The sequence below is a fragment of the Aythya fuligula genome, chromosome 8 (assembly GCF_009819795.1).
Source record: "Aythya fuligula isolate bAytFul2 chromosome 8, bAytFul2.pri, whole genome shotgun sequence".
NCBI classification, from domain to species: Eukaryota; Metazoa; Chordata; class Aves; order Anseriformes; family Anatidae; genus Aythya; species Aythya fuligula.
Genome location: NC_045566.1, coordinates 24,523,934 through 24,596,022, shown reverse-complemented (window position 1 = coordinate 24,596,022; position 72,089 = coordinate 24,523,934).

Here is a 72,089-nt window from a genome sequence, read left to right as displayed (position 1 = left end):
TTTTCTGCATGCATTTCCAGCTGTGTGTTGATGTTGTTATACTCAGGTATAGCTTAGAGTAACTACAAATAATGTTTAATGTGCAGGGAATCTTATTTGTCAGGAACCAGGACCACAGACATGAAGGAAGATGGTATAATGTAAGCTATTTCCTGCTCAGTTTTCCTTGGCTGATCTAGGCTTTACTTATTTAAGAGGTGTGGTGACCATTGGTACAGAGTTGGGCATCAAATGATTTTCTCAGACCACATATCCATCTTACTGTTTAGATTTAGAACAAAAGATGTTTTCAGGTCAAAACTCTCTGTATGATTGGCCTTAAACTGTAACCATATTTTTAATTTATTTTCACTTTGTCTTGGCAGCTAAAACTCCATCTCCTCTCTCCCTACAGAGGAAATTATTCTAGCCTTTCCTTGACTTTCAGCTTAATTTATGGAAAAATTAACAGTTCAAATGTATCAACAGAAATAAGCAGAATTACACTAGATTGTCCAGCTACAGAATTAAGGATAAAATAAAGTATTTTAAGAGCTATCTATAAAAATAGATTTTTTTTAACTTCCATTTGCCATATGTATGAATTCAAATAAATGCTGTTATGTGCATTTTCCCCTTAAAAAAAAAAAAAAAAAAAAAGTGCTCTGTGCAGAGAAACCTTCACATAATCACTTGTAATTTTCTTAAACATCTTTGTGATGAAGAATCCCTACTCATACTTCCTCTTTACACCTCTTATTTGTTTACTGAGCAAAGTCATTCCGGGGAACACGTTCTTCTCGGCTTAGGTCATTGATTCCAGTGGATTTCCATCATGCTGATGTGATGCTTAGTTGGATCTTTTTATAGCATTTCAAGACTGAAATTACATTTTCAGTTGTCAAAATAATAACAGTCACCTTATATTTCTTTTTGTGATGAAAAGTTATGTTTTTTAAATTGTTATGAATGAAATCAGGTGCTACTATTTTGATATACTGGCACAAAAATGCAAATCAGATGCAATTGCTACAGATTTTTTTCCTCAACTTTCACAGCTCAATCACCCACTTTTTCCCAAATGTCATTTCATGTGTATTCATGTGATGTACCACAACAAAACTCAGTCATGCAAAAGGCAATGGGCATTTCTTAAAAGCAACCCAAGACCTTTTAATTTATTTTATTTTGAACATAAAATGTGAATGCTGATGAGTTATGGCCCATTTCCCGCCCCCCCGGAAGAAATGAACTGCATAACAGAAAGAGCACTGTAATGATAATGCCATGGATATAAATTTGGCATGACTGACCATCCCCAAAACAGGATAGAGTTTCAACTCCAGAAAAATTGAAATGATAGGAGTGTATCTTGCTGAAAGGTACATCTCTATTGGGACTGTATCAGCATGCAAGAACATTAGCTTTATTTGTGGAGGCAACATTGCAGATTTTGGGATTCCTCCCTTTCCTCCTCTCTATGTAAGCTTTATAGTTATCTATAGAACATGACCAAAAAAAACATTCACCTCCTTATTTCCAAATGTGAGAAAATGGATAAAAGGTGCTGTCTCTAGTGACCCAACATTTAGCAAAGCTCATGAAGCTCAAAGAAAATCAGAGTGGAAAATTTCTTAAGAGTCAGATAACAAAAGGGAACATAAAAGCCTTGAGAATAGAAGATAAAATGCTTTACTTAAATCTTTTCTATTCAAAGGTATTTTTTTTTTATAGCATTCTTTTAGAAATCTGTACTAAAAGTATATTTCAGCAGCTTTTCATAATTAAACCTCTCACTTTAAGGCACACAATCTTAGATTAGAAATGATTATAGCATGAAGAAACTATGCAAGCCCTTCCATATTTTTGATTTTTTTTTTTTTTTTGTAACAAATAATAGGAATTATATACTTTCTTCTACAATAACAAAAACTAAACACATTTGTAATGTCATAATTATAATGCAAATTCTGAAAAAGATATTCAGTGTTCCACACTTCTGTGAGGACTGTTGAAAGATAATCTATTAAACATACACTTAGGAATGCTTTGAAATTTAGCCTCTATTAAAAACAATCTTACAAATCTGTATTAAGAAAGCTAAAAAAATAAAAAAAGTAGTGGTTTTTTTTTTTTTTTTTTAGAAAATAGTTTTTGAATACAATACAAAACAAGAAAAGCAAACTATAAATCCATCAACATCAACTCTCTAACTCAAAACATACCATGGAATTTAGAAAATAATTTTGGTAAATTCTAACCACAATTGGTTACTTTCAGAAACTCTAAAAATATCTCATCCTGTAAAATGTGGGTGAATGCAGTTCCAGTCTCTGATGAACTGCAGAAATATTGGTGTTCCTGTTGACTGCTGGACTCAGCAATTCCAGCAGTATTCAACCTAGAACTAAAAATGCACTTTCGAGCCTTGTTTGAAAGCTTGCTCTCCTCTATACATAGTTCCAGATAACCAAACTACTTTGCAGAGATGTAAATTTTCCTGCCACAAGTAAAATCCTCAGTCTACTCATTAAAGATGAAATCATTACATCTGAGATACAACTGAGAGTTGATAAGATTGCTATTAAGATTACCTGTAGTTTATTACTTGGAGTATCCCGGAGATATTAGACCAGAGAGACTTGATGTCCTAATCTAAGGAAGTGCTCCATGCGAACTATTGGCTTGATGACAGCTGGCATTGTAACCATTTCACTGAGCAGTATGAAGAAGCTCCCACAATTATACCAAGCGATCATTACAGGAAACCCCATTTTAAACCCCATTTTCCTACATGGATAGCAGCATCTCTCAGTTGAAGTTAAACAATGTTGGAATACACTGATGGGTTTGTTCACATACCATGCAAATTAGTACTAACACTTAGCACTATCAGAGCTCTGCAAGACTGATGAGTACATGAATGTGAAGCATTTGAGTAATCCCATCTTTTGACCTGACCCTCTTATTTTTTTAATTCTCAGTTAATGGCTCAACATTACAATCTCTTTGGCAGCAAAGAGGGTTTCAGAATGTTGTCTCCAAAGACAGTTTCCTATATTGAAAAGTATAAAAACAACATACTAGAGTAATCGTTTATCTGAATCTTTTTTGACAACCAGCTTGCTAGAATTCCTCTCCTTACTACACTCATTAGCTTCAGCAGGATTGCTCAGATATTTAAAGTTCTGCTGAACAGGAAGCTATGATTAAATGAATTATTTCTAGATTGGCGCTTCAGCTGCCTGACAACAAATTTGTGTATGCATATGAAGAGAACAAACAGCCCTGATTCACCAGTGTGCTGTTGCAGTTTTTAACGACTAATACTGGTAAAAGCAATGTAATTCCTCTAATATACGCATGTTAATGCATAGTCTGCTAAATGCAGGATCTAAAATCATTCAGCCAAAATCATTAAGGAAGTAACAGCTCCTTGCGCTACTGCTGATGTTGCTTATTCTAATAAAGTATAGAAACATCTATTGTCTTAGCATTCCAGGTTATTTAAAATATTTTTTATTCGTTTATATTTAAAATTTCCATAGGGGGCAAACTTGGTACACATTAAGGCACATCAATCAGAAATGTCTTCAGTTCATTTTTTTTTTTTTTTTTTTTTTTTTTTTTTTTAATATCAGACTGTATGTTCATACAGATAGCAGCCATTCTTGTAGAATCAATTTGCAGCCTTTTTAGCAACTGTCATTTTAAGAATTAACTTACGGAAGTTTTATTAAGGAGAATTAGTCCTTCCTGTGGCCGTAAAACTGTACAGATAAGGCAAGCATGAATTTTCAGTCTATTTTTGTAACATTCTAAGAGAAACAGATTAAGATAATGGCTCACACAGAAAGCAGAGAACTGACAGAAAAAGTTTTCACCAAAAATATTATTTAGGTACAACAGAGACATGCAAAAAGTAGTATCAATAAAAAGGACCATCCAGCATCATGTAAAGGGTCAACAGACCTTGCAACATTGGCTGAAATTAAGCCTGTTTTGTGTTAGGCTCTGTTATAATGAACCAATCATATCCCTTTGCTTTCAAACTGGAGATTCAGGGCAAAGCACTGCATAGAGACTATTTTTTCTCACAGAAGTCTACTTTTGATGTTGTTGCTTAATACATTTTAAGAAACTGCATGAAGTTTAACAAGGCCAAGTGCGGGTCCTCCACCTGGGGTGCAATAACCCCAAGCAGAGCTACAGGCTGGGAGATGAGTGGTTGGAGAGCTGCCAGGCAGAGAAGGACCTGGTAGGGATGGTTGATAGTCAGCTGAACATGAGCCAGCAGTGTGCTCGGGTGGCTAAGAAGGCCAACAGCATCTTGGCTTGTAAAAGAAGCAGCGTGGCCAGCAGGGCTAGGGAGGTGATCGTCCCCCTGTACTTGGCTCTGGTGAGGCCGCACCTCGAGTACTGTGTTCAGTTTTGGGCCCCTCGCTACAAGAAGGACATCGAGGTACTTGAGCGGGTGCAGAGAAGGGCGACGAAGCTGGTGAGGGGCCTGGAGAACAAGTCCTACGAGGAGTGGCTGAGGGAACTGGGCTTGTTCAGCCTGGAGAAAAGGAGACTCAGGGGTGACCTTATCACTCTCTACAGGAGAGCTCTCTCAAAGGAGGCTGTAGTGAGGTGGGGGTTGGTCTGTTCTCCCACGTGCCTGGTGACAGGACGAGGGAGGAATGGGCTTAAGTTGCGCCAGGGGAGTTTTAGGTTGGATGTTAGGAAGAACTTCTTTACCGAAAGGGTTGTGAGGCATTGGAACAGGCTGCCCAGGGAAGTGGTGGAGTCACCATCCCTGGAGGTCTTTAAAAGATGTTTAGATGTAGAGCTTAGGAATATGGTTTATTGGGGACTGTTAGTGTTAGGTCAGAGGTTGGACTCAATGATCTTGAGGTCTCTTCCAACCTAGAAATTCTGTGATTCTGTGATTCTCTGAAGAAAACTTCTGTATCTGTTCCCATTAGCTGGGTATGCTTTTGGCAAGGGGGCTTCCCTCATATCAAGGGAATAGAAAGAGTTTGCAGGAATAATCTAGCAAGTCCCATGCTTAAGCTATGCTATCACATTTCCAGAATGGACCATGCTCCAAGGGTACCTTTGTCTTCCCAACAGCATAGGAAGTCTAGCCACCTAGCTTGGACTGAACTCCAGCTATTCAGAATACCAATTGCTCGATTTACATTTAGTAGAGGTGTACCAAGGAACAGCAAAAGTAGCAATGTATAAACTATTCTTTCTCAGGCTGACAGATCATACAGGACCTTCCCAGCTACATGCTCCTCTTCACCTTCTTGTATGGAGAATGTCAACTGTGACAAAGTATGCAAATTTAATTTAATGCTTTAATGATTTCTGTCTTATTCATTAGGGAACATGCATTTTATTTTTAATTAAATTTGCACAAGATGACTTCTGACCACTTTGAAGTCAAACACATTTTTATAATTCATAAACATACCAAACCCAACACTTTGCTCTTTCTGCTGACATTTTCATAGACTGCTGTCCTACAGCAGATGGCTGAAAAATCTAATCAAGAGATTTTCTGAAAATGCACAAAAAATTTTAGCTAGGATCTGTAGCTATTGCAAAAAAAAAAAAAAAAAAAAGTTATAGAACTGCACATCTCCATAGTTGCCTAATGTACTAATGCTTAGGTTTTGCAAGGCATTTAATCAGTGTGTACTGTACTATCAAAAAATCCATCACTGTGTCAGCATCTTCCTGGTTGGTCAAGACAAGTTCCAATAATACAAAGATCAGATAGTTCTTACTGGGCCCTGTCCCTTACCAAATGAGGTAGTGATGGAAAATTCCCTCCTTCTTCATTCTTAGCTGTTTCCTATCAGGCACAGGAATACTTTCTCCTCATCCTTAGGTCATATTACAGGCCCTCATTCTGACTGATTTAACTCCGCTACTTAGGGAATGGAAAGAAAACAAGACTGGGACAAGATATTACATGAGAACGGCTGTAGATTCCCTCTTTAAAAAGGCTGAAGATGAACTCTTGGTTCATGGAAGTGAAGAGATAACTCCACTTATCTCAGCACATAAAATTAACTCAGTTATCTCAATTACATCAATTTAGTCACAATTACCTCAAGTTTTGCTTTATTGAAAGTATGCTTTCAAAATTTCAATTCATCAGCTTTTAATTACTTCAAAATCAGAATTTTAATTCTAACGTGCAATACTATTAGGGATGTAATTAAGGAGGCACTGTGATAGATTTTCCCCCTACTCTACACTGAAGAACCCAACTATATTTCCCTGACATAGCAATATGATTTTTGGGTGATTTTTTTTCTTTTCTTTCTGTTTGTGCTTAATTGCACAGCTCAATCACTGTGGTGAACTGCTGCTTACATTTGCCGAGTCGGTTAAAATTTGTCCTCTTTCTTGGAACTCTTGTTATTTGCGAGATAAATGGCAATTTTAAATTGGATTTACATTTACATTTATTTTTTTTTTTTCCTCGGCTTTAACTTCAAATCCTAATAAATACATCAGGAATATGCATTAGTTCAATATGCAACAGGACTGGATTCTAAAATGAACCACTAAGAAGCAAAGACAAGTGGTTTGTAAGTATAGAAAGGGACATGACACTACAGGAGTGTCCTTACACATTAAATTCAGAACTCAAGACAATATAAGTGGCTGGACAAGCCACACCTGGTTCAGAGAACCAGGTAAGGCTATATGATAAATTCCTACTTTTTTTTTTTTTTTTTTTTAAATTATGAAACCTTTTAACCACTGAAAATGAGGATTATTTAAATCACTTTTGCATGAATAACACATTTAAATCTGATCAAATCCTTACATTTGGCTTGCATGCTGTGATTCTTCAAGTTGTCCCTGCTGTGACTCAATCAAATTTCATCTTTTAGCTTAAGACAAAATCTAATCAAGTCATAGCTGATTTTTCCTTTCCTGCTGCAGTTTGCCTGAAGAAGTAAACATGTTTGTTTATTGAAAGTAAGATTACTCAACTCGTTTCATATATAGAAAACTGTGGAATTACACCAGGAAAAAGTCACAATCTAATTCTGAACAATAAGTAAATATTAACTAAGGAAGGGCAAGAGTAGGTAGCATAATATAAATAAGCACTGAGTATTTTACTTCGTGTTCTAATTGATGCCTGTGGTCCCAGAGAAGCCTAGAGGAGTAACCATTTGCCCTACCTGCATAAAATTACACATAACAAATGTTGAAGATAGACATCCTCCAAGCATTTAAGATTAGGTCAAAAATATTTTGTTGCAGTTGTACCCACAAAATAGTCTTTTTCTTTTTTTTTTTTTAGCCAGGATTTTGTTTCTTGCCTACAATTCCATGCAGTTGGGTGTAAAAAGTGAACAGAAGCTCATTTCAATGCTACTCCCAAGCTGAGTTTTTTTTTTTTTTTTTTTTTTTTTTTTTTTTTTTTTCCCCCCTATGGAATCACACTGTATTTTCATTTGCAACATACTTTGTACTGAGGCCAACATTTTTATAATTATTATGTAAAAAATAAACATGCTGCAATTCTGCAGATGTACTTACTCCCTTGTAATTTTATACAAGTAAATATAATCTCATGAATTTTCAGTTTAGGGAGGTGCAAGCAACAAGGTACATTGCTTTGCACAGTGATTTGTTGCGTTTAGAATTGAGCTGTGTTGAAGACATCAGATATAAAAGGATTCTAGATTCAGGATCCATTAGGATCTTTAGGATACTTTGTGAAGTATCTTCACTTTGTGATACATCTTCTCAAAGAACCTTGAAGAAGTAAAAGCACTTGCTACAGGATGCAAGAAAGCCGAGACAGCTGGAGGCTGGGCTTGAAGAAGTGATAGAAGATGACATACTGAATCCCCTGCTAACCTCAAGGATTTTATGGAAAGAAAGTCGTTGCAGATGAAGAGCTTGCCTGTGAAAAATCAGTTTTCCTTTAATCTTAGGTTAATGAGTAAATAATATGAAGAGGTTTTATGGTCTTATTTCTGCTGTCAAACATTTAACATCTAAGAAACAGACACAAGAATTTTGCTAGGTATGAAAGAGAATCATGAAAAATATCTAGAGATACCACTTCTCATGCTAAATCACACATACAAAAAAGGCAATACAAATATAATGTAAAACAAGAATGAGTACAAATGAAATTAGAGATGCTAAAGAGGCCTGAAAAGGACTGAATGATGAAATAAATCTCAGTAATATGATTAATAAAAAGGCCCCAAAGGACCAAAGATACAATTATGTTGATGTTCTCATATTTGTTTAGGCTTTGTGTTTGGGGCAAACAAACAACTTGCACAATATTGCCGACATAAACTAACAGTAGTTATCATTTCAGCACTTCACAGGAATCAGTGTAATTATTTCAGTGAAAAAGTTTTTTTTTTTTTTTTTTTTTTTAAATTGACTTAAATTTTCAAAACCCTTAATTAAAATGGTGAACAAAATCTTTTTCTCTGTCATTTTAAAGAAGCTCTTCAGATTATAGCAGTAAAATGAACAAACATTTTATTTACTTACAATAATCTTTTTTCAGCCTTATAATGCTATCTTAGCTGTACCATTTTGATAGTGGACATACCAGCTATCTTCCATTTTTACATTTTTAAGAAGAGGTAATCCTCTCCTTATTGTTTTGTCATTCATGTGACACCTTGTCAACAGAACAAATTTGCCAGGAACAACAGGAACAAGCATAGAAAATTTATTTTCCTTATACACCATGCATCAGGGCAAACCAGGATACTACATATTATGTTTTCCTTTTCCTTTGAGATACATAACAGTTAATTTCAAAAAAGCACATGGGACAATTTAGTACTGCAAAGACTGATCCAAAACAGAAAACCAAAACATTTTGTGCAAGCTTGTTAGCATAAAATAACCAGTGTGGTTTTGCTTGTTTCTCACAAAGCTGTTCAGCATAGATCAAAGGTATGGTGTGTCATTTATTACAATGAACACCTCAATTTTTCTACAAACCAATAATTTATAAATTCTTTGGACTGTCATGCCACCATCAGTTCTGAAAATCCATTTTCCTTAGTACAGGTCAGCACAAAGTACTTGCACACTTGATTCACATACAAGCTGCGTTGATCCACAGTCTCCTTTAGGAGATATATTATGGCTACAAGCATGCATCAAAATATCATTAGAATTCAGTGGAAGTTGGATGACTAATTCCTATTAGAACTCTAGAAAATTTCAATTAATGAGCTTGGGAACATCGAGGCTAATAAGTGAAAATGTAGTTATATTTAATTAAAAGGCACAATGCTAGTAAGGACTGTGAGTATCAAAGTGCATATAAAACAGACATCAACTAAACAAAATTGTTCCTACATAACTCCTTTGTAGACTGAGTGGCCATTTCCTAGAATTCTTTTTCATCAGCACTTGCCTGTTTGTTTGTTCCAGAAAATTACATTTAGTTAGAAAATATCATTTTCACTCCATGGGAATGGCAAAAGATCAATCAAGTCACGAGTTCTGGGAATGTATAATACCTTCCTGTAGGACTATGCATATTGACAGTCTGTAGACAGATGGTTTCTGTATTACTGGAGAATATTGAGGCATGTGAAACGCCATCGCTTTTGTGTTTTCCACCTCTCATTTGAAAGGAAGAAAATTATATTGCTTCGGGAAAAATACATTGTAGAAAAAAAAAAAAAAAAAGATATTTTCAAACTCATAAGGGATTAAATAAACAGGAAATGTTCAGAAAATTCTCTAGAGAACGTTTGAAAAATGTCACTCTTAACAATTAGGTATTTGTATACATCACATTAAAATACAACTACAAACTAATTGATTTTCCTTTGTTTGATATGCCCAGAATGAAACTCTACCTGTATTAGTGCAATAGAAAAATAAGTTTTGTTTCTTAAGACTAACCCCAAGGATAAAGCACAAACTGCTCTATGACTTAAATGGCTTTGCATGACCAAATTGTAGATACATAAGATGCATCAGACTGCCTGATGTGCTTTAGCCATATCTGCCCATTTGTCAGCACTTTCCTTTAAGGATCATTTATTCAAATTAGACCTTGCATTATATTTATCTCTTGAATTAATACTTCGAGTTCCAGCCATCTTCTCTACATTCATATATTCCACACATGACAATCAAACCTCAGGTGCTTTTGAGCATGTCAAGTGTTGAAGAGGTTTTACATTTAGATTTGTAAGTAGAACAAAGAACTGAGCTTTACTTCTCTAGCCCACAGAAAAAATAGTTTAAAGAATATACCCAGTTCTCTTCTGCTGGTGGCTGAAGAAAAAACATTTGTGAGGTTGTAAATAAATTAATTTTATTAAAAAAAAAATCTTTCAGAGTTCATAAAAATATATATTCCTATACCATGGAAATAATACATTTTTTAAGTGTTAGGTAAACACTGTGCATGTAATAGCTTCTATCAAGAGTTTTCCAGTATTTTTCCCATCTAATAAATAAATTCTGTCAACTTTATCCTGATGAGTTGTGCTACCAAAGTGAAATTTAATTCCCTATTAAGGCTATGGCACCAAAAACCCCTACTAGAATTTATAAAAGGAGCATAGGAGGCTATTTTTATGCACTGTTAGCTTTTAATTGCACTTCATAATTGCATAAGAATGGTAAAACAGTACTTCATAGCCAAACAGAAAAGCATGCAATTAAAACATAGTATAGCCTCTGCTTTCTCGTGAATTATCAATCATCCCTTTCTAAAAAAAGTCTAGTTGCAAGTGCCAGTCTTCTAAACTGCCTCAAAGAAGGCATAAGTATTTCTGCTCCCAGTGGATTCCCAGACTTTCAGTTTACAGGGTGTTAGTGCCTGTTCCTTCTGCATTTTAGAGTGCTTGGTTCCGTTTATGCTTTGAGAAAGCAGTTAAGTACAATTTGCCTTGTGGAACAAAGCTGCTTTTAGAAAGAAACGTCCAGTTGTGCATGACAGGGCCTGGGTTCACTTAAAAATCTGTTGACACAGTGTCAGGTAGCCACATTTTTAGAACAAAATACAACACAGAAAGGAATATTAGAAAACTTAGGCCTCAGGGTTTTTTGTTGTTGTTGTTATTGATTATTTTTATTTAATATATTTTTAAACCTTTTAGATGTAGGAGGATTTTCATAGTTAAAGCTTGCGCAATTAAAAGCTCCAAGTGCCAGAGACTGTCTCTGGTTAGAGTAACTGTACAGTGACACAAGCACCAAGCTACCAACCTACCACGGATGTTTGTGTGTATGAATTGCTGCTGAGCATACATGTACAAGCCCCTGTTATGCCCCTGGTTCATTGCCAGTGCACAGCTCATGCCTTCTCATCAGTCACTAACACTGCTCAGATGGTTTCAAGAGTAGATGTCATAGTTCATGTAGGGCTGTAAAAGCCTGCCTGTTGAAACAGCTGGGTATACAGCAACCTAACGGCTAAAGCAACCTAACGGCTGGCATGCCATCTTGGCTTCCCTGTTACCTACAACAGTCCTGTGCACAGAAAACAAAGATATAAACAAATTTATATTGTCCTTTACCAATTATGTAAGTAAACAAATATAGTGTATTTACTGTAGGTTTTGTTCATGAGAACTGAGGTTAAATCATCTGTTTTACTACAATTAACTCAGCCAATAGACGTTTCAAATTACTGGTCATCTATTTATACAGCTAGGAACAACTTGATATTATTAAATTTTTTTCAGTTCTTCAGATGAAATTGCAAAAATTCTATTAAAATCCTGAAAGTTACACCAGAGAAATGCATACAGAAGCTACACGAAAGCCAGGAACATCGTTAAGATGTTTACTGCATTTTCTACAATGTTTCCATGTATATAGGAATTAAGTACTTGTCCAGTCTTTTCTAGAGGACAGCCTCTCCCCTACAAAAATCCTGACATCTGACAACATTACGACAATGACAATATTTTTATGAGCTTCTTTCCATCACTTTAACATACTCCAGCATTCTTAAATTATTACCTTAATAAATAACATTGAGACATTTTGCAGGGTTAAAACTGTACATGCAATAATGAGATGTGGTATATAGAGCACCTTCCCTACCATTACACTGCAAATCAACCCCAAGACTCTTACTGACATAGTATATAAACTGTAGATAGGTGGCTGTACCAGTCACAGATTTCTCCTTGAAAGTAAATGTTATAAGTGGCAATTGCATGGTCCACAGAGAGAGTAAGTACCTTAATCTTGTAGCTACATATGTACAGTGCAACTATTGCAACTGTAGAAAAAGAAATTCCAATGAAAATACAGGAATAATAAGTGGCAATAATTAGAGCTTATGATAGTTTGGGGAGACTTGTATGTCCAGAAAGAATGATTTACTAAATTAAGTTCAGAACCTACTGAAAGAGAAGGAAAATTATATTTTTGTACTGCCTTTGTTTAGTTCCCCCTTCCCCCTTCAAAATCATATGCTGGTGATAACCCCTACATGGAATAAAGAGTGCTATAGAATGGTATTACAGGGATAGATTTTAAGCTTCCAGAGGTAGCAGACATAAGTGAGTTAGGTTTCTACAGAAGTTCTGATCTCCTGGAGTCTCTAATGGTATTTTAGCTTATTAACTATATACTTGTTTCCCTGCCTTCCTTATAGGCAAAATCACTTTCATTTTCCTGGTGTCGGTGCCAGATTAAAAGAAGTATGTGCTACATCACTGTCATCTTTGATTTTGCTTTTCCACCAGGAGAAGCATAGAGAGATTATGTTATTCCAGGTAGAGGGTACTGGGTTAGTTGGGGAGCCAGAATGTGACAGATGCATAAAACATCTCACTTCTGAGGTTAAAAACCTAAGCATAATAGATGGAAAAGATGATTTCAGGATTTCAGCCAAGCCAATTATTTTGGCAATTCTGTAGGACTGTGTGGAGGCAAGTCTTCTTAAAAAAAAAAAAAAAAAAAAAACAAAAAAAAACGAATTCACCATGGCTCTGCTAGATAATTCTAAAATTCCTACTGCAAAGTTCTTAATGCGAAAAAAAAAAAATCAGCATTTTAAACCTAGATGCTCATACTCAGCCTAAACAAGCAGTAATTGCACTTTAAAACTTTGTTTAGGATTCCTTGTAATCATAAATGGAAAATTACTGACAAAATATGGCAAAAAAAAAAAATAAAATAAATGTTCCACAGAACATGAATACCCTCACAGCTGGAGGTTTTCACAAGCAGTACTGGTTAAACACAACTGCCACATGCTCTCAGACTGCTGCCTTCCCTTCTTGTCTTATTTTTGCATAGGGCGATGCAGACCACAGGCAGGAAGGTCTGGCTACTGTTGCAGTGGAAGTGGGGCAGCAATATTCTATAGTGGCAATGATACTGTCAGAACTCTGACTGCCACCTTCCCAAACAACCCAGCCATTTCCAAGCACTGGGAAGTATGGCAGGGAAGGCTGGGCAAATCACCAAACAAAACTGTTTTGCCTTGTTCAGGCCCAAGAACTAAGCTGTTCCAGACATGGAGGCAGGTATGGCATCTAACTTAGAAGAATTTTTCTGCAGTGATTTTTTCTGCTGTGATTTACTTTTACTTCTTAAACCACAGTCCTAATTTCTCACATGGTTTTAATAGTAAAAGTCTTGACATCATTTGAGGGAATGGTGCTACAGGAACAAACATCCAGGATGTCACAGAAAAGGTTAAACAGATGGTGAAGGTAACATTCAAGATGCACTGATAAAACCACCTTATCTTCTCCTACTAGCAATGCTTGAGAGACTGCATAAAAGCAGATACACATTTGTATGTGTATATTTTGAAACTCTGGAGACTAAAAGTATTAACCTCTCACTGCTGTATTGAGAACAACGAAACTATTGTTTCAGAAATATAGGCAGACTTTCTTGCCTTCATTTCAAAAGGCAGACTGAGATATGTTATTTCTGATAGCTATTCTGTACAAAAATTAGAAAATGCATCAGGCCTATCAAGTCACATCTGTGTCACTGCAGATGCAGCTGACATATGGAACAGTCTACATCTTTCCTCAATGTCATAGCCCTGAGGTACTTGCATGGGTATACAGAGCATACCTATTAGAAGGAGCTTTCACAAGCTCAGTATGTAGTTCTATGCTTGTTGTCACCATACTTACAGCAGAGGTGGACTTGTTCACAGCATCTTAGTAGCTGTGTGGAATCTTAACTTACCATTGTTAACCGAGCTGTAAGAAATAAAAACGATCAAAGAAAACATTCACTTTTTCCTAATATTACAGAAACCTCTCTCTATGCTGTTGCAGGCGTGTAAGGTAGGAGGATAAAAGTATTATCGTCGTCTCATCTGAGCAAGGAAGAAACTCAGCCAAAATAAACAGTTCTTCCAGACAATCACAAATGTCTTCACCCATGTACTAATGATCGCAGTTTTGTTTCCTACAAAAAGAGAGGTATTACTCCTATTCCTTACCCTTGGTATTCCAGAATGTGTGATATGCTTTTCCTCCAAAAAAGCTCTCCTAAGACCTGATTTCTTATGCAGTGCCTACAACTTCTTCTCTTTCAGATAGGAAACTCCATACTACTGCTTCATCCTCCCAGCAGATGAGAGCATGTTCCAGACTGATTTAGTTAACCTGGCTATCAGACATAGATGCACAAAGTCCAGGTACTACTCCTGAATTGCTCCACGCATACTGAGTTTGGGGAGAAAGAAGAGCAGCACTGCACTCATCTATAACCCTCAGTGAACATCTGGGTAGTTTTTAGCATGGCAGCAAGAGTCCAGTTTTACTCTCTTGATGCTTCTTAACTGAAATCATATTGCAGTGTCATGTCGTATAGATATAGGAATATATTATACATTAAGTCCACACCTATAAAAATCAGGCAAAACACGTAACTAGCAAGTAAATAGTATTGTAGATTCATAGATTCAACCTCTGCTATTAATTTTCTGCTTTACCTTTTACATCATTTATGCCTTTTTGTTTCCTAACTGTGAGACTGGAAAGCTTACCCATTTTATTATTATTATTATTATTTTTTGGCACCAAACTACAACACAGTAGAGGTTCTTTGCTGCTGATGTCCAGGCTTGTGTTCATCCTTCCATTCTCAAATTGCCTGTCTTACAAAGTCTCATAATTTTCATGCATTCACTATAAACATAGAAGCATTGTGGTTTAGAGAAGCTCATTCCATAAACCTCTCACTAGGACGGAATCTGCACTCTCCCATTTCATCTGAACCTCTCAAGCTACAGGATCATTAAGTTTCCCTCAGTGGATTTTTTGTTTGTTTGTTATGGAAAACTAGATAAGAATAAGAGGCATCTCATGGAAGTGTCATGGGACAGCAGAATAGTTTCTTGCCCTACTCTAATTAGAACACAAATCCTGCTGGGTTTAATTATCCTGTCTTATTACAAATCTGACAATACAGACAACATGCTAAAAATACCTTTTGTTTTTATTGTTATTGAGGAAAAGCTCAACATTTCATGTTACTGGAAATAGAAGATTAAGAATTAAGAATAGTATTAATTACTTTTTTTAAAGTGAGGGACAATTGGTTTCTGGTATTTAAATCCTATTACTTGGATATTCACTAGTTTCCAGTGAAAAAATTAGAAATTTTCTGTTTTAAAATTATTCATAGCAACATAATGATTAATGAAATTCTCATATTTGTAAACATAATTAAATGCCATATATTTAGCCGGTTTAAGAACATTTATAAATGATATTGCATTTACATTTGTACTTGAAGTTTAGTGCTCATTGAAATTTTATGATTCATAGTAGTAATATTTTAGAACATAATAGTTTTTGATTATTTAATTTCATTTATTTCAATATTTTTATTAATAAAGAGCTAAATTTGGAGCTTCACAATCAGTAGTGCAGTAAACATGCATAGTGGACATGAAAAATAACAGTTTTATTAATCTTTTCATCTTAAATATGGAAAAACATGAAAAATATTCTTTCCCCCATTCAACTTCATGTTAAATAAGAAATAAAATATGTCTTTAATTTCAACTGCAAATTTGAAACACATTAAATAATTTATCGTTAAAATATACTGCCATTCCTCACTGTAATCAGGACATTCACTACTGGATTTAGTAGTATCTTAATAGCAAATAAAGCAGAGGGAGAAGTGTTCCAGAGCCATTCATTTCCAACTGTTTTCATTTGAAAGCACTGCAGTGAAGCTTTTCTTTTTTTTTTTTCCTGTAAATAGTATTCAGTAATAGAATATTCTAAGTGTAAAGAACCCTTAATAAGGAGTTTGTGTAATAACAGGGAGCTAACCATATAACCATATTTCTTCCTATATGAGACAGTAAACAGAGATGGAGATAACTCTGATTGGAGAAGGGTTTCTTAATAAGAAGTTTCTATGAGTATGTAAGTAATAATAATGTACATCCTAACTGTGCTTAGTTAAGCTTAAGAATAAAATTATAAATAGTATTAAGCATTTGTGGGGCTAGAATTATCTCATTTATACACCATGCAAGTCTAAATTCAAACAGTGAAATTCTAAGCAGTTAGATGCAAATTTGAACGAATCATAGCTGTTTAGTTTTCTTTTAAACATTCTAACTATATTACACGTGATTTTCCTCCATCATCTCTGTAAATGAGTTATTAATGTGATTTAATGGGGTATTAGGGAAAAATCAGAAAAAAACACATTGTTTTATACCTCTTAAAACACACACACACAAAATAACAAATACCCAACAAAAGAAAAAACACCAAAAATCAAAAGTCAAGCCCTCATTTCAGCACAGGCCAAAACCCCACAGAAATCTTCATCAGAATTAGATGTAAGGGCTAATTTTGATTCATAAGACTGATTACCAAGATGCTGACTTAAAGATTTCTCAGTATGTTGCACACCACTGATGATGTGCTGGGCACACAGCTTCAGCTTTCTCTCAAGAGCAGTAATGGCCCTTTCTTAGAAGTGAACTGACAGTGACCCAAGTACAAAATGAACTCCTGACAGTGTCCTTCCAAAATTAAATCCCAAAGGAAAAAAAAAATATATATAGTTTATGTGTGCATCAAGTAGAGCATATTGAAAAACAGCATTATGACTTTTTTTTTTTTCCCTAGGCAGGCAAAACCTCCCATTGATTTGGAGCAAAGAGTGACTAAATACTCCAGATCAGTATAAAATCTGATGAGTGATGAGTACTGCTCGAGTTATAATCAACACAAATCCTGATATTGTTCAATAGCACCATATACAAACTGTATTTCTTGTTACTAGTCAGAAATTTTCATAGCCTCATGACTTCATGTATCCAAATAATCAAGCCATCCCAATTTCTTTCAGCATTACAGGAATGCATTTCTTCTCACATGCTGTGGAGCTATATCACAGTTGCTACTTCAGCAACACACTGCCAAATGATTAGATCTCCCCAACTAAGTTATTGTAGAATAGATTCTGCCTTTCTGTATTTCCTATTCAATAATTCATGTTTATTGCATTTATGAAGAGAGGGCTTTACATGAAAATATTCTGAAAACCCTACTAAGGGGCTGCATGCCCATGGCCGGCTAGTGCAGGGAATCTGCAGACCAGAGCACATCTTTCACAACCACAAAAGGCTGTGTATTCTTGAGTGAAACATGCTGTTAAACTACAAGATATTTTCTATTTTGTTGTGCAGATGCATTAGTTTACATATGCAATATATACTTAATAAACTCTGAAACATAATTATCAGAATTAAGGCAGCAGATACTCTGAATCATTTTGATCCTTAAAATAATAAGATTATGAGGATGTCATAGGAAATTGTATGTTATATGTAATTTATATGCCATATATATATATATATATATATGCTATATGCAAATATAACGGATGTACTTGATACTTAAATCACCTCACGAGCTTCTACAATGTGCATTATTCAGAGCAGGATGACCACGCTAATTCTATCTTCTTGCCTTAAGAACTATGCATTTCTGTATCAGTGAATACATTGAGAACACCTGGAAGTAGGAAGTTCTTCCTCAAGAGTAAGAGTTTTCCCTGGTCCCTATAATTATATTTTTATTAGCATTGGTTTGTTATTAAAAAATCCCACTTTTAAGCATACTACTTCATAAATTTTAAAGACAAAACACAAAAATTAAATATAATTGCAGGTGTTTAAAAGTTTATCAGCAATACTAACTGTGAATGCTTTGCTAAAAGGTAATAAAGACAAATGAGCTGAGGAGAGCTACAAAAGTAATCAGTAGAAAGAAGAAATGATCTTAAATGAAAAAGCTGAAGACTCTACTTGGTCCAGGAAAATGAAGTGATTGTGTAAAGATACATGGGAGAAAATCAATGGAGCACAGAGGGAACTGTACAAGATTGTACTATATTGTATAAATCAGATACAAGTCAATTAAGGCTTCTAATAATCAAAAAATGAAGTAATGAAATATATGACAGTTGGTAGGAAGAAAACACGTGTCACTATTTTACAGTTTATGTTAATGATTACATGATGTAAAATAACAAAGCACTCCTCTTGCTGATCAGGGTTTCTGATTTTCTCTGCAAACACTTTGAAGTCAGCCAAGAGAACTAAGCAAGAAATACCTGACCTCTGTTCAGCTATATTTTCAGGAATCAGGGCAGAGCAATCTCCTCTGTGTATTTACATAAATGTTGATTTTTGATAGAAATAAAAGGCATTTTATCAGATAGGCAGCTAATAATTCAGCATTATTATTATTATATAAATCTCCTGAGAAAGGTTCCACTGTTGTTTTGAAATACAAATTTTGTGCTCCTTTAAGGTATCATGGGTTTAGCCATGTGTATGAACAATGCAGAAGATGAAGAAATTGACACCAAGAATCAGCAAGAAATTAGCCTGGATTAGCCCCAGATGTGTTACCTAATCAATAAACTTTATAACCAACCCCATCAGCTAGGTCTCAAATCTCCAATACCAAGGGGAATCCAGACTTAAGGAGCAACAGAATAAGCTAGTCAGAACTGAGTATTTCCTACCCAATCCTGTAACTGATGTGGTCAGGAGTAACTTGGAAAGACTGAGAAAAGACCCCAAGAGAGACAATGAGCACCTGAGTAGAAAGAGAGAAACCCACAGACCTGCAGCATCCTGTGTGCAGTAAAGCTGGAAGCTCTGTGTTGACCCACCTGACCTTCCTCCCAAACTACAACATCTGCTGAGCAGAAAACTAAAATTATTTATTTCATAATACTGTGTATAGATGGGTGATTAAAGTATTCTGACATGCAATTCCATTTAGCCTTCATACTAAAAAGCTTTAATTTCATCTTAAACCATGACAAGCACAGCTTAGAAGTACCTGTTCCTGGAAAGCCCCTTATTTTTAAGGATATTTTTATGCTTGCTATGATTAATACGACAACTGTAAATGTTCTTCATTAATTTTCATTTTTACAGTTAGTCTCCCAGATAACTCAAAGGCAGTAACTGGAAAATTTCCACAAGTTACATTTCAACACTCAGGTTTTGAACAGAAATACCACAGTACACAGCGTAAATGTGTGATAGAGACCTAAGTACTAGAAGGACGTACTTCATCAATCCTTAGAAAAAAATTAATTACCTTGGTACAAGTTACCCTATCACTCATATACCTAAAACTCTTCAGGAAACAAAACTGAGAGACCTTGGAGGTACAACACCAACAACCCAAATAATCTCTCTCATTTAGCAAATAACAACTCTTGATTTGAAAACCCTGAAAATTATAAGGAAACTTCAGTGCATATGATTTGAGATAAACTATAACTATACAGTCCTTACTCACCACTCTTATTCAAGTTCTGCAATAGTACTTTGGAGTTCAGCTGAGTCACAACAAAAATCTGAAAGAATATTCTGAGAGAATATTTTGGACTAGATGATTTTAGAGGTCTTTTCTAACCTAAATAATGATTGTATATGACAATGATTCAGATCATATCTAGAAAATAGCACCTATTTTCAAACCAGATAGAAAAAGTTGTATTTATATACAATACAGCAAATTACCCAAAAAAAAAAAAAAAAAAAAAAAAAAAGGAGGCTATCAACATAAGGACAGTAGAAATTGCAGTACTGTGATTTTTTTAAAAGCTTTCCAAATGTATTTATCAGGCATATAAATGGAATAAGATTTCATAATCAGTAGTTATGAACTAAACTATCTTCTGTTTGCTAGTACATTACGAACTGCTTATTCAAAATTAATTGTAATAAAACTGTTAGCTATAGAGTAACGTATTTTCATGTATATCCAACTGGTATAAACATTTTTTTATATATGGTTTTAAACACCATTTAGCTCTAAAAAGTGCACCCCATGAATACACAATAGGCCAGATCTTGTTTTCATATTCATTTTTCAATCTGGAGAAATTCTAACACATTCACTGCAATTTCTGAAAGCTTACACCAAACTAACTAAAAATCAGAATCTGGATTGTTTTTTCTAATACAACAGTTGTTTGCTCAGCTGGTCACACATTTGGAAGTAATTTATTGTGCTTTAAAATAATGTCAAATCAATCCATCTTTCTTTCCTGACTCTAACAAAATGAAATGAAAAATCTCTGTAGCTCAAAAATGTTCAACACTGCAACTTCCTGCTTCTTTTCAGAGATAAGTTATTCATATTTTTCTTGTAACAGTTGAGCATGTTTCCTATGTTCATCTTCAACTGTGATACTTTCAACAGCAATTCTGACTTAAAATTTGAAGAGGACAATAGCCATAGCATTACCTCACTTGTTCATTTTGATGTGATAACAAGATTAGTTTTTGGTATTGCCCCCAGACTGAAACAGGGCTGAAGAAATCAGTCAAGTAATGATTGTGCATCTACTTAACATACCTCTATAAATAACTCCATAGAGATTTACCAGCTACACGAATGATGTACTGAAGACATGCCTTACACAACTTATGGCTGGTTAAACTGCACAAGGTAAATACTAATGGAAACCAAGGCTTTCTTAAAAAAAATAATAAAAATAAATAAATAAATAAAGGGAATTTAACGGGAATTTACAGCATTCATACAATACTAAAGGCTTAGGTCTGCCCATTTACTGGCACTCATTCTACAAGGGATATTGTTATAAATCAGCATTTCATTTGTGCTGTTCTGCATTTAAGATAACAGCCAAATAAAAGTTTTGTCTCTTAACTACAATGAGGGCTTTGTAATTTTCTGTAATTACAGAAGCTACAATGTGCCAAAATAAATACCTACACACAACTATGGGTCTAGCATGCTGCAGATAAGATTTCTTATGACTTTCTAACAAGACTTCCAATGGAATAGGCCACAAACCTATTCAAATGAAATACATTAGGAGAGCCTCATCTCTGAGAAACACTCCATAAATAAAAATGTCATCTGATATCCAGAAGCTAGAATCTGAATTTTGTTTACCTATTCCAAACGTAAACTGAGTATCTGAACAGATGGACGTATAAAACTAACACGCAAGTGGTCTACATACTCAGAAGCTCTCGGGCATCCAGCTATATCTTTCATACATTAAGCACATGTAAAGTTTTATGAACAATTATGACTCGGGTTTATACAGATTGATAAAAAAGTGCATACAGTTGGATAATATGCATATAGTTTTTTTTTTTTTTTTCCCCTCCAAATTCCTAGTATTCCTCTTTTAATCATGGAATGTTTCTACATCCTCCATGCAAATTTCATACAGAAGTGTCAATAATATTTACTACTATGTTGTGTTGTAAATAAGGTAGATATGCAAAGAAAGCAATTAGAATGCTGTACATAAAAGTGACTAAAAGATAAATTAGCATTTTATTCAGAAAACTACTCATACTATATTTACATTTGAAAGTGTGATAAAAGGAATGCAGGTTGTGTTTTATGACATGAATATGTGCAAGACGAAATTGAAAATTAATTACTAAACATGTACTTTTTCATTTCTGATCATTTCCAACCATCCCTTTAAGTGCTTTCAGGGGGATCAGTAACAATTCAAAAGTTAAAGTACGTCCAACTTTCTACAAAGTCCTATTCCATCACTTGGGAAAGAGAGAGAAAATTCTAGATTCAGTTTGCCATGAAGAGCTTTTTCACTCAATCCACAGAAAAGTAAAAATAAATGCTAATAATAACATTCAAAGGACACCTTTCAGGAATCTTTCTTATAATATCTTTTAATTGCCCCCAAAGGGATTCCAGAAATAGAGGATGTTGCACTCAAAAGACAGAACAAACAACAGATAGCAAGAACAACAGAGTGGTATTGCCTCTCTTTACATATAAACCAGAAAAAAAAAAAAAAAAGGCTACTTTTTGTGGCCCCTCTAAAAGGCACTGAGCCTTCTCTAACACTCGCCCCGGATGTATACACCTCCAGTGCAGAGACACTTTACTGAAACGTGAACAAAATGTCAGCTCTGTGCATCTGATGTAACAGGCATAAATAATGCCATCTCAAATAATATAATTTTCATAGAATCATAGAATCATAGAATATCCTGAGTTGGAAGGGACCCTTAAGGATCATCAAGTCCAACTCTTGACACCGCACAGGTCTACCCAAAAGTTCAGACCATGTGCCTAAGTTCACAGTCCAATCTCTTCTTAAATTCAGACAGGCTCGGTGCAGTGACCACTTCCCTGGGGAGCCTGTTCCAGTGTGCGACCACCCTCTCTGTGAAGAACCCCCTCCTGACGTCCAGCCTAAATTTCCCCTGCCTCAGCTTAACCCCGTTCCCGCGGGTCCTGTCACTGGTGTTAATGGAGAAAAGGTCTCCTGCCTCTCGACACCCCCTTACGAGGAAGTTGTAGACTGCGATGAGGTCTCCCCTCAGCCTCCTCTTCTCCAGGCTGAACAGGCCCAGTGACCTCAGCCGTTCCTCGTACGTCTTCCCCTCAAGGCCTTTCACCATCTTCGTAGCCCTCCTCTGGACACTTTCCAACAGTTTCATGTCCTTTTTATACTGTGGTGCCCAGAACTGCACACAGTACTCGAGGTGAGGCCGCACCAGCACAGAGTAGAGCGGGACAATCACCTCCCTTGACCTACTAGCGATGCCGTGCTTGATGCACCCCAGGATACGATTGGCCCTCCTGGCTGCCAGGGCACACTGCTGGCTCATATTCAACTTGCTGTCTACCACGACCCCCAGATCCCTCTCTTCTAGGCTGCTCTCCAGTGTCTCATCGCCCAGTCTGTACGTGCAGCCAGGGTTTCCCCGTCCCAGGTGCAGGACCCGGCACTTGCTCTTATTGAACTTCATGCGGTTGGTGATCGCCCAGCTCTCCAACCTGTCCAGATCCCTCTGCAAGGCCTTTACACCCTCATTTGAGTCCACAACTCCTCCAAGTTTGGTGTCATCAGCAAACTTGCTCAAAATACCCTCTATTCCTACATCCAGAGGAAAATTTTAATGGTGTAAAGCAGGTATAAAACCTAATCAATAGCAACAGATAAAACAAAGAGAAGCACTTCAGAAATTGAATTTATTCAGAAGTCATTGCTGCTCAAACTGAATGCTTTAGAGCACGATTTAATGCTTATGATATTCTCCTTATTAGCTATGTAGCTTGGTAATTTATTTTTCCATGCTTTTTGCTTCATACCATAGACATTTACAATTAATGTGTTTTCTTTAATTCCAATAAACTATTTTTTTAAGCTAGAAAGAGGACTTTTGTTTGTACATTGGGAGACAATTGACACCCTTAAAATCCATTTTGACAACCCACCACAATCATCACACCACAAAGAAGCCCAAAAAGCATCCTACAGTCTTTGTCTTTCACTACACTGTCTTAAAACTAGAGACATTAAGGATATGATATTCTCATCCAACAGCACTAATGGCTCTTTTGTTTCTGGAAGAATTTTTATTATTATATTATTAATTTGAGAGCACAACATGTGATTTTATTCTTATTTTTGTCATTCCAGCAGATGCACACAGCCATTGAACAACTGACAGATAAATTTTACAATATAGCTCTATTGTAGTTTAACTAAAATTAATATACTGATTTGAAAGAAGACTCAGGTACACCAGTGTTCTAGTAGAAGGGATGGAAACATTTTTTCCATGTTTCAGCTGTTACAGAATCCATTTACAGTATCCTAATAGAAGTCCTGCCAAAGTAGTGATTCATATTAGTCTTGGCTTTGCTGTTCTTTTTCTGAAAGATTCTTCATGCAATTAACTTTAACAGTTAATTTGACATAAAATAATGAAGTAAAATCACAGACAATTGCTCCAAAAAAATGAAAAAAGAGGCACCATTATTAGTCACAATTGGTGGTCAGCAAAAGAAAGAAAAGAAGAGAAAGAGAGAGAGAAAGAACCTTATTCAGGAATGCAGAAATATGTCTAACTTTGAACAGCCCAGCTATGTGCTAGTACAGCTCAGCTTATTCTCATTATGGCAACTTTATATAAAAAATGCAAATCAAGTCTATGTATTTGATACTCTAAGTGCCTACTCATGAAATTATAGTTTGAAACACAGTTAAGAATATAACTGAATTCAATAAATATTTACTATCTGTATCAAGCACTTCTTAGATACTACCTTATACCCAAGTGGTGGGCATGGTTATTTTGCATTATTTCTTACAACTACTTCATTTACACATTTATGAATGTCTCAGAAGATAATAGTTTTCCATGTCATTGATGAATATGCCTGAGTTACAGGCAAAATATTGTGGAATTACATTATCACAAAGCTTTTGGAAAATAAAAAACTACTTACAGAGAGGGTTCAGAAGATATATATATTAATATATTTAAACACGTGGTCAGCTGCAGTTTGGGGGGGGGGTGCTCATTTTTATTAAGCAGAATCTTTGCATATGTCAGATGTTGGGAAAACAACAGCAATACCTAAAAATACTATAAAGCAGAGCTTTGGTAGGTAAAAATTGAATTTACAAATCTGTGCGATTAATACCAGCTCTGAACATCTGTGTCAAACTAACGAATAGGAGGATACTACTTTAGTTTACTACATCTTATTAATACCTGAGACTGCTCTGTTATGTTCATGAGATCCTTAAAGGACACAAAACAGATAAAACAATGGTTCATGACTGTATCTCAGCAATGCAGTCAGATGTAGGTTCTAGGAATGCAAGGCTGAATTTGTTCCTCAGTGCACAACATGAGTTCCTTAAAAAAAAAAAAAAAAAAAAAAAGTTTTTAAAAACTTCTCAACTTCTCTAGGTCAATGAAATTAGCTTGTACACTGTTTTAAAGAGTTTTGGCAGCAAGATCAGCTTACCATTGCCGCTAACTTTTGGTGAATGTAGCATTATATACGTGCTAACAGCATTACCCTTTTCTCCTTTGTCATTGGCAAGATTCTAATGGGATTGTCTGATAAAGAAAGTTGACATAAAAATAACCTGATCTGGGAGTCAAGTCTGCACTTCACAGGGTTCAGTAATTTCTCAGAAGTGTTGCAAGGACAGACTAGGCGATGGGAAGGTTAGAATAAATTACAAGACAAAAATAATGAATTTCTGCATTATGTAGACTGCATATAAAGGCAGATAAACTTAGGGAAAAGAATCTGTTAACTGGAAAAATACAACTGCTTGCATGAATTACCTTAGTCTGCATCCTGTTCTGCTATTCTTATCATGTTTTTACAATTCCAAAACACAAACTACCTCAATTTATAGTTTTATATTTGAGTTTGAAAGAAATCATGTAAAATTACAACTGTCTTTCTCTGTATGCATTTTCAGTATATAAATGAACGGACCTCATCAGGTTTTTCCTGCGTCAGTGTAGCATCCCCTGTATTACTGTCTTTTCTCACTGGCCATTTCTCATCTTGAGCATCATTTTTTCCTCTTAGGCCTCTATTTATTCATTCACACTTCTCATTTATGCATTTGGTTGGTGCAATATAAATGCAACTCTGCCAATCCTAAAGATGCTAAAATTACACCTTTCAAAAGGCAAGTGCTGTTATTTATCTATGCGTTTTTAAACACAGTTCAAGTAAAACATACACTTTAATTGAACACAAACATTAACGAGGTTAGAAGAAAATCATGAATACAGTACCTTCTCCACACTAAGTGAAGAGCAATAAAAAAAAAGTATGCAAGCCCAAAGAAATGTCATTCCTAGAAGCCTTTGGGGAGGTTGGTATTTCAAATGAAGTGACTGTGACTGCCAAAGAGGTAATGAAATTCTGTATTTAGTACACTGCTGGCTGAAAAAATACTGCCGGGCATTTTGCTGTCCCATCAGGGATTCAGGACTTACATTGTTTTCATTTCCTGAGAAGCCCTCTCAAAAATGATATTATCTCCAAACCTTAGATTTATTTATTTATTTATTTTGAGGGGTAGGATTGCATTCTAGAAGAGATACTACCTCAACTTTTGAGGTCACCTCTGGCAGATGATGGGCAAATCATCGCTGTTTCACTACTTAAGATGCTGGTTTTCTATTTATGAAATAAAATGAAATATTTAGGGATTCATTTAAATAATTAATATGAAATGTTAAAATTATGCTACACGTACATCACTAAAAGGTTTATTTACCCTTTAAAATGTAAAGGCTTGCATTTATTTATGAAGAATGAGTTTTGCAAGACTAATAAAAAAATCTTGTGTGGAGTATTCTGACCAGATTTTGCTTGTGAACACAAGAGAGGAAACAATAATGGCTGTTGTATGAAATGACTGAGAATATTTAGCAGGTGGTGGTTTTTTATACAGTGATGACATTTCAGGGAATGAAGGTTCAAATAGCCAAAGCAGCTGTAGATAAAACCTAATTTCCAACAGAGTTGAATGTCTGTTATTCCCATGCTTTGTTAGAGAACAGACTTGATTAAAGCCGTTTTATATGATGATACGATGCACTCCCACTGATCAGATACCAGTGGCTGTATACCAGCAGAAATACAGTGCACCCAGGGCCATACCATTCAATAGGAAGCCCAACTCACAAAAAACAGCTAAAGAAGCACCACACTATGTTCACATAAAACACCATCCTTTCTCCAATGGAAAAATTTAATTCCATTAAGTGACAAAGTAAACATAACTTAGTTGTGTTTTTTTTGTTTGTTTGTTTTGTTTTGTTTTTATTTCTTTCTAAAATAATGATAGAGACTAGATTTTTTTTTTTTTTTTTTTTTTTTTGGGGGGGGGGGGGGTAACATTAAGTTTTCTGCCTCAGCGCTTCATTTTACAAACACACACACAGAGTATATTTTCTCCTTCCTGCCTCTGAGTATCTTAAGATTTTCTACTATGATACTATTTAAATCTGTATTCTATTAAAAACATCCTGAAAAGTACATCTGGTTTTCTGGAACAATTTGAAAGTCATCAACAATAAAAAATCCAAACCATTAGCTTTAAGTTCACCTACTCGATGTCGTCTTATAGTAGATTTCAATTCCTACCCCAAAATTTTCAACCTTTGCATAGTTGAAACAATTTTCTGAAAAGTAATTTGCCCGCTACATCAGTATTCTGAAATCTACTTAAAAATGTCCTACCATTTTATAGTAAAGTTTTAATAGCATTAATAACTTGATACTGCTTACAAAGTTTGCAAGAGAGCTTTAAAAATGCAACTTGAGCAAATACACAGGAACACACCCCACGTGGCAATTAAGAGGTAAAACAGTATGAATTCACTATACATAAAATTAAGCTGAGGACAGGAAATGCAACCATACTCTTGTAAAATAAGCTCACAAACAAATTACAGATAAGTGCATCCGTGCGCGTGTGTGTATATATATACGTGTATATATATATATATATATATATATATATATATATATATATATATACATATTTACTTATTTATAGGGAAGAACATGAGTAAGCCTATGGAAAAGTTTCAAATCAAGCCAAGACTACATAAGTAAGAAAAACACTACCTTCATGTATTAACAATTCAAGATTAAATCCAGGTAAGGGGAAGCCTGAGAAAATCTCAAACCAGTCATTAACCTGAACTTCACAGCAATATACACCAAAATTTGAATACTCAGCACAGCAGTGTCTTGAAGGAAGTGAAACAATGGCAATAACCAGTATTTGCACCCATTCCACAAACTATACGTTTCCAAAGAATCAGAAAGAAAAATCACAGAGAAGAAGGATTTCAAATTATAAACTTAAATAAAGCATTACAAAATTGGAATACACTTTCCCTCGTTCTGTTATTTATTCATATGAGAAGGATAGGTGTTCTCTAGCATTTTCAGAGAGGGGGAAAAAGGAATTTGCTCCTTTTCTCTAGAAATTCAGAAGAATCTATAGAATCTTGAAACTCTATAACAGTTTTTGTTCTTTCAATTGGCAGTCTCTAGGTCAGGCAAATTATTTTATTACCATGATTCATCCATGGGAATAATATCTTGATGATCTTTATCAGAGCACAACGCCATGGCGTTTGATTACACTACTGCCATTTTAGAACATTTGTCTGGAAGATAAGTTCGTTGTTTAGTGCTCTGTAAACAGAACATACTAAAACTGATATTCCTACGTCATCATTTATGTGTGCTGAGAAAATCTGACCGCCCACCTCAATAGTAATCGTATGTAATTGTTTACTAATCCATCTTGCTCTCTCATTTAATCTACACCATTATTCCAAGTGTTACTGTTTTCAATAATCTAATGCACTCTTTTGTCCTCAATTTCAGTAATTTTACCTGTTCCTATTCTTCTCTAGTATTTATATTTTCTTCCCCCTTTTTGCATTGGTGTTTAGAGGTCTATCAAATTCAATTCTTTCATAACATTGCTTCATATAGCAACAGAATTTATGCAGAGGATGTGTTCTATTCTGGAGGCTATGACGCATTCACTAAGTATCCGTAGTCATGTAAGGTCTTACTGCTCCTAGCTCTTTATTACCCAAGTCTGAAAAAAACAGGAAGCTCAGGAACAGACACCTACACTTTCAGCCTGCTCTGTTATTGTAACAGTAACCTGAACGAAGAAGCACTCTAGGCAGCTGGATGTTGGAGTTCCTTAAATTTCAGACTTGGACATAACAGTAAGGCACTTCTCCGACAAAGTTACTCCAGAACCACAGTTGCAATTGACAGTAGGAAACAAAAGCTGGGCTACCTTTTCCCACCTTGCCTGGTGGCAGAGAACATAGGCTGTTGAATTGTCACATGTAAAGTTTATGGCAGCTCATGGCCTTTGTATACCAGAGGCCATATTCTCCAGTGATTTGTACTCTACAGTTCTGAGTTGACATTCAGCAACAGACTTACTACCTACCCAAATTCCATTTTATATCACCCCATAATGGTATATTTTTTTTCCCAAAGCCTCCATGGATTTTACAAAATATGTCCATACAGCATGCGAATAGTGAATGTCCTCCATTGCCAGCAAAAGGGCTGTACTGCAACGTAGTCCCCTTACAACAGTCTTGTCTTGTCAGTGAAATGAAGCATAATCTTTAACACTTTATATGGCATAAGTAAATGCAGTCTTGGGACTCTGGACTATTGTGAACACACCTGAGCTCCACTAGGCCTTGGAAAGAGCTGCTACAGTGCTGTATTACTAATTCAGGGGTGTCAATGTAATGCAGCAGAGAAAAGGGACCATTCAGACTTCTGGTGGAATGAAATGATACCATTCAAACTTAACATTTTACCTGTTATTAAGAGAAGGCACTTCTCAAATTAGAGATTATTTAACAAAGATTTTGTTCTGCAGATGCTTATGACCTCAGCTCCTGCTACATCCTTGAATGTTCAACTGAAACTTTAAGCACTACTAAAATACAAAACTAAGAACTATAATGATCAGATCTAAATAAAGACAAAGTGGGGGGCAGATAATACCTAAAGTCATCCTGGTAGGATGGCATTGCAGTAGCATGAAATCAAGTTCTGTCATCTGAGTCTAAAGGTTATTCTAAGAATCATCTAATCAGCATTTATCAAAAACTTCAATGTATCAAGATGAAGGTCTTTATCAGATCTTGATAACTAGTAACTGTTATTATCACATACTTAGCCTATATTCAAAGCAGAACTATTTTAAGGGATGATGGATATAACAATTCTGATGTCAGGTTAGTGCTTCAAAAATCTGAAGCTTGATAAAGAAGTGAAGGCTAAAGGATATAAAAGCTCAGAGTATCAGAATGAGTGAGGTATGAGAAAAATGGAAATGAGAAATATAAATGTCAGGTTATTTTTTTTTTTTATTTTGTTTGCTTGTTTGTTTTTCCCCCCTCATGAAATAGTCATAAGTGATACTAGTGACTCCAATGTGGAGCACACATGTTGAGTGAACAACTGGCAACTAAGGTTTATATCTACAGTATTTGATTTCATGAAGGTAAATACTGAAAGGCTAACTGCGGAAATTGCCCCCTTCCAAACTTTTCCACTAAGCATAAACCAATGATTTAGTTACCTACACTATAAAGAAAAATGACAGTTATTACATATGATTTATTACTGATTCTTTCTATTTCTAAATACGTTTTGGAACAACAGGAAATTTGTTCAGCAATTTTATTAGGCCTGTGTTTATGAAACAAGCACCTTGAGAAAGCACTAGACATCAGTTTAGGGAATCATTACATCCACCCAGATCACTTGATAAGAATATCACAGAAGAGAAAAAAAATCTAAACAACGTCAAGAACTGGCCAAGACCTTGCGCTTCTTTGATCCCTTCTGTAATTATCATCAGTGACAACACAGTGAGACAGCACCTTGACTCCTCCTTTTCCTCTCCATAGGATACAAAACAATCTCTGACTAAGCTATAAACCTGCCTGGGTTAGTCTATCTACTATGTTCTAAAATAATGTTCTTCCAAAACTGAGCTTTTGTATCTGTCAGGACGAACCAAGTTATGGCTAATTGCCTTACATGACAACACGCAAAGGGGCTGAGGTCAGTCACCAGAGTTTACTATCTTGTCACATACAACAGGCTATAACTGTATTCAAAACAAACTTTGTAAATAAGCCACACATAGGGAATAGGAGTAAAACATTTTAATGAGGGTCAGAGCTCTTATGAAAAAATGAGTGGAAGAACGTGTTATCATATATCTTACAGTAAACATATGCACATCCTTGCAAAGCAGTTTCAACATTTTAAACCAAGCACAGCAGGAGCATTGTCAGAATACTCAGCAGCTATTACCGAGGAGAAGATGCAGGCAAAGAAAAAGTGTAATGTTGATACTGTTGATACTTTCCACATCTTCATACCCATGAAATTATTTCCTGCATTCTTTTTTTCTGCTTGCAACACCATCATCTTCTATGTTTTCACAGTACCACAGTGGTCAATTTCTATTATAGACAGCACTTTCTGCCTCCCTCATTTGAAGACTTTCCCACTTTTGGCTAGGACTGAGTTAATTTTCTTCCTAGTAGCTGTTTTTCGGATTTAAGGTGAAAATAATGTTGATAACATTCTGATGTTATAATTGTTGCAGAGCAGTGCTTACATTATACAAGGACTTGTCAGCTTCTCACACTGCCCTGCCAGCTGGAAGGCTGGGGGGGGTGCACCAGGAGCTGGGAGGGGACAGAACCAGGACATCTGACCCCAACTGGCCAAAGGCACGTCTTATATACCACGTCATGTCATGCTGAACAATTATATGGGGTTGCTGGCAGGAGTGGAGGAGGACCACTGCTGGGAGGGGCTGGGCATCGGTCAGCAGGTGATGAGCAATTGCACTGTGCATTGCTTGACTTGTACATATTACTACTAGTAATACTATTGTCAATATTATTATTTCTCTTTCCTTAAACTGTCTTTATCTCAACCCAAAAGCTTTTACTTTTTCCCCCCAATTCTCTACCCGATCCCACTGGGGAACAGGGGAGGGCAAGCGAATGGCTGTGTGGTGCTGAGCTTCTGGCCAGATTAAACCACAACAGTCCTTTTGGCTCCCGATATAGGGCCTAAAGAGTCGAGATAATGTCAGATCTGACCACAGCATGGTAAAAGAAAATTGTTGTAAACATTATATATCAGTTTAATAGTTGCTAATCAAACTGTGGATTTTATTATTATTATTATTATTATTATTATTTAATCTCAAGTCTGCTGTGCTTCTTTTCCCAACTGAGCTATATAGCACATTACTTACTGTATGCGCTCCCTCTCATGCTGTTTATCATTTCTGGGGGCTGGTTTAAGGTTATGATTTGGCTGTACTGTGTAACACTGGATTATGATATGACAAAATTACTAGTCATGAGACTAATTTGGTATTTGTACTCAGCACTGCTGTCACCTCCATACTTCAGAAACCAATCTCAGGAACTATTAATAATTACACCATTTACCTTTTCTCCTCAGGGAACCAATCTATGGAGGGTGCAGGGGGGATACTTCTTCCCACTTATCCAATCAATTATAGAATGGCTTGGGTTGGAAGGGACCTTAAAGATCATCTAGTTCCAACCCCCCTGTCATAGGCAGGGATGCCACCCACTAGATGAGGTTGGCCAGGGCCCCATCCTGCCTGGATTTGAACACCTCCATGGATGGGGCATCCACCACCTCTCTGGGCAATCTGTTCTGGTGCCTCACCACCCTCTGAGTAAAGAATTTCTTCCTAACATCTCATCTCAATCCCCCCTCTTTCAGTTTAAAACCACTCCCCCTTGTCCTATCATCTACACAAGTGAAGAGTCCATCTCTATGCTTTTCATAAGACTCCTTTAAGTATTCAAAGGCTGCAATGAGGTCTCCATGGAGACTTCTCTTCTCCAGACTGAACATCCCAGCTCTCTCAGCTTTTCTTCATAGGAGAGGTGCTCCAGCCCTCCGCCATTTTTGTGGCCTTCCTCTGGACCTAACAAGTCCACATCTTTCTTGTGCTGGGGGTTCCAGACCTGGATGCAGTATTCCAAGCAGGGCCTCATGAGGGCAGAGTGAAGAGGGACAACCACCTCCCTTGACCTGCTGGCCACTCCTCTCTTGATGCTGCCCAGGACTCAGTTGGCCTTCTGGGCTGCAAGCACACACTGTTGGCTCATGTCGAGCTTCTCATCCACCAGAACCCCCAAGTCCCTCTCGCAGGGCTGCTCTCAGTGAGTTCTTCTCCCTGTCTATACTCATGCCTTGGACTGCTCTGACCCAGGTGCAGCACCTGCACTTGTTGAACCTCATTAGGTTTACATGGGTTCACTTCTCAAGCTTATCCAGGTCCCTTTGGATGGCATCCCTTCCTTCTATCAACTGCACCACTCAGCTTGATGTCACCTGCAAACTTGCTGAGGGTGCACTCAATCCCATCATCTATGTCACTGATTAAGGTACTGAAAAACACCAGTCCCAGGACAGACCCCCTGAGGAACACTGCTCGTCACCGGCCTCCACCTGGACATAGAACCATTGACCACTACTCTCTGGGTGCATCCATCAAGCCAATTCCTTACCCAAAGAAGGGTCTGGGTCCACACTTCAAATTCATCTCTCCAATTTAGAAATTGGGATGTCACGTGGGACCATGTCAAAAGCCTCACAAAACTCCAGGTAGGTGACACTGGTCAGTCTCCCTTATCAACTGATGCAGTCACAGAGGAATCATAGGTCACCAGACTGGTCAGGCATGATTTACCCTTGGTGAATCCATGCTGGCTCTCTTGGATCACCTCTTGGCCTTGGATGTTCCTTGACATTGCTTCCAGGAGGATCTGTTTCATGATCTTGCCAGGCACAGAGGTGAGGCTCACCTGTCTGTAGTTCTCCAGGTTTTACTTTCTATCCTTTTTTAAAAATGGGAGTGATGTTTTCTTTTTTCCAGTCACCAGGGACTTCGCCTGACTGCCATAAATTTTCAAATATAATGGAGAGGGGCTTGGCAGCTACACCAGCCACTTCCCTCCGGACCCTAGGATGGATGTCATCAGGCCCCATAGACTTGCAGCTGTTCAGTTGCATCAGAAGGTCCCAAACCTTCTCTTTGCTTACAGTGGTGGGTGACCTAGAGGTCTCGGGAGTTTAGAGATGTGGGAAGCCTGACTGCCAGTGAAGACTGAGGCAAATAAGTTAAGTACCTCAGCCTTCTCCATGTCTGTTGTTACCAGTCCTCCATCTACATTTTCCAGAGGTGGTACACTCTCCTTAGTCTTTCTTTTCTGGACAACGTACCTGTAGAATCCCTTCTTGTTATTTTTTGCATCCCTTGCCAAGTTCAGCTCTGTCAGTGCCTTGGCTTTCCTGATCCCATCTCTGCACGTCCAGGCAGCCATTTCTGTACTCTTCCCAGGGCACACGGCTCTGTTTCCACTGCCTGTGAAGTTTCTTCTTTTGCCTAAGTTTAACCAGGAGGTCTTTGCTCAGCCATACTGGTTTCTTGCCTTCCCCGCTTGATTTATTGCACATGGGGATGGAGTGCTCTTGCACTCTAAGAAAAACATCCTTAAATAGTTGCCAGTTCTGATCAGATCCTCTGTCCCTAACACTGTCCCATGGGATCTCATCCACTAATTCTTTTAACTGGAAGTTAGTTCTTCTGAAATTTAGTGTCCTGACTTTGCTCTTTGCCTGGCCCACATCCCTCAAGATCACAAACTCAACCAGGGCATGGTCACTGCAGCCCAGACTGCCTCCGATCTTAACCTCTTTAATGAGGTCATCCACAATGGTGAACATCAGGTCCAGAAATGCTTCTCCTCTGGTTGGTTTGTCTAATAGCTGGACAAGGAAATTGTCCTCAATGCAGAAGTCTCCTGGACTGCTTACTGCCTGCCATGTAGCCTTCCCAGCAGACATCCGAGTGGTTGAAATCCCCCAGGAGAAAGAGAGCCTGTGAGAGCGATGCCTCTTGTAGCTGGAGCAAGAAGACTTCATCAAAGGCTTGATCGGGTGTCCTATAGTAGACCCCAACCACAAGGTGCCCTTTACTGGTCTGATGCTTAATTTTTACCCACAGGCTCTCAACCTGCTCATGGCTGTTTCTCAGTAGATAGATTTCAAAATCTACCTGCTTTTTAACATAGAGGGCAACACCCTCACCCTGCCCATCTCTCCTGTAAGCTTGTGGCCTTCCATTCCAGTGTTCCAGTTGTCCCACCATATCTCCGTGATGGCAATTAGATCATAGTTTTCTAACTGCACCATGGCTTCCAACTCCTCCTGCTTATTCCATGTGCTGCGTGCATGGGTGTAGAGTCACTTCAGCTGGGCTATAGGCCGCACTACCTTTTTAGAGGAGTCATTCCCAATTCCTATGTGACGATTCACAGGTGTTTCCCCATTGTTTTCTAGAGTATTGGCATCCACTGGTTCTTTTGTGTCTCTTGCAGGTACCTTATGCCCACCAAGTACAGTGTAAAGCCCTACTAATGAGCCCAGCCTGCCTTCTGCACAGGACACTCTTGCCTCACTTTGTCAGGTGTACCCCATCTGGTGTCAGCATTCCTGGTCCACACAGCCAATCATTCACCTGATTTGTATATTGTCTCCTCCTAAGGTCCCAGTCTCCAACTGGGAGGACTGAAAACACCACTTGCACTCCCACTCTCTTCAACATCTTTCCAAGGGACATAAAGTCCTTCTCATGTTTTGTAGTTTCCTTGTTGTGACCTCATTTGTCCATACATAAAAGGGTAGGAATGGAATGGGTGGTAGTCATGTGGTTTAATTGAGCTGGGTAGAATCTTTGTGGTGTTGCAAATGCAGGCGCCAGGTAGGCAGAAAACCTCTTGACAGATTGTCTCAGTGGCAAATGGGCGTTTCAGTGCTTCTCAAAGAATCTCCAATTACCAACAACTTTTGTGTGTGTGTGGTACTGCTTCTTATATGTGTGGTTTACTGGCCCACCTTTATACTGCTGCCTTTTCCTGAGGCTTGACCATTACCATTGTTATTATTCTTTCCTTTTTTTAAGCCCCAGAACATAACATCTATTGCGTTGGGGGAACTTCAGGGGCAAAGGGGAGATTCCTCCTTCTGCTCCGAGTGGAGACGAGAGTCCAGCTTCCCTTGTCTTATTGGTTTATCCATTGTGCCAATTCAGGGTTGGAGGCTCCCTCACCAATCCCTTGTGACGACTTATTGCAGGGCTGTTGCTCAGGCTGTGCCAACGCTTGATGCCACTTATCAATCTCTTGCTTGGATTCCTGGATTCTTCACAGCCTGCTAAGCTCCTCTTGCAAGACAGCAACTTGCTCAAAAAGCTCATCCAGCTGGGCACTTGCGCCCATGACACTCAATTCTGCCTTTGGTCCCTAGGGGGACTTCCAAATTCTGGAGTTCCCCACAACTGGGGGGGTCTGGGAAACTCTCAGTCTTCAGGGGCTCTTCTCTGTGTCTAGGCATCTGCCAAGGGGGATTGTATCCCCTCCGTCTGGATTTTGGTCTCAGTCCGGCTGGTGTGGTGGGTGGCTGCCATTTTTGCCTCAGTATCTGCCCGCTCCTTGCCACCACAAGAACAAAATGGCCACCTCCTGCCCTTCTGTGCGCACCTGTGATCTGCTGTGCCATGCCCTGACTGAGGCGCCATGCCCCAGGCCGCTCGCGCTCCCTGGTGGCTGCCTTTGTACGTGACAGCGAGAATGGCCGCTGCTGCCAGTTCCGCCCAAGCTTCATCAGCTGCTTTCACGAGGACCTGCTAGCACTCACCCCCCTTCCCTTCCAGACTAGCTATAATAGCTCTTTAAAATCTCTGAATATCCTTGGGATTTTCAAACCATTATGTACTCAAAGTCATGTCCCCTGAATGCACTTAAGGTTTTATTTAAAGTCAGACAACTGCTTTAAAATGCTATGCAGAGATCTGTCCTGAGGCACGATAGTTATGAGTGGCAGGGAGTGTGGGAGGATACGGGCAGGCACCTAGAGCCACAGGCACCTCCAGTGCTTTGGAACTTTACTCCTGAACAAGTGCAGAATCCTAAAACACTGGCAGAATGCTTGAGAAAAGGTGTGTCATCACCCTGGAAGTTCCAAACAGACATAATCACTGCAACAGGCCCTGCAGGCCACACCAGACCCTGCCACAGGACCCAAAGCTGGTCTAAGGAACCAAACTGTGCCAGTATTGGTTACCCCTGTATTGAAGAAGAAACAATGGGTGAGAAAGTCAGGTCATTTAGAAAACAGAGGAACTCCTACTCAGACAGGGAAGGAAAAAGATGAGTCAGGCTACTCCAAAGTGGCTGGGCCATTAGAGAACAGGAAGACTAAAAGGAAGATATCATAAAAGCGTCAATAGCTACCCAAGGCCCCTACCAGCATGCGCTACGAGACATGTGAAAAGATTTCAGTCATTGCCTAGCTGAGCACACTGAAACCTGTCTGCTCCACTGCTGGGATAGTGGGGCCTGGAATTAGAGGGCAGGGAAGACAGGCAACTCTGGGATCCCTTGCTAGGGAAAGGGGCATTGGCAAAGCAATTGGAAAGGAGCACAAAACTTCACTCTCTAGAGCTGTCTCCTGTCAGGCATGAAGGAAAGGTATCCCGTCAGGGAAGTTCTTGTATGTCAACAAGGCAAGTGGACCACCGTGGAGACTGGTATCCAGTACCTGAGAGAATTAGCTATCCTGGAGGGTGATTTTTGGTGACCTAGACAACAAACAACAAATGGCTACCCAAAGATCCAGATGATGTCAAATGCACATAACCCACGTGGTGGAAGTTTGTATGGAGCGCACCACTGTCATATGCCAGCTCATTGGCATTAATGACCTGGAAAAACTGAGAGGAACCCACAGGGGGTGAAATAACTAGACTACTCTGGCAGTCAGAAGAAAGTCTCTCTTGTCTACAGGACTGCATCTGCTGTTTTTTTGCTATTTTATTTTTTTAATATTTTTTTTGGGGGGGGTGTTTTTTTTAAAAAACAAACAAACAAACAAACAAAAAGCACATATCATATTGCATATCATGTTGAAGGTCTAAAGAGAATTAGCCTGTACAAAGACAAAGTGAGAATAGCACATAACTACGCAAATACAATCTGTTAATGTTCAAAGTCCTAGGGAAGAAACAAAAGAAAGTTACTTTTTCAGAAAACAGCATTTTAAAATTTCTGAATCTCATAGTCTAATATGACAATAGGAATTATCTATGAATTCAAGATTCCTTGTCAATATTATCCAGACTCTGGATAGGAGTAATTATATTTGGAAAAGAGACCTCAGTTCAAAAAGAAAAACATTTTATATATATACATAAATACAACACTGTAAAGCAAAGGTCTTAGACTTTATTTTACACAGCCATAATTTGGAAGCTTATCCCTCAGCAAATGCTTCCAAGTGAACACCCTCAATCTCTCAGCAAAAATGGAATTTCCACTAGTGAAGATATATGCCTGCGTCCATGTTTTTCTAATCTGTTTTCAGCTTTATGGGGTAAAAAAAAAAAAGGGCTGTAAACTTCCCCCAATTCCTGTTCCTTCTTCCTACTCTCATCCAAGTTAAAGTAAAACTGGCATTCCTAGGTGCTCTTTTTTCCAACACTTCCTCTAAACTGTCTACCAAAGTGAGATAACTTTGGATGCAATGATAGCAGAGTAATGGACAGTTAAATTATACCTATATACTGCTCTAATCACCGTGCTTCTGGACAGCAGCAGTGTAGGAAAAATCGAGCTCCCTATACTTTTTCAAGCATTTTCCCATTACCTATACTTCTGTAGTCTTATATACAGGATTGCTAAATGATACAAAAGAAGCTCTGTAAGCCTTTTTTATTGCACTGTCTACCTGCAACAAAAAAAGATGTGCCTTTTTTTTTTTCTGCAGATGCATACTAAATAAAATAATCATAAAAGGCTATTAACTTTCTCTAGTTAATAGATAATGTAAGAAGTGACATTTTTGTTATTAAATATTTGTTAGTTCAACAGGTATCCAGCAAGCCACTTTAAAACCTCTACAGTGAAACCAAAAATTAGAAAGCCACATTTAAAACACAAACAAAAAAAAAAAAAAAAAAAAACACAAATGTATAACAATAGTAAACATTGACTTCCAAAAATAAAGCAAGAAAAATATTCAGAAATGAAAGCTTGTCTTCCATTATGTTCTTGTGCATTACATAAGATCATACTGATTCCCTTTTGATTACCAAATCGCAAGTCTTACATCTTCCTGGAAAATCCACCACAATAAATCTTATATTCAGAAAATTAGCAGTTTCATCACCCAAGGAGTGTTCTATTAATGCATTACCTATTTTCTATGGAAAACCTTGCCATGAGAACAGAAAGTAAAAGAGTGAAATTGATAATGTTTTCAGATGTAGAAGTTTGTACTACATTAAAAAAATCTCTACCAAAGGAGAGGGTGGAGAAAAAACAAAACAAACAAACAAAAAAAAAACACCACCAAAGAACAAGCAACAACAGAAGTAGATATTTACCCCACTTTACAGCAAGAGGACACATCACAGAATATAAGAAGAAAAGAAGTTTCTGTTGACAACCAGTTTTTCTTCCAGAAGCTGATCAGGAAGTGACCAACTCAGACTAAAGAATACATTGAGAAACTGCAAAATGAATAGTCAGTACCTCAGAACAGCTATATCTATTTCTGTAGAGGAGAAAATGAATTAGAAGTTTAACTTTCCAGGTTCCACATTTTCCTTAACTCTTATTTGAAAAAAATACCCTGCACAATCATCTCAAAGCCTTGGAATAATACTTACTGAAAGAAGAGTAAGAAATTCGCTACTTCATTAATATAAGGATTTACACATGCTTGAAAAAGATAAGAACAACAACAACAACAAAACATTTATCTAAAATTATTAGCAGATGGTAAAGAATAAAGGACCAAAAATTTATTGGAGTTAAGACTGAGATTCCGTGTAGCACACAACAGAAATAAGGAAGAGTACCTAGGCCAGATGCAAAAAGATCCGCACAGATTAGACACTCAGACGTATCCTTGCCTCCAAATGACTTATATAGCTCATTTATGTGATACACGAGTCCACATCTGAGATATATCAGCATTAAATCACCCTCCAACATGGGTGAAATCAAGGAACTCTCTTTTCTATGGTGATCGTTGGTACTTTCCAAAAGTTGCTTAGGACTTTTCCTAAAGTTACCATATTGCTCCTTGTTAATGCACAAGAAGATTAAAGAAAACACAGGTCTGCAAAGGATATTTAATGAACGTATTTAAATAAAAACATAAAAGCTTCATTAGCATCCAAACCCACAATGGTTTATGTTTATCAAGTACTAACGTGTTTGTGTTAGGTATTACATCTCAATACAATAAGTATGTAAAGAAGATTTTGAACATGCCTTTAAAGAACAACTGTTATAGCTAAAAATGAGTCTGAAACCAAATAGAAAGCCTGCAGCTATGTATTAAGGACACATCGTATCAGAGACTATTCTTGAGAGCATGCCGAAAATCATATTTCTGCCAACTTCTTGTCTTCTGTCTTTTCTGATTACCGATGCAGCATGTGTCAATGTTCAATAATGACTGCTGAAGTATTCATGCTTGATGGCTTAGGATGTCATAATGAAAGTACAAGGTTTATTAATCCTCTCATCAATAGAAGCCACAGGGTGTCTGTCACACTTCATTTGTGTGTGCCAAGAGTAAATAAACTGCAGCAAATGAAAAGTGTTTTTATAAATACAGACAGATGTCAAGTGGTTTATGTAGTTACTCATGCTGTATTTCCTATTAAAGGCTTTCAGGCTTCATAAAAATTTCAAAAAGCCATACTTGAAGATGCCTATATTTCCATATATATTTTTACATTAATGTTGCATATGAATGAAATAAAAATATTATAGAATCAATAGCCAAGTAAAAATAAATTCATGTCTCAGTCTGCCTCAATATTTACAAGTTATCCATCTGGAAATCGTCTGGTAGAGCAAACAATATTTGAGAATCTTAATCATTTTCAACTAGAAGCACAATTAATAGACCCACCCACAAAGTAAAAAAATAAAAAAATAAAAAAATCAGAGATAGAAGATACTGTGCTTAGGAACACCTCATGTAACTTCAAACCAAACATTTTACTTGGAAGTGATAGTCACCACTACTTGAACATCACAGAAGAAAGTTTACTGAGATGCAAAGCAAATTATACTGAAAGACGTGTTATGATTACAGTTTGCTTGAGAAATCAGGAGATCATGAAAAGGAGCCTTGGTAGGCCAAGGGAGGAGGTAATTCTGTAGCTGTCCCACACAAAGTATTGTATCTGTCACTCTGTTAGTACATAAACTCTACTACAAAGCAGATCCGTAGTTTCTTTGAGATAGAGCTCTACCCAAGATCCCGGTTAGTGTATGTAAAATGGTCTCTGTGGTGAAAAGCAAGCTGCAAACATAAATTAACTTGTCAGAAACTCAGACCAAATGATACAATGTTGAATATGGCTGTATTTTTACCATCTGCAGTAATGACAGATGCTACACTGCAATTGATCTTGAGGGCAAGAAGTAACTGCTGACTGGCATTTACCACACTGACATAGACACACCCTGAGGCTCAATAAAGTCATAAGCCAAGTAACTGGAATATTACCTTAATGAATGAAAGGATGTCACATAAAAAAAAAAAAAAGTATATATTTATAAATATATTATCTGTGTGTATATATGCATATAGTATTTATAATATTATATATGTATATATAAATATATGTTATCCTAAATTTGGGAATGCTAGTATCAAACTATAGCTCAAAGCCTGGTCTTATTTATTGACAATACAACATTGTTTTGCTGATCCGTTCAATGTGATCAAGCAAGATTTTTTTTTAAAACTGTGCAGTATCTCCATTGAAACTCATGAGTATGCTGCTGGGTCAAAGCCTTAGAATTTTTTGTAATCCTTATCCTGAGATTGCAAGGCCTCCCAACAGAGGCTTCTTGTGCTTGCTTTGTCTGAACTTTATTTGACAGGCCTGTAAAACTTGTTGCAGCTGTAACAATATTTTTTCTAATTGACTGTTGTATGCCACTTGCTTTAAGCCTAAATTTATATGGTATCTCCATGAGGTTTCAATTCCAACATAAGACCTAATACAAATAAATAAAGGCCTGGTGTAACAGGCCTTGAGAACTGGAGATACACAAGGGAGTGTAGAGGAATACAAGCATGGGATGACTGTAAGTGTAACACAGACTTAACATCGTAGATGTCAAGTCTCCAGAAACAACTCATACCAATGGTTATAGAAAACTAGGCCAGCACAGACAGGGTTTCAGAGTAATAAAGAGAACAAAGAAATAGCATCTAACATACACAACAAGCATCATACATGATAAATTGGGATATAACGTGTCACATGCTGACACAAAGAGCAAGGTTCAAAACTTTGTCAGTAGATGTATGAAAAGGATCCCCAAAGTGGATCCTAGAGTGCGAAAAAAAATAATCGGTGCCTTATTCCTTTCAGTGAGGGACTCCAGAAGCTGATGAATTACTCAGACACCTTCACTACCAACACCAGGATGAGATCGCTGATCTTAGGACCCAGAGAAATAGGGGAAAGGTGCACATAACTTTAGGAGAAGGGGCAGAAAGTTGCAAAGTGTACATACAATAGTTTAAAGTGCATTAATACTGAGACTTTTCCTGTGTAGTCTTTTTTTCTTTTCTGTAGTAAAGAGACCTGAACATATAATGTTTAGTCTGTTAAGATTTCAGTTACAAATAAATAAATAAATAAATAAATAAAAATTATATATACACTTGCATTTTCCATAGTCCATAAATGAGATTGCATATAGCAGCTTATATAAAGCGAATATTGCTTAGGAAGCCATGAACAAAAGTCTACTTAGACATGCTCTTTGTACAGCAGTTAACACTTTTGATTAGCTGCTCAGAGCAACAGCTGTAAACCACCACTGTCACATTTTACAGCATTTCATACTTGAAACCATTTATTTCACAGTTAGCCTCTGAAAAGACCTAATTAACTCCTGCTGTAGATCTCTACTAATGAGTCAACACCTTTTCTCGTGGAAACTAGCTATTTATAAGTTTAAATGGATTTTATATTTTGGAATCCGAGGTTTAAGAAATATATATATATTTATTGGAATGATTTAAAATTAATAATTAATTCAGGAAATCTGACACAACAAATGGGCTATCTGCATCATCATTAATATAAGCCAGTCCTTTATGCTATACAAATTGATAACATCCCTTATTGAAGTAACTACTGAAACCTCTATTCTGAAGTAAAACTTGGAACAGTCTATGAAGTTTTGTGTAGTTCAAGTCACTGCTGTTAGCACAAATATTAAAAAGTTAGATTTCATAGTTCAAACACAAAGATTTTAGCTTGCTTAGAGCCAAGGCAAACACATACACTTAAAATATTAATCAATCTTATGTAAAGATTTGGTAAAACCAACATAAATAAACTAAAACATTTGCAGTTAAGTTTTTATCTCGCATTCCTTTACTATCTTCACATCATCCTACATCTGTGGTATATTATAGCCTATATTCCTTATATCTAATGAGGAAAAAATAACCCCCCCAACTCTCTAAAGACAGTATTCCCTTCAATGAGAGCAGGGAACAATGAAATGAAGCAAGAAACAGGTGACTTCTGGCATTATGTTATTTTTTTCCATTTACCAAAAATCCTACTATGGATCTTGCTCTTTTTGTAGACATATTGATGTTGTATGTTACATCAGGCTCAGAATTTCAGATTGCATAATTCGTGATCCTTTGTTTTCAGCTGATAACTGAAAACAGATGGCTAGCAACCACAAGCGCCTTTATAACACTATCCTAACAGGTTGGGTTTTAGTTGTTTTTCTTTTGTTTTTAAAGAAAAATACAAATGGAGCTTGCATTAACCTCAGAACTACCAAAATTGCTTTACCTCAGCAGCTTCTAATATGATTTTGCTTCAAAAAATATTTAATTGCTTTAAAAACAGACATCCAGAACTAGAAATGCAGTTTTGGACACAAACAACTATATTATAAGTCACCAAATCAGAATCTGTGTTTTAACCACAGCTACTTGCAAACATCTATAAACTCTGCATCTTTCAAGTACTACTCTGTCTGCCAAAGTAACAATATTTTTAATCCTGATTTATTGATTATTTCAGTCCTAACATTAACAAAGTGTTGTTAATAATAAATAAGAGTTGAATAACAGAGTATTTTCTTTCAGGTATTCTTCAACGTACATGAAAAGACTCACCGCATCAGGAAACAGGAAAAGCAGGGCTTCTCTGCAAGATGCAAAGGAGCATGGAGCTGCCAGGGACCCAAGGTCCTGAGCACGGTGGGCAGCTCAAGGAGCTACCAACAGTTCAGCCTCGGACACAGCAAGGGGAAGGAGCAGCAGTGGCTGAAATTGCAGCATGGGTCCAAGATCCTTCCCAGAGACAGGAAAAGAGACAAACCTACCTACAGTGTAACTCTAGGAAAGACTCTGCCTCCATGCCTAACCTCAAACAGAGCTCCTGGCAGAGGGTGAATGCCCAGGTGAGGCTGATCAGGGCAATTAAGGCCTAGTAGTGCACTCAGGGATCTGAATATTGATTTAAAGGCTAAAAACACCCTTTCACCTGTGCTATAACAAACAGGTGTAGTTATAAGTTCTAAACCTGTAGTTACAAATTTTTGTGTTTTTGCATTTTCATTTTCTCATTTTCAACAAGAGTGGATATATCTTCTCCTCACAAAATAATTTCTGCATTAATAGAAACTGGTCATGAATCAAAATGAAAACTTACCATAAAAACATCAAGAAAAAGCCCATGCTAAATTTAATAAATAACCATAGGAAATCATTATGTACACAAGCTTCCAACACAAAGCATTAGGATTACGAATATTAAAAGCATCTTAACTCTGATATTTTTATAAAGAATTCCTTCCCCCGTTTGTAGAAAAAGCGATCGATAATAAAACACTTGATAATCCCAATTAGTTCAAGGAAAAAACAAATAAAGAAAACTATCTAACATGTAGTTGCACCTCTTTATTTTAAAAATTTGGCCACTGTTTCCAAGTCCCTTTATAAACATGTTAGTGCCACAAATCACTTACTTTGGTTGTCAACTGTACATGTATATCTTAAAGTAGGTTTTTCAGGGAGTCACACACTTCTGTTTTCTCAATGTCTGGAAAAGAAAAAAGTTTCATAATAAATCAATCTGTCAGAGACATATATTTATTTTTGCAAAATATTTTCCTCATTTCTGTAAAACGAGGTGCAGAAATTTTCAGCATACTGACCTAGACAGTGATGTCTTGATGACACACTGACTGGGACTTAGTACTAGCTTTTGTTTGGACCTTGTTGGACCTTGGTCTGGTTGGACCTTGAAACTTCAGAATTTCAATTATGAAAATTTCCATTACCAAATTTAGAAAAAAAATATATACAGTTGTTATTAGTTCAAAATATGTTATAGATGGTACCTTTTTCTTAGCTAACAAAAATAATGACAGATATTTCTACATGCAGCCTGAATTGGCAGAAGAGATTAATTTTGCAGAAAGATGGGAATAATTTTGTAGCACAATGCTTTATGTTTCTGCTAAGACTGAACTCCTGCTATTAGTCACTGTGTCTGTTAGTGAAATATAAGGACTCCGGTGAAAAACTGTGAACAATGAGAGAATTTTTCCCTCAAATTACATATTTTCTCCCCAAAACTAATTTGTGTGAGTTACATTTTCTGCCTTCAAACCATTCTCATTAAGAAGCCATGAACTTTGCTTAAAGAAATGATTTGCATGGGACTTTCATCATGAGAACATTGTTCAAAGGAACATCCAATTTAATTAGGATACTGATATGCTTTTCTCATCTTAAAAAATTAACAATGAGAAGTCTTCTAGACAGACATTAAAATTATTTGCACATAGGTATTATTATATTTTCTAGGAATTCTGATTACTACAGGATGTAGTGTGTTCAGGGCAACATTAATGACAATCCATAGATGAAGCCTACAGTAAATCCATATACATGTACATGCAAATCTAATATGCAATCCTACAGTAAATGTGATACTATCATCTTTACATACAGATATTTATACAGATATTTTTCATAAGTTCTACTCTTACGTGTTGTTGTCTTGAATAGCATCAAACTCATTTAAATGGAATACTCAATCAATACAATAGTTATTAATGCTGTATTACATTACTCAGAAATTGTAAGAAAATAGATTTGCATTTGGAATTTATATAATCAACAAGAGAGAATAGCACCTTGAGATATAGACGAAATTAGGAGATGCACATTGCTACATTTATGTAAATACTTTAGGAAGTGACTTGCTCTGAAATCTTAGCAGGATATACTTTTATGCAAGATAACATTTCTTTCTAAAGTCAGGGAGCATTTAGGAGCAACATACTAACCAAGTTAGGGAGAACCATGGTTTCTTATTGCATTGGAGACTTCATAAACATATTTTCTAGTAACTTTAAAATATTTGTAAATGACATGAAATAAAAAGGCAGAAATGCCTAGAAAACAGTAACAGAATATGTGTTTGATGGTCTTTGTTGCTTAAAGGTAATTTTATAAAAGGGCAGAAATAATTTTTGTCGTTGTTTTGTTTTGTAAAGGGATGACAATGGGGCTAAAGAAAAATATTCCACTCTGTGTAATATAAATGAATTATAAAAATGAATTCAGAATACTTCAAGCTGTAAGAATTGCCCAAGAACACACATATAATATATAGAGACATATGATGTGCCCTAAAGTATAAAGATTAAAAATGACATTTATTTATTTATTTTGTAATATGATTTCCGAGCTGGATATTATAGAAATAAAATAAAAATACTGTAATTTTTATTCCCTTCTTTTAGGATTATTTTTTTTTATGTCAGAAATTTTGTATTCCTGATCAATTACAGAACTCCTGGGAGTTTTCCCTTTCTAAATTCAGCATAGGTGGTTACTAAAAAAAGCCAGTTAACAGTGAAAAAAGTATATATAGTCATATATATATGTCTGTGCCCTATTTCAGCAGAGAACTGAGTGATCTGGGCTGCATGATATTCTTCAACACAAATAAATTGACACCCAGAGCACAAGGTATATTATGAAGTAAGCCCCACAACAAAACAAAACATCTGAATCCAAAGTAGTTAATATCATAAAACTCCACACAGAATTACTCCTAGTATATCTACAGGGATGGAAAGTTGGTCAAAGCAAAAATCATTGTTTCTGTAATGCACATAGCAAAAATAGTAGCAATACAGTTAATATTTTTAAGTCACTGTATATTTATTAACAGCAGAATTCTTCAGTAGCACTTTATCAAAAACTGATTGGTTGCTTAAGCTCAGGAACAACTTCAGAGAATGGGTAGCAAAACTTCCCTTGTAGTTTACTACCTATAAAAAAGGAAATGTAATTAAAATAATCTATGGCTCCGTAACATATACAAGTGAATAGGCTCTCTTAAGGTTTTCTTCCTGCTATTCCAAATGAATTCCCATTTGGAATTATGCTGATACCAGATATACACTGGTTTTCACACACTTCAGTGGAACAACATCTAATTCACATTGGTGTGAAAACGATGTATTTGTAAATACATTATTTGTAAATTTGTAATAAAACAAAATAAAACAAAATAAAACAAAATAAAACAAAATAAATAAAAGAGAGACTGGAAAGCCTGAACATACCTGATTGCACAGTAACTGTATGTGATAATTTGAAACAAATTAAGGAATGCCATTCAAAGTTATACATATTACCAACATTTTAAAAGCTATTACTACTAACATTCCATGTTTATTTGGGCAGGCTTAGAACTAAAACTAGTGATTTTCTTGGATAAAGTTTTTTCTACTCTTCCTTGTAATCGCAAGAAAAAATAGGAACTTGCTTCCCTTTGCCAGGCTGACTAAAGGTTTGCTCTTTAGAACCAAATGGAACCCGTTTAATTTCTCTTTCACATTTTAGTTACATGCCTGTAAGATGACACCCACAAGTGGAAACATTTCAGTGCATTTACAGCATTTAGTGTACCAGGACTAGCAACACAAATGACACTAGGAATTAAATCTGGAAACATGGAAAGTTGACATCAATTTTAACACATTCAGTATTTTATTCAAGGTTTCAGGGCTACAGCCACTGACTCACTCACGATTAACCTACCTGTTAGAAATATGAACCCACTGTAGATCTCAAAAAAGATAAAAACAAGCTGAGTTCAAGAACCTTCCAGAAACTTCATTTTGCTTTATGTATGTGCTATCTTAACAATACATATCAGTTAAGATAGTTAAGACACATACAATGGTCTTAACTCAGACCATTGGGTAGACCATCATTCTCTTGAACAGCAGAACAGGTCATTTGGCCATTGCTGCAGTAAAATCATCATCAGATTTCTTACTTCTTATTTTCAGTTGTCTCACGTGCTGAAACTTTAAACACCAATGCAGAATCTACTGGTGATACTTTATGAAAAATGATATAAAGTTAAAATATGATACATTTTTTTTTCCTTTTCACATGAGGGCTGTGCTTCTATTATGTCTGCTGCTTTATATTATGTCTGCTGCTTTCTATACTATTTTCTTCCACTCCCACTGCCATAAAACTTCTGCAATATATATTGGTAGCATGCTTTTTGTTTTAAAATCCTTCAACTTTCTAAGTACTTCCAGATCATTTAGCAAATTTAATCCTACAACTCCAAATCCAATAACCAGCTATAGATTGTGTTACTTAATTTTCGTATGTGGTTTCTATTTGCCACTTTCTAAGTAACAGAAAGGTATTTGGTCAGATTTTTATTTTATTTTTTTCTTTTTCATACCTTTTCTTTCATAAATATATATAAATCATACATATTTGACTGAAGACTAAAAACTCTTTTATAAAACAAAGAAGTGCTGTCTTCTGTTTTCCCCAGCCTGATCTTGCTAAGGAAAATCTTTGTAAGTTGTCCTCTATTTACCTGTTGCTTCAATAATAGACTTTTCTGTTTCTAGGATGCAAAAACTGAGTCTACTTTTAATGGCAAAGAGGCCAGATAGAAAACTACCCAATCCTCATCAGCATGACAGTGTAATGACTTGTTCACCTAAGGTTCAGCTCCTTGCAGAGTTTTAAATTTATTAAAGCTAATTAGAAAATGACAGAAGTGTTGGTTGAGAGGAGATTGTAGAGGTATATATAAATAGGAAAGGATTTAGAAGAGCCAGGTCTTTGAGCAACATCTGAACAGAATAAACAATTAAATATTATTTAAAACTCAAATGTAGCTATTAGAGCTACAGGGGGGACAATGGCAATCTCTGATGTCTGAAAGCTAGTTAAAAGCTTATTTTCAGCAAATTGCTTGACACTGTCTGATTGTAAAGCATTAAAAATTCAGACAGCATTTTAGGTATGTCACTTACAAATGACATGAAGAAATTGTGACAAAAACCAATGCACACTCAACGTTTAACGTGACATGAGAAAGCTAACAGCAGAATATCTCTACCGCAGATTTTTTTGCCTCTTAGTTAAAGCCTGATACATAAATCAGCATGACTCCAGTGATGTCAAGGAAGCCATGCCCAGAGTCACCAGATCTGAAGACCCTTCTCTGAGCAGGAGGTCAAACTAGACAATCTCCTGAAGTCCCTTCCAACCTCAGGTTTCCTGTGATTTAATGGTTTTCACTACACAGGGATTTAGCTCCATCACATAGGTTTTTGCTCATATACCTTAAACTTGGAGTAAAAGGACACTATCCTTAGCTAAGACTGACAAAGAACAAAAAACAAAAGAGAAACAGAGCATTTGGTGTTTTGTCCCCCTTACTGCTGAGGGAAGACAAAAAAAAAAAAGCAGAGCTATTGAGTGAAGAGCCTACTTGTCTTTGCATCACATCTGCATTGAAGACAGTGGCAAGAATTTTGCTGAGTCCAGCTCAGAAGACATTTAAAATTCCTCTCCATATTAATGCAATTTATACACATTAGGTGTGATCAAAGAGTAGTTTTGTATGTGTGTTCAAGGAGGGCTTGGTCGATTTTAAGTTTCCCAAGGCAAGAATGTGGGAAGTAGGTTTGTGTTGTAATAATTGAGCAGGCCAATTTGCATCTAAGCATCAACATTTCTGTGTCACTTGATAATTTAAGCAAATGGTACTGGAAACATCATTTCCTCTGAAATATATTCCTATCCTATAAAGATTTCCTCACAAGTGGCTCAAGAGAATATCGTAATCATATAATGATTTCATTGGGTTAATTATAATTTATTCAATGTTTAAGAAGAGTTAAATACTTATTGAAAATTTCCTTAGTAGTATAGGTTTTAAGATAGGTTTAAGCAAACTATCATATTGGACATCGACATTATAACATTAACCATCAGCTGAAGGAAAATCATTTGATCTTACCAGCTTTTGCTTTATTCTTGACTTATAATTGCAATTATATCAATACACATATAAAGTTTGAAACAAAAGAACAGAGCACTAATGCATATTTTATCTATCTCTAGCTTAAAAACCAACAGTAGCTATCTAACATTAAGACAAAGCATGCTATGAAGTCTGGTGTCATTAAAAAAAAAAAAAAAAAAAAAAAAGTATGAACTTTCTATCAAATGGTGTCAAGGTTGATCAGATTGATATTCCCAATGCCAAAATAAATAAATAAATTAATTAAACAAAACCACAGCACCTCTTCAGATTAAAGTCCATTTGCATCTAGGAATAATTTATAGACATAGATACTTATGGTACACAACTGTTATTTTCATTAAAGAGTATTTTATTTATTGATTGATTGATTACAGTATAACCTTGAAAATGTTAAAACTGCAAATGACTATAGGGTAACTTAAGCCTTTGTCTTTATTATCGTTACTTGGCCACTGGTAGAAAAAGTCTGTTACTTGCTTCGTTTCTATAGATCACAAAGACTCAGAGCTCCAAGTACACAAAACTCATTTTTCCAATACAGAAAATAATACAAATAATACAAAGCATTATTGCCTTAGCTAAGGGACAATATCACAGATGAAGTTAAAGTTGTCCCCTCACCAGGATCCCATTTAGGATATTGTAGCACCTCTGAACAAATTTGGGCGAAAGAAAAATATTTGTATCTAGTTACTTAAAATCAATACGGAACTTTATGTCTGTCTTTTGAATCTCTCTTAAGTCTGTTCTACAGAAATACTATATAACCTTTTAGAGAGTCATTGGCTAACAAGTTGAGTTCTAAACATTAACAAATACTAAATATTTAGCAGTTTTAGGTTGCATATATGCATAAATACACGGGCCCTGATGCTTTTCTTACTCTACTTTTAGAGTTCTGTAATATCATTGATTTCTGAGATAGTCCTGATTGACAAATATGCAAGTGAGAATAGAGCCTAGTCCAGAGGGCATTATCCAGAAATACAGATTGGAAAAAAAAAAAAAAAAGCATCTTTTCTTTCACTTTTGTGTAGGATAACATAATTTTGATGTATTGCTTATTTTTTTTAAGAGAGAAATTAATCCAGTGGAATTTACTCATGAAAAATACCTCTAGAAAATAGTAAACTATGTCTTAGTGTAAGAAGAAATCTATGAAGTTGACATATGTAATACAAAAGGTTGGTCTTTAAACACAGCTTGTATTCCTGACATGCATTATTGTACCAGCATAATGTACCACACACATTAATGTACCAGCAACAGTGAGTGGTCTAGTAAAAATGTCTTTTCCAATTCTTAATTCAAGTTCCTAGAAACAAATAGCTGACACTAAAACCCTTTAAACAGCTTAGACTCTCAAGAGGCATTTGTGTTCTAGATGTACTTGTTATAGTAATGGAAAACACGTTGTGCTAATACCAGATTCTTAAAGCAAGGAGAGCCCTTTACAAGGAATATAATAGTAATTCCAGGATCTACAAAGTAATAACAATAAGGTTTCTCTTAAGGATGGATTTTATCTAATCCTATAAAAGGATTCTATGCATCCTAAAACAAAACAAAACAAACAAACAAAAAAAAACACCAATAAAACACTTTTTTTCAGTGCAAATAAGGATGAAATGCAACATGACTATAAAAGCTGTCACTGTTCGATGGTTATGGAAATAGACATCATTATGCAACAGTGCCGTAGGATTATTTGTGGAATTTACATTCAGAAACCGTATGGATTCCATCCAAATTTATGAACTCTGTGTGTATATGCAAGACTGAAAACTTCAGTATAAAGTTGATAGTTGCCTTCTTTATTCTGCCCTGGACTCCAATTCCTAAGAGATTCTGTCATAAATCTAATAATCCTGGGTCACTGTATGTTCCACCACACATATAATTATTCTAACACATAAGAACTTGAAATGAGGACTGGTTGTCAGGTCACTTTGGCAATGAAGTCACCTTAAGAATTTCTGTGATAGTTGATGGGGGCTCATCACTGAGAAAGCTTTTTAGCCTTCTTCATCAGTTCAACGTAATGGGCGCCTTTATGTAGTAAAAGCTTAAAGGGAAAACCCTATCTCCATGATCTCTGACAAATTATTCTATAATCTCAAAAAGGGTGAAGGAGCACTGAATGAATTTAAGGAAGTCTCTGTTCAGAAAGTTCATTTATATCTAACTCTGTGTTCTTATCCTTAAAGTCAGTAGTAAAGTTTAAATACTCTACACAGCCATTTGGTTATTTTTCAAAAAATAAACTATTTGTGCATTGAAGCTAAGGTCATAACCATTCATAAAGAACTAGGTGAACTGATCTAATCATCACTGTCATTTGAAAGGGTAGTCCTTTTCTCCCTTATAACCTCTTTCTCTCTCCATCTCTTTGAAGAAATTTAGTTCTCAGAGTTCACTTTCTGCTATCCAAATGATCTCATCAGGCTCAACAACAAGAGCAGAGCATTCAGGATCCTTGAGATGACAAGCTGGATATATTAGTTAGGTGAAAACTCTATATTAAAGTTACTCTATGGTCTCCAATATTCAAAATACCCCATTTAGGTAACTAGGCTGCACTGAAAGACTGGACTGTTGGCTGGACATACTTTGCAGGGTCTGTTTGCTCATGCTACTACAACAGAATACCTACACCAAAATTCTCAACTTCAGCAAGACTCTCTGAAAGTTTATTTAACCTATGGCGGGAGTTTGGCAGAGTACAAAACAAACAGTTGGACTAAATTCCAGCTTTTGGGAGGGAACGCTATGCAAACAATCTGTATCTTTGAATCAAGTCCAGATATTTTTGCTGGGTTCAATGGCAGCACACATACTCAATTTGAAGCCTAGAAGCTTAAAATGATTTCAATACACAACTGATATCTGGAGACACGTCGAACAAGATGCTTGACCAGATCCAATCACAAAAAAAAACACGACAACGATCCAAATATCAGAACTTGCACAGATTATTATTATTATTTTTCAAATAAGTATAAAATAAAGCTTTAGAAGATTTATCAAAGCAAGACCAGCAGCCACAAGTTAATGTTTCATTCACAAATACATGGCAACTTTCTATTTGGAGAGTGAAGCAACCTGCTTCATTACAACCATTGTAATGAATTAATTCCACTACCAGTACAGAACTCTCCACTGAGCAGCTTCAACATCAGGATTTCATGTCCTCTTTGCAAAGGTCAAAAAGGGGCAAAGACACCACTTAGCTCTCCTAATTGACAAGTCACACTCATTAACAATATAGCTCTGATAACAATGTAGATTCAATGGAGGCATTCACGGTTTACACTGGAACATGCTAGAGAAAAATCAGACTCAGATCCCAGGGATCAAAGCTGAGTACAGGGAAGGAAAAAATCCCCTGGCATATATTAGCACGATGCAGTATAGATCCATTGTCTGTAATGCATTGACTTGCTTTTAACTCTCAGCCTGAAGCCAGATCAATTTCAACAGTTTGTGCTGGACAGAGACCAATTGCTAACCTTCTTTCTTCTCTTTCCTGCTGTTTAACAGGACTAGAAATAAGGGTTTAAAATTACTCTCAAAGACCTACCAGCATGACTTTAAGCGCAGAAACCAGGGAAACTTAAATGATCAAGTATCATTTACATAGCAAGGTGAAGTGTCTCTCAAATACACAGAAAAGAAAAATAATATTTGAAATTAATCCAGAAATACAAATTGTCTGTAGTCACTGCAAGGGTCCAGTTTTCATTTCCAATCATATAAAGCAAAGTGTGGAGTAAACAGGAAAGAAAACTCCTTAGTATTAGTTAATGTATTGCAGAACATTTACCATCACTCTGACATTGCAAAACAATTATAAATCTGGTTAACTAGCCAATTAAGTTTGTTTGTTTGTTTGTTTAATATGCTGTGCATTTCTAGAGAAACAAAACAACTTGAGCACACTGACAATTTTAGTTGTGTGCAGATTAAGACTGATGCATTGATGATCTTTACCAGATAATCTTTTTTGATATTGTTGGGGGGGGGGGGGGGGGCGGGAAGGGGGGAGCAACCAACAATACCCAGAAATCTACATTAACAGGTCAAAAATAACAATTGTATCATAAGAGAAAAAAGAAGTTTTTTCTTAAGTCCTAGGTCTCAGTTTGAAGTATATTCAAGTGTTGGTACTGCTCTACCTTTCCTATACACAATAGTTCAGTGAACTATTTAAATATATCTCAACTTCAAAACAATACATTCTGTATTGTCTAGGAAATTAAAACTTTTCCTGATTTTTGTATTTAAAATAAAATATATAAAATGAAAATAATGGGCCTCTGCCTATTAGCTAGCAAGAATACCATGCAACTTCGGCATTTTTAAAACACTTGGCACAGGTTTAACTCTCTAGCTGTATTTTTCAAACGATGAGAGCCATTTACCCATTTTCTTGTTATCTAGCAAATTAGCCATATAATAAGATAACACTTTGTATCTTGCTGTTTGCTGACTATTGTTTTCCCAATGAATATTAACTGTTCAGCTGTTAACTTTCCTTTATCCTCATCAATATTTGGTAAGTTCCTCTGGTATATTAAAGGATGTAACATATCCCTTGACACAACTGCTTGTTGTAATCATTTCCACTATGCAATTTATTGTTTTCCAAATGGTTCATCAAAATGTTCTACAAATTGCCTTAAAAAAGAACAACAACAAAAACACACACACGCAAAAACAACATCAGAATAACATTACTCTTACTTCAGTGTTAATGAAGCTAAGCATATTTATTCATCTAGCATTACTCTGTGTTCTACACTGTAGAAATTCTCCAGAGGACACTGACAAAATGACCAAAAGAAAGAGTAATAATATAAGTAAGCTAATATTAGAGCCTTTCTGTGTAAAACAAAACTAATGATACTTAGTCCACATATTTATATACATACCACTATATATATATATACATACTATATATATACACCACTATATATATATAGTGTATATATATACTCCACTATATATATAGTCCATTACTCCTGACATTCTGGTGCTTCTCATTCTCAGACTCGAGCACTATACTTTTAATCCACTGATTTTGAGCTGAACTGCTCAAGATTACAATGCTATGGTTTACAATGAACAGAATGTGACACTACACTAGTAAAAGACTATTGTATTCATAAAGTACAAAGGTAGATTACATAAGAATTTCCTAACCTTGTTCTATATCAGACTGAACCAAAGGGAAATTTCCTTGGGTTATTTTAAATGCAAAATGCAAAGAAGAAAGCTAATTATTGCTTTCAGTTCTTGCTTCACCTTAGAAATTCAGGGAATAATGTTGAGCTCTAAAACCAAAATCAACTTTTTATGCACTCCTACTGCATGTCTGCAGTTTCATTTTGCCACCATATTAGACACCATTGCTAGTATTTGCTAACCAGAATACATAAAACAGTATGCTAAAACTTATTTATTTATTTTTTTTTTAGAATGCATGTAGCTAAACAATTTCTTTCAAATGGTTGCTGTGTATCTTGTCATTTTTAGAAGACACTTTCGTTTTTTCTCCTTAATGTAGGCTTTTGTTACTTGCCTAGTGCTTTTGGTTTGCTGCTTGCTGAAATCTCTCTCTAGAATGGTTTTAAGTATCATGAAACAGTGACAATATTTTTTGATCTGTATTGTTTCATTAGACTATGAAAAATAATCAATAGTCCTTCATTATTTGAAGACATAAAGCCATAGGTTGAAACAATGACATACTAAATTAATCAATATGAAATGAGTTTACTAAGAACAGAGGAAAGCATGGAACACCAAGTAGTGGCATAGCTTACTTCTAGACCTCTAAAGATAATAACAGAAAACAACATGAACAATGAATCTAGATTTTAATAAAATGTGTTTAGTAACTAATTGAGCCATGCTCCCTAGAATGAAGAGAAGATGTCTAATACAAACCAGATTTGGACTTTGTGATTACTTATTACCATGTTGTCCTCTATAAAACTACATTTAAATTATTCTTCAAGTATGCCTAGTTATGTGTGTGTGCAAAGTGTTATTTAATTTTCTACCAAGTCATTAAAAAAGTGTCTGAAAGAAAAGGACAAATACGCACAATAAATGTTAGAACAACACCTTTCATCTGAAGTTGGTAATTAAAGCCGTGTTAGTAAAATTCTCTCAGGAGACTCAAACCCCATTTTTCATACTTAGGCTGTGACTGGCACATCAAAAGCTTTTGGAGTCCTTCTGCCAGCCCCACTCCAGAATTATGAAGGAATCATTTCAATTCCCTATGTTAAATTTTCAAATATTATGAAGAGCCATTTGCCAAACAGAATTAAGTATGTAAAAATATATGTCTTCCCATAAGTTAATGAGGGTCTCTAAAGGAGATCTTACACAATACATGCTGCAAACTGGAGCAACTCATACAAACATACTGAGATCAACTTAAACCTAGCTAGCTCCGGCAGTGAAACTAAGTGATACAAATTGGAAGTGAACATAGACATCCGTTCAACAAGTTACCTGGATAATCCAACAAAACAGCTCTTTAGTTTCATTTCAAACAAGATGATGACAGTCTCAATAATATTGCCATCTAGCCATCATTTCTTCATCAGCTCAGTGTCATATGACAAAAAGGTATTTTACGTTTCAGATGCTTACTATTTCTGCAAGAAACAGAGTATACTTAGCATTTTTCAATACAGAGGATCATAAACAAAGAGGACAGATATATCTCCAGCTTACTGTTTCAGGTATGCTTTACATACACAGTGGAAGTGGGAAGTTCAAAGAGTTGGGAACATGTGCAGGTGTTTGCAGAGCCAATGGTCACACTTCCCTCCTCTCTTTCCGTTACAGAGCTAAAACCTGCTTTTTATCAGAAGCTCCTGATTCTCTGCAAGTCTGATCCAATGCCCAAGAAACCCATAAGAGCACTCAGCACAGATGGCTTATTTTACATTCTGAACATCCAAGTTCCATCCAACCATTGCATCTTAATTAGCATTCATCATTCTCTCTCTGCATAAGTACTTTTGCTTTAAAGATTTCTTTGTGGGAGTGGTGGCTTAACCAGCACCATTGTAACACTATACTACTTGCATAAATCTTGGCTGCTACTGTGTTGGAGAAACAAGCAATTCTACATTGGAAACATAGATAATACTTTGTTGTTTTTTTTCTTAGGGACCAATACTGTAAGAGGTAAATATCTTCTGCCCCTGAAACCTCTCTTATTAAAGTAGCTAAAGAATTAAAAAAACTGAAGGCTATCTATATGTAATATTAACCATGTATAGAACCATTATGGAGAAACTACAGAGTTACAGGGGATAGGAACACTAGTGTTGACTCCAGTTCTAAGCACAAGTAATTATTTTAAGTCAGTTATGTCATGATGGAATCTTCTTCCCATTCCTGGAATTTGTAAATTATTCAAATGTGTTATGAATAAGCATTAGCTGCTCTATTTGACAATCAAACCACATTAACTATCCTTGGGAATAGTTTACATGCCTATTCTGATTACAAACAGTAGCTAGAATAAGCAGGACTACAATGATTATTATACCTTTCTTGTACTTCTTTAAAATAATAACTAATGCATAGAGAAACCACTTGCATTGTGAGAAAACATGAAATAAATAGTACTACACAAATCCCAAAGATATATCTGCAACTTCATCTGCAAAGAAAACCACCAGCAACAAGAAAAAACAACATATGAAGTATGTAACAAAGTCCTGCAGAAACACCATTCAGTATCTTTGAAATTAAGTCCTGAAATTTTGGCCTTGATACTTCTGGCACATCTGCAGAATTAAACAAAAATATTTTGTTTGCAATTCTCCCTCTTCCCATACTATTAACATTTGAATAATTGCATATTTATATCACAATCTAGTGATTTATATCTACAATGTTAAAAATATGGTTCAATTAAAAGATTGTTATGATAACCAGCATATTTGCTTCGACTGTTCTCTCACCTTCCCCCTCAAAAATACCCTAAACTGTGAAATGTTCTTTTATGCTTCATTCACTTTATTGAAGTATGATGATGACCTGTTTCTAGAGAGAGTCAGAAGGTTGGCAGTGTTTTAAATCCTTTTGCCAGGTGTTGTTGACGGTATTAAAAGGTCAAGCTTAAATATCCCAGGGTTCATTTTAAAATTAACAAAAAACTTCAGTTTATATTATTCAAACACCAGCCCTTGCCTTCCTGTTCATAAACCTTCAACCTAAAAAATAGTCCTCAATCATAAGATATCAGTCTATCCTAATGATCCTAATGTGTTCCATTGTTATGGAACACAGAAGCATGGACACAGTTGGTTCTCTTTGTGTATAATTGCATATCTTCATACGTATGTTTGTACAAAATTTAAGGAAAAGAAGAATCAGATTTTTTTTTTTTTTTTTTCGCAGTATTGCTTTAAACCAATTTTCCATTCAGTGATTTAAAGTTCTGATATGCAGGTGTTCTTTGCACCTTACGTATTTTCCTTTATGGTGTTAGATCCCATTTTATGTCAAGCCACATATCTGTACATTTCTGTGCTTCCACAAACAGTGATGTGCTCCAGCCTTTAAGCCTACCAAATGCACTGTGCGTGGTATCAGGGTGAATAGCCAGAAGAAGAACTTAAGCCAGCTAAAAGATAGTACACTTGATCAAATGTTTTCCATAGGGTAATTTTCTACTAGTTTATGTTTCTGTACCAACTTCTTGTGGGGACAGATGAGTATCTGTGCAGGCACAAAGAAAACAGCAGAAGCATCCAAGTAGATGAGTGCTTATTAAATTAAAGCATATGAAAATATTTTAACAAGCATTACATAGGCATAGAAAAAAAAACGATGCTTATCTGGATTCCCACTATGAGGGATTTACAGCAATGACTTTCTTATTATTGTTACTTTTATAGTAAGCTGTGACAATACACTCCATATGCTTAATTGTGCTCTTATTTTCTACAGATGTAATTTGATGAAGTAACTTTAAGTCTTAGGACAGGCAGTTGACTGAAATCAGAATTTAAAGGAATAGCTGGAGTAATAAATGATGTAAGCCATGATCTGATCCCCCCTTCTCCCCCCCCTCCCTGTCTATGGACTTAGTCATGTAATGATATATTTTTATGCCATGTTTGATGAAAGACTTACAGATAAATCTTTGAACTTCAAGAAATATTGAAAATATATGGAAGGTGTCAATGAATTCACAATCTATAGAAAAAATTAATCCTTACACTGTACTCCAGTTATGGTCTGTCAGCATTGTTTTTTCTTTGTTTTACACTTCAAGTATCTCAGAGAGTTTACACAGACTTTAGTACTGTAAACCCTATACAGGCCTGCAATAAAAATGATTAATACTGCTTCACTTCTGCAATGCATTGCTTCAGCTAGGTAAGAGAATTTGAACTCTTGTAAGCAAATCCCTTCCTCTAAGAACCTGGAGAAATTACAGCATATTATGGCAAGAATTGCTAGAAAATACTCCCTTATTTATTTTTAATCTCCATTAGAAATCTTGTCTTCTTGTCTCTATGACAAGATTTGAAAAATAGAAATTAGCTTAAAATGGCAAAGACAAAGACACATGAATATATCTTGATTCTTAACTTGATTATTTAGAGACCCATAGATTCAACATGACTTAGGCCATTAGAAATATTTCATCTGATTTTATTAAGAAAAAAGAAATTTTAAAGCCTAAGAAGATGACAAAGTTATGTGGAAGCCTTTTATTAAGTACAAGTATACTATATAGCAATTATTTTTTTTAATGAGTATTAAACAAAAGTAAATAAATAAATAAATAAATAAGTAAAAGTAAAGCCTAATCACAACTTAAGATAAAAGATATTTTATTTAAGACCAAAATTTTTGGTAATAAATGGGGGAGAAATCAAAAGTTTCAAAGGATCATTACAACTGAGGAAGGAAAAGAAGCCCCACAAACCACACAACTAAATGAAGTGTCGGGTCCGAACTACTTCTAGTCTGAAAGATACATAAGAATTTGAAAATTGCTTGCTTACTATATGGACAACATATGAAAAGAGTTGGTAGAGGAACTATGTTTGGGAAAAAAAAAAAAAAAAAAAGGAAGAAAAATACAGCCATAACAAAAGTATAAAATCATGACTGATGTATAAGGGACATTGATCTGTTCAGAATTCAGAGAACTTTTGTCTGAATTAATATTGATGTAAGGCACCTTTACATAAACTTGTGGAAACTATGAGAGGGACAAAAAAAAAAAAAAGCCACACCGAAGCAGAAGGATGAAAAATTGAAAAGAATTGAAGAATTGTACCAAGCTGCCTAGCCTGTGGGACAGAAAGTAAGGTAGGACAGTACTGCATGTCAGACTGTCACTAGCACGATTTCCAGTATCTTTCAGAGGATAGCTTAAAAACATAAAAGTTATGAGGCAATTAAAGTTGTAGAAAGATCACTAAGGGGATTAACAAAAAAGCATTATCAAACTAAGTGCATAACTCTGACCAAACCTTGAGATGCCCACAATATTGCCATGAAAGTACCTAGATCTCTCTACAGTAAAATCCATTGAAAGATCAGAGGAATTTTAATGCAGAAAAAAAAAATAATTTAAATAAAATAATTTTAAAAATATAATAAATATAAATATAATAGTTTAAAAATAATTTAAATAAAAGCTGGGAACTTTCACAATAAAGAGAACTCCGAGCACCTAAAAAAATAGGACTGGAAATATTTGCACATAAATCACCTACTCCTACAATATGAGGTGAGGTGATGATGATGATGATTATTTTTAGGTGGAAACAAATTCAGCCTAGCCTTTTCAAGTCCCTAGAAAAATCTTCACACAACTTCTGAAGCCTCACTAGCTGGCCCTATTCCTTTCTACAGCCTCACACTTTCTCTACATGAAGTATAGGCTCACAAATTTGCCTTATGATTCTCTTCTTGCCCAGTGTACCCTGCAGTTTCTGAAACCTCCTCTTGACAGAAGTAGTAGCTCCCTCTTTAAAAAAATAAGGCACTTGAATTTCCTTATCACTACCCCTTAGCAAATATTTGATGTAGATTGAAAGTATCTTCAAACTGAAAAATAAATATCTTCTGAACTTGATTAATGAACTATGCACCTGTCAGCAAAAACTGATTATGTTCTGAATTGTACTGTATTACTACATAAAACATGAAATTGACTTCTATGAAACCAATAATTCTTAATTCAATTTCCCCCAACCCACTTTTTTTTTTTTTTTTTTTTCCCTGATACATTACTTCAGGTTTGAACAGATACTTCCATTTTACCATGGCAGTATCTCAAATTGCATGTACAGGTGCTTGAAAACAGGGGATATACACATTAATTTGAAATTTACATTATATCATATATCCAATTATATCATACACCAGAGAAAGCTAATCAAATCCATAACAGATTTTCTTTTAGGTTTGGAAATAACTCAGAATATATTAATCACTGGGTATTTCAGTTAGAACAGTAATGGTGAGTTTTACCTGAAACGGTTTGATTTAGATTTTCTGCTGGAATTACACATGGAAATAATTGAAATAACAAAGAATTGAGTTCTTTGTAGCATTTCATCTTTGTAGAGACATATTTCTATTTTAGTGTAAAACAAACTATTTGACATCTGTGAATAGTTCATACTTTAAGTTACTACTATCATATGAAAAACTATTACAACAGTAATTTTTGGAAGGAGTTCTTCCAAAGATCTCTATGCATTGCATTAGATACTTCTTATTTTGTTGAAAAATGAAAAGCTGAACAAAAATGAATTTACTGTAATTTATGCAAAATTACACATTCATTTGTCATGTACTTATGAAAAGTGGCTAAAAAATTAAGTATTGATCAACAAAATATATTTTTTTTAATGTCAAGAATTTAACTCCAACAAGAATTTTATTATTTTAATAAAATAAAATTTTATTTTATTCCAAAAGGTTTAAAGCTTTCATCAGTTACTTTTTTGAATTAGCATTAAAACAACTGATTCAGCTAAACTACTGTCAAAGACATCACTTTAGGTCGCGAATTCTCATCTCAGCTACTGATAAAACCTAGCATTGCAAGAAAAAGACCATGTGTTGTGAGATTGAGTGAACCACTCTTTGCTTAGTTTGTCCAAAATTCACTGCCATGATCAGCATCCAAGACAGCTGTTTTAAAGGTAGCTTTGACGAATTTGTACAAACTGCGATCGGTTTGTGGATAAAATACAAGTATACAACCTGTCATTTTTTACAAGTGTTTTGAAAATGGCTTTTACATACTTTTTGAATGGAAGTTTTAAAAGTATTTTGTATCTAAGATTTTGTAGGACTTGCAAAAGGGCTGAAGAAAATTTTAGGAGCTTTTCTTACACCGGTGCACGTGCGCAATACAATGTATGGGACAATAGATGACTACAGTCATGCAGTGTCTTCTGAATAAACAGGTATATGCACCTTTAGCAAACATATATTAAACACAATGCCTCGAGTACAAATTGTGGATAACTGAACACATGGACAGCTGAGCACATCTTTGAGTAACATATATAAATTAGATATTTGACTACATCTGGCAAATCATGTATTTTTCAGACAACTTTAGCAGGTCTGGATGATGGAAGATGGGACAACCAAGGTACGTGAATTTCACTTTGAAACAATGTTTTCACATTCCATTAAATCCAGGCTGACAGTCTTGAACAAAGCTGTCCCCAAAATATGAAGAGACAAGTTTGTAAATAATCTGCAAATATACAAATAACCTGATTATAGTCTAGTGACTCCTTAATCCTGCTGTGGCTATCAGTTTCCAGTCACTTAATGTATAGGCTGTTTCCAATGAACAGGATATACACATCTCCTCCCCTGACCCCACAGCTCCTCCCTCCCAGTCAGTCTGTTGCTTATTTTCTCATTCTGCTTTCTTATAAAGCTCCAAGGAGTTTGAGGTTTGTGTCCTATTTCTCTCATCCATTTCCCTTCCTTTCTACTCATCAGCTGTATTCAAACATCTAACAGGCTTCTCAAGTTTCCATAGTAGAGAGTAAAAGCTGTTTAAATAGTAGTTATAATATCAGATTCATTTACCAGCTGCACTGAAATTAGTGAGTTGCTCACACCCAAAGACTTTACGCCATCTCTACCGTGAACAGCAAAATTAAAGAAGGGAGAAGAAAACCCCAGATTATATTACTGAATTTTAATCTTTGTATTAAACAGTGTATTAAAAGTGAGGACTCCGTTCAATTTTCTGCCATTTGCTACAATCAGACTTTGCTAGTAAAAACACACTTTTCATTAGGTTACTAGAAAAAATAAAAATAAAAACAAAGCTGGCATGAAATTAGGTTACACAGTATGAAATTATTTACAGCAGCCCACCAAGCCCTTCATCAGGGAAAGCCATGGTGTCTGAGTCTACAGAATTTATGCAGCTTGACTGTATTACAACTGGAGGTCGACAGCTGGTTATTATGTACACCTAATTTATCCAAGCAGTAAATACCACAAGCAGAGAAGTCTGTTCACCTAAGGCTTACAGTTCAGTTGGTTTAGTATTTTATATTGAAAATAAAATGTAGAATAAATTATGAGCAACTCTTACCCACACTTCCTCAGTAGTGCATGATACTCCATAGAGTAAATAGACTTAATGAAGCTTCTTTGATCTAATTATAAATCTGGTAAAGAAACTTGATAGTGAGAAAAAGGGGGGAAACCCCAGAAAGCTGACCTTTGTTAGTATGGTACTATCAATTTAATATGAGATAAACATATTACAAAGAAGAATACTAATAATACTGCATGACAGAATGCTATAAATTAAATTGTCTCAGATATTATCCTCCATCATAAAAACAGCTAGGACAATTTATATCCTCTAGTCTTATGAGATTTCTGCATGAAAACAAGCCACATTATTCCTCCTCCCTTCTTGAGCTTTCTTTATCCACATATAAATCTGAAGACATACAGTCTTCTTCCTGAATAATCAGAGGTATCTTTTTTATGTTCTGTATAATTGTTTGTAACAGTATTGAGTCTCTAAAGAAAATGTCATAGCAAAAGGCCAAGGAAAAATAAGTTTCTGTATAATTAAACACATATTGACATTGTAACCAAGGTTAAAAAAATAAAAATAAAAAATCACTGGGTTCTTGTTCAAAAAACAACTACAAATCATTACTGGATACTCATTCAAAACACTCTTAGACATATCGCTAAGTTCATCCATCTTCAGTGCTTAAAGAATTTTTAATTAAAATAACGTATACAACTCTTATTGATCATATTAATATAAAAATGCATATTTAAAAGTTGTCTTAAGCAAGAATGCCTAAGACACATATTTACTAGAGTTGCAAGATACATTCCAAAACCTCATGGAATCAGTTACAATTGTATGACCGACTAAATTAAGTTACTAAGCTATTTATTGCCCTAGATTAATTACAGACTAAAAAGGAGAAAATATTCCTTTTCAAATATGACCTTTGTTAAAAAAATTGATAATCATTGAGCCTTCATTTCCTATTTCATTTCCTAGAAAAAAAAGTATGGCAAACGTTCATCAAACATGTAGGTATCTATAGCTTAATGTTGATTACTTTAATACTAATTTAATACTAATAATACTTTGTATTATTAGTATACCAATTTCCATTCAAGCATCTCTCAGCATCTGTCAACAGTGACTTGATTTTTACAATTGTGAGAAAATTCAGCTTAAGAAAAAAAAGGTGACTACAGAAACAAGAATTTGAAGAATGAGATAATCCAGATAATATTTTTCAAACTCACTGAAAACAAACTAATCCAAATATTTTTTTTTGTACCAATGAGAAAAAGATGTTAGTACACAGTAAATTTCTGTTCAAATTACTTTGACTTAAAATGGAATTAGTATCATTCTCACAGTTTTCAGTGCACATGGTTTTTGTTTGTTTGTTTTTAATTTATCAGCCTTTTGAAGAAAATAGGGTATAAAGATCTACCAGTATTATATTTTCCCTGTAGCCATATATCTCCATTCTGAAGGAATATAATAATTTTATTGAATGCTTTCTAAAAAACACTTTCTAAAACACTCTTGTTTAAAAAAAAAAAAAAATTCAAATTAGTCATTTTTATTTTTAAATGTATAAATAATTTTGAAAACTATTTTGTTCATAGTGCAAAAGTTGTTTTTTTTGTTGTTGTTGTTTGAAGTATTTGGGAAGAAACATAGTGGTAAAAGAAAAAAATAAAAACCTTCTGGAATTACTTAAAAATATTCATCTGCCATCAAAGGCAGGTCATTACTTTGCCAACTAGAACACCCTGAAATTGCTAAATCAAGTCTTTTTTTTTCTATCAAACAAATGTGCTAAGAAATATAACATAGGCAGCCTAAAATTCCACTGCCTACTGTCACTCTATTATGGCATTACATCCTTGTAATGTGATGTAAATATTTCTTTCTCATGCAAGTGTTCACTCTTTCACTCAGCTTATTGCTCCATCTCAAATATCACTTACTCAGATTGCCTGTATTTATCTTCTTAATGTTTTCTCATAAATCACTATGAAAATTCATTTTTTTCTTCATTCTCATCTCTCTTCAAACAATTTGTTCCTATTTGTTCCCACTGAATACAAGTCTCAAAATTAATAAAGTGAAATAAGCCAATCTTTTTCAGGTTAAAGAGAAAAAAATCAACAACTGTCTTTTCTGTAGATATTGGCAAACCAAGACTACTGCAGTTTTTGAAGAAGTTCTAAATAACATTCACAGTAGTGGGAGAGCTTATCTCCCTATTAGTGTATATATCTATTTGTCCAAGTGTTATTTGTACCACATTGGCAGTATGTTTATACAATATACAATGAATGGAGGGAAAATTCAGAATTCTTTTATTTGAATATATGATTTTCCTACAGTGCAAATTGTTATGTTTCTCTTAAAATAATGTTTCTAAATATATTTCTGTTTGCTTATTGTCATTGGCTAAATGGATGATTTACACTGATCTGCATAACTAGTTTTCTAATATTGGCAGAATCTGTTTTTAACTACACATGTCATGACAATGTTTATAGTCACAGATCACAAACCTAAGTGAGTGGAAGTCTAATCAGGCCATTTACATTGTCTTTGTTTGAATCTGCTTTATCTCTGTTCCTACTGAAAGAACTAGTACGAGAACTGGTATCAGATACTTTCTGTTTGTTCTCCAGTTACAAAGGAGAAGGGGTATAATATTGAAAGCTTGCATAACTATAACCAGACAATTGATGTCTATGCTAATAGACATCAGCCAGGGCTAATATTCTCTAACATTTTTATTCAAGAAAATATTTTCTACATTTTTTTACATGACACAATCCATAGGGAAAATATGATGTTTGCTAGACAAAATTCTGATTAATAGGAAGCTAAAGTAGCTTTCTGTTGGTTTCTATGCATGGTGGAAATACAGAACACACCTATGACATCACAACCATATCTCATTAGCTATGTTAACACAGGTTAAACTTAGGAAGGCACTGAAAGATTAAATTAGAAAAGGTAGAAATTAAGGGTTATTTGACATCTATACCAAGAGTGCTACAGAATATACTTCATGAACAGTTCTGTGACACACTGTAGATACAGCATGTTACTTCCCTTTAGAAACTTGGATGTCAAAGCGAGATCAGCATCATAATAATTGCAATTCTGTTACTTCAGAACTATGCAACTATACTGTGGGCACTAAACGTTAAAAAGAAAAAGAAAAAAAAAAAAAAAAAAGCTGACTACACCTGCAAAGAACTATGTTTAAAGAGCACCCAGAAGATAAAGCATAAGACAAATACAGAATTGGTCATCCCTAGTCCTGCTGGTCGCACGGTTTCTGATACAAGCCAGGATGCCTGGGCACACAGCTGGCTCATGTTCAGATAGCTGTCAAAGTGCCAAGTCAACAACATTTTAATGAAGATACTGCCAACAATATAGTGCAAATCAGGATGCCACAGAAAAGGTAGTGATAAAATCTCTAGAACGATAAATGCAATTCATTCATTCATTGGGAAAAAGAGAACAAAGCTTATAAAAAATAAGTGCATACACACTGGCACAAATAAATATCCAAATTGATGCACATGGTATGTCCTTTCACCTGTAAGAAAGATGGGACGATCATTAGTAGCTTTGAATAGGATCTTCCTTACCTTAGGCTATAAAATCCTATAGCAGTGATGGAATAAAACAAACAAACGAACCAACCTAGAATATCCTCTAGAAATAGAGTCTACCCATTTATTTATGAAGATTCTGATTCTTCACCCACTGAAGTAAAAGAAGTAATAACATAGATATCAACAAGACGAGATCTGAAGGTGAAGAAAAGCCCTTGACGGATCAGCATAGCTTAATAAAAACTAAGCATAGTAATACTATGCGCTCTTGCCACAGGCTTCTAATTTATTTTCATTAAGATTATAACATTTTCAACTGATTGCCTCCGAAAGTGATGATGTATACAGCAAACCTTGTAAAGATGTGTCTGAAACCTCACTGGAGAGAAATAAATATAATGTGGTATACATTAACTCCAATATAATATCAAATACATTGACTTTAAATAACATTCCAGCCATCTGGAATCAAGCTAGTTAAACTGAGTTAACTTTCTAGGTGTTTCTTTTCATTTTCTTTTTAGTATTTTCTCACCATAAAATGCTTTAGGAATGAAATTACCTGGCTTCTTCTCTTATATACAGATGTTGAATTCAAGTTCATTATGGTCTCTAGTACATCTCGAATCAAAACTAGATTGAGTGCTACATCTCCTCTTATAGATTTTGACTGATTGCTCCAAAAAGCACTGTCTCAATTTTTATGTGTGACAGAAACAGTCTGTTTTGATATGACAATTATCCAAGATTTGTGAAGGTAACTGAAGCCTCCAACTATCACTGTAGTTTGCAACCACTCTTTTATTTTTCATATTCTCTGTCACTTGTCATCATTCATGGTAGATCCAATGCATTTCTTTCTATAATTGGGTACCACACTTAAATTCATAGGAAATATGATACTGCTGAGAGAGTTGCTTTAACTATCTTATCTCACTGTACGTTTAAATATATCTTGCCAGCCATTAACTATAAAACAAACCCTAAAGTTACAATAAAACAAACATGATTTCAGTGCCATGAAGAGGGTGGGTTGGTGAGGGTGAAAAAGAAGGGCTGAAAGCTCAGAGGGTAGACCATGCCAGAATATTCACAAATGTTTTGTCCATGTAGCTGTCTATTTCCCTCAACTCCTCCAGTCTAACATGGTCAGCCTCAAATAAATAATACTATTTTTTCATGTGCATGTTTATCTGAACTGCACTGCATTTACACATAGACAATCTATTGAAGTGTTCATTTAAAAAGTTAACCACTATAACCCTCCTGGAAAACTGTAAATATTACCAGGAGAATCTTTCTGTACCACTAGGGTGTCTATTTTGACAAAAGTGGAATCATCCAGCCTCTGCAGTACAGGAGGAGTCAGATAAGAGCCTACTGCTCTTGGAACATTTTCAGGTGGTTAAGAAGGCCAACAGCATCCTGCCTTGCATAAGAAGCAGTGTGACCAGCAGGGCTAGGGAGGTGATCGTCCCCCTGTACTCGGCTCTGGTGAGGCCGCACCTCGAGTACTGTGTTCAGTTTTGGGCCCCTCGCTACAAGAAGGACATGGAGGTGCTTGAGCGGGTGCAGAGAAGGGCGATGAAGCTGGTGAGGGGCCTGGAGAACAAGTCCTACGAGGAGCGGCTGAGGGAGCTGGGCTTGTTCAGCCTGGAGAAGAGGAGGCTCAGGGGCGACCTTATCGCTCTCTATAGGTACCTCAAAGGAGGCTGTAGCGAGGTGGGGGTTGGTCTGTTCTCCCACGTGCCTGGTGACAGGACGAGGGGGAATGGGCTTAAGTTGAGCCAGGGGAGTTTTAGGTTGGATGTTAGGAAGAACTTCTTTACCGAAAGGGTTGTTAGACATTGGAACAGGCTGCCCAGGGAAGTGGTGGAGTCACCATCCCTGGAAGTCTTTAAAAGACGTTTAGATGTAGAGCTTAGGGATATGGTTTAGTGGGGACTGTTAGTGTTAGGTCAGAGGTTGGACTCGATGATCTTGAGGTCTCTTCCAACCTAGAAATTCTGTGATTCTGTGAAATATTCTTTCACAGAAATCCAGTAAGGGACAATTGATTTACTATTTTCAGAAATATTATTTATGCACAGAACACTAAGATAAAAGCAGCATGCAATACAGCAGTAATAATATAATTTCTGCTGCTAGATGAACAAGAAAAGGGAGAGAGAAAGAGAGGGAGAAAGAAAACAACCTATCCAAATCTGTGACTAGCCAATCAGCATAGATATATAGTTTTCCAAACTTTAATCTGTCCTTCACTGTCCTGTCTGAATTTAATCTTCTGAGAATACAACACCTGAATATCATAAATATTATGTATAACAATATTATACAACTACATGGTACTTGTTTCAGGTAGGATAGAGTTAATTTTCTTCCTCGTAGCTGGTATGGTTCTGTGTTTCGGATTTAGGATGAGAATAATGTTGATAACACTGATGTTTTAATTGTTGCAGAGCAGTGCTTACACTCAGTCAAGGACTTAGCTTCTCACACTGCCCTGCGAGCTGGGAGGTGTACGAGGAGCTGGGAGGGGACAGAACCAGGACAGCTGACCCCAACTGGCCAAAGGGATGTTCCATACTGTGTGGTGTCATGCTGAAAAACTATATGGGGTTGCTGGCCAGAGTGTGTTTGGGAGGGACCACTGCTGGGAGGGGGCTGGGCATTGGTTAGTGGGTGGTGAGCAACTGCACTATGCAACATTTGACTTGTACATATTATTATTATTACATAATTAATTATTAATAATTATTACATAATTATTTCCTCTTTCTTTTCTATCCTATTAAGCTGTCTTTATCTCAACCCAAGATTTTTCGTATTTTTTTCCTGATTCTCCACCTCATACTGCTGGGAGGGGGAGGAGAAGGGAGCTAATGCCTGTGTGGTGCTGAGCTGCCTGCCAGTTAAACCACAACATACAGATGTACTAAGACCAATGTTTTCCACATTCAATACCTGAATCTATCAAGACATGGGTCAATGTTAGGGTTCTAACTTTGAACATTTTGTAGCTAAGCACATTAACATATTCTCCCAAGCATCTGATAAAGCTTCAAGCTACAACATACCAACCCCCCCTATCCCCCCAAAGTTAAAACCTTTCACATGAAAATACATAAACCTCAGGCATACACATTTCCTTTTCACCTCCCTGATGGATTTCATTACCCTCAATTCCTTTGCCTTCAGCACAGCTCTCAAATCACTTTGTTATGTCTGCATTGTTCTCTTGTAGTTCTTATCTAAACAGTCCCACTACCTTCAGAAATACCATTTCACTAAGTTGTTCAGCTTAGGTAAGTGGTAGTTAAAAAGATTTACAAAGCAAGCCTAAAACACGGCTTGTAGCTAAAGAAAATTCAGAGACATTAATAAACAAAACCAAATACCACAGAAAGCCCCACCAACATTTCTGAAAACACGTGGAAAGCAATCAGCTTTAGGTTTTCTTTCTGCTTACAATTTAAAAAAAAAAAAAAAAAAAAAAAAAAAAAAAAAAGCACAGAAAATACTAATTCATTGAAATGGAGACCGCATCGAAACTGATACAGATCAACAAAAATAAAATATTGTCAAAAAAAGGTTCTCCAGAACACCAAGCCAGAAAGAAAGCAATTGTAGAATAGCCAGACAGTTGTTCTACAGAGACTCAACTGGGGAAGGGGAGTCAAGCAAACCTCTGCTCTAAATCTGGCCAAGCAAGCAGCTATCTCATTTTTATTCTCCTGAGAAATCTGCAGTTTGAATTGTGTACAAATGTGGAAAATTACCTGCAGTTCCAAATGGATAGCTAGCCATAATAATCATAACAACATATTCCTATACTTTTTGCTCTTAATGCATTTACAAACTGCCATATGAACAGCAGTTTTCACTTTAGTACTGGAAGACGGAAACCACATATCTACTTCTGTAGTTCTATTTCTATATTTCTGTAAATACACATTAACAAGATAGAAGAACTCTTATTAATGCTTCAGAAGAGAATGTTCTACCACCTGTCTCAACATACCTTAAGATATTGTGCACACTGATTATTGCTGTTTTACTTATTTCAGATGCTGGCAGTTTTGCAGCTCTTAAGATCTACATAAAATGTAGAAACAATGCATTTTTTTTTCTTCCGATTTTCTGTGTTTCAGAAAGAGTAACAATTATCAAAAGCCTTGAAAGATCATAGCAGAGTGGCTACATTTCTGTCTCTATGTGATGCCCTAGAACAGGTAGTAATATTAGTAATTTAACAATATTTAATCCTCTCATTGCTTCATAGTGCATGCTGTTTAAAGCTGAAAGTTTAATGTGTTGAAAATATATTTATCATCCTATTGCAATTGTATATATAGATATTAAGCCCTTCTGCAAATTGTGTCTATAACAATACAGTAGCTGACAATCATTAAACACCATCAGTAACTGCAATCTTTCTGTAGGGAAACCAACTTCTCAGCTAAAAGGCTAGACTTACACAATTA